The sequence below is a fragment of the Pongo abelii genome, chromosome 16 (genome assembly GCF_028885655.2).
Source record: "Pongo abelii isolate AG06213 chromosome 16, NHGRI_mPonAbe1-v2.0_pri, whole genome shotgun sequence".
NCBI lineage: Eukaryota > Metazoa > Chordata > Mammalia > Primates > Hominidae > Pongo > Pongo abelii.
In genome coordinates, this window is record NC_072001.2 from 86,758,824 (window position 1) to 86,830,912 (window position 72,089).

General features: G+C 41.9%; 1 protein-coding gene across 2 annotated transcripts; it reads left to right on the forward strand.

The window, feature by feature from the left end:
* Positions 1-11,801: 11,801 nt before the first annotated feature.
* Positions 11,802-40,681, forward strand: BNC1 (basonuclin zinc finger protein 1). 2 transcript variants are annotated; one of them, XM_003778505.4, is made up of 5 exons: positions 11,802-11,936; positions 28,260-28,359; positions 29,425-29,660; positions 31,705-33,569; positions 38,431-40,681. In XM_003778505.4, the coding sequence occupies exons 1-5, from the start codon at positions 11,838-11,840 to the stop codon at positions 39,113-39,115; spliced, it is 2,985 nt and encodes a 994-aa protein (XP_003778553.3). In that variant the 5' UTR covers positions 11,802-11,837; the 3' UTR covers positions 39,116-40,681. The 2 variants fall into 2 exon arrangements, with proteins under 2 accessions (XP_003778553.3, XP_024088372.2); XM_024232604.2 differs by lacking the exon at positions 11,802-11,936 and adding an exon at positions 12,981-13,303.
* The last annotated feature ends 31,408 nt before the right edge of the window (positions 40,682-72,089 follow it).

A 72,089-nucleotide genomic window follows, 5' to 3' on the forward strand; every position in this document is an offset into this window, starting at 1 on the left:
TCATGGAAATCAGGGAAGAAGTCCCCAGAGACTAGTACAGCAGAGAGAGGCAGTGCAAACAGCTGAAGAATGCCTATTAGATTAGAAATTGGGGAATCCAGGCATCAAGGATAGACTACTTCCAGGCTGGGCGTGGTGGCGCACGGCTGTAATCCCAGCACTTTGGGAGGCCAAGGTGGGCAGATCACTTGAGGTCAGGAGTTCGAGACCAGCCTGGGCAACACGGTGAGACCCCACTCCCCCCTCCCCGGTCCCCTCTGACTCTCTACTAAAAATACAAAAATTAGCCGGGTGTGGTGGAGTGCGCCTGTAGTCCAAGCTACTCGGGAGGCTGAGGCAGGAAAATTGCTTGAGCCCAGGAAATGGAGGTTGCAGTGAGCCGAGATGGCGCCATTGCACTCCAGCCAGGGTGACAGACGGAGACTCTGTTTAAAAAAAAAAAAAAAAAGGATATAGACTATTTCCAGAAGCTTAGCCAAGAAGAGATAGAGAGTGAGGTTAAAGGAACGTTGTTTCTTATTTTTAGGATTGCTTCAGTTATCTGCTTCTGCCCAGCAAACCACCCTGAAACATATGACTTTTTAAAACAAAGATTTATTATTTCTCAGAATCCAATCAATTAACTAAGTAGTTTTTCTTCTGGTCTCTCCTTTGGTCACTATTCAGACTACCTTTAGCTGGTAGGCCAACTGTTTGGGCTAGTTGGGACTCGAGGTTTCTCTCCATGTGCTCTCAGAACCTTCCTCTCAAAGTGGTCTTTCACGCTCTGGAGCTGATTCCACATGGCCGTTCTCTCCATCAGGACAGCCTGGACCTCTCACAACATGGTGGCTGGGCTCCAAAGGGAATAATCCAGGAGAGATAAGCTCAGTGTGCAAGCAATTACTAAGCCTCTACTTGTAGCATACCTGCTAATGACCGTTAGCCAAAGCAAATTACATGATCACGGCTAGAGTCTACACAGGAAAGAACACAAGGGATGAATTGCAGCGGGGTGGTTGTTTATCCTTTTAATTGTCCACTATATAAGGGTATTTTAGAATTTAAAATGTTTATAGGCTAAGGAACTAATTGAAAGGGAGATGCTGAATGCACAATAAAGAGAGGCTATTACTAAAAGGGTCCCAAAAGGTATGGTGGATGGGAGAGGGGAATGAACACCATCCTCTGAACCTGGTGGAAGACAGATTTAAAATGGGTTATGTACGTATTCCAGTTTAATCACTGAGGGGAACAGAAAAGGGAGTTGTTCATGGAAATGTAGCCCTGGGGTAAAGACTTGGAATTTGTGGTAACACCAATTCTGCCATCATTTTGCTTCTCCATCAATACTCAAGTGTGCACGTTGAGGCTGAAAAGGCTGATTACAGCACTGATCCAGGTTTAGAATTTGGTTGGTGGGTGCTGCAGAAGGATAATGGTGCCAGGAATCATGGGTTACTGGAGAGGGTAATTTGATAGAAAATCCAGGAATTGGGTGCAGTGGCACATGCCTGTAGTCCCAGATACTCAAGAGGCTGAAGGGCAGGAAGATGAGACCACAGCCCCAGATGAGGAGAGAACAATGAGATGTTGGCAAACTGGCTAGAATAACACTACAGGACCAGCTTCCTTGGATGTGCCTTGAAAAGACATGCAGTGTATTTCCAATAAGTAAATCCCTCTAGGCATTGAGTGCAGGAGTTCAAATCCAGCCTGGGCAACTTAGCAAGACTCCACCTCTAAACAAACAAAAATGAATGTTGTTAAAAAAAATAAAATAAAATTCAGGAATTAATAAAGGTTGAAGGGGGTGGAGTGTTCTAAGCCAATTCTCAATGACTGCAGTGAATGATGGAAAGTAACCAGGAAGTGACAGTGCTGCTGAAGGGCTGCTCATGAGTACAAGGACTGGGTCCATTGTATCCTCAGATGCAAGTACAGTGCACACAGAAGATACTCAATATTAGGCCAGGCGAGGTGGCTCATGCCTGTAATCCCAGCACTTTGAGAGGCCAAGGTGGACTAATCACCTGAGGTCAGGAGCTCGAGACCAGCCTGGCCAACATGGTGAAACCCCGTCTCTACTAAAAAATACAAAGAAATTAGCACAGCGTGGTGGAGCACACCTGTCGTCCCAGCTACACGAGAGGCTGAGGCAGGAGAATCGCTTGAACCCGGGAGGCAGAGGTTGCAGTGAGCCAAGATTGTGCCACCACACTCCAGCCTGGGCGACAGAGGGAGACTCCATCTCAAAAAAATAAATAAATAAAAATAAAAATACAAAAATTAATCGGCATGGTGGTGCACACCTGTAGTCCCAGCTACTTGGGAGGCTGAGGCACGAGAATCACTTGAATCTGGGAGGTGGAGGCTACAGTGAGCCAAGATTGTGCCACTGCACTCCAACCTGGACAACAGAGGAAGACTATGTTTCAAAAAAAAAAAAAGTCCGGGCATGGTGGCTTACGCCTGTAATCCCAGTGCTTTGGGAGGCCGAGGTAAGCGGATCATGAGGTCAGGAGATTGAGACCATCCTGGCTAACATGGTGAAACCCCGCCTCTACTAAAAATACAAAAATTAGCCGGGCATGGTGGCGGGCGCCTGTAGTCCCAGCTACTTGGGAGGCTGAGGCAGGAGAATGGTGTGAACCCAGGAGGCAGAGCTTGCAGTGAGCCGAGATCGTGCCACTGCACTCCAGCCTGTGTGACAGAGCAAGACTCCATCTCAAAAAAAAAAAGAAAAAAAACCCATGCTGTTCAATATTAGTACTAATTTGTGGAATAAACAAATAACTTTAATTCATCTCCCTCATTTTACAGATGAGAAAACTGAGGCCCCCAAAAGGGTAAATGTATTGCTCAGTCACCAAAGCTAGTGTACACCTAGCCAAGGCTTCCTACTTCCTTACAAAACCATACCCAATGTGGAAGTCCTTCTCAACATTCCCAGAGGCAGCTCATTATTTTATTATCTCACAACCATTTAAGTGGCATTTGTCATTGTTTGGTTGATGGGATGAAATATCTTTGAATGAATACAGTTGAATGATTAAAGGGAGTGGTTAAAATCTTCCTTGAGGCCTAGAGGGATTTACTTATTGGAAATACACCACATGTCTTTTCAAGGCACATCCAAGGAATCTGGTCCTGTAGCATTATTCTAGCCAGTATGCCAACATCTCATTGTTCTCTCCTCTTCTGGTACTGTGGTCTCATTTTAAGACTCAGAAAATCGGGAAGAAACACAAACACACACACACACATATCAGCTATCTACCCATAGTCACTATGGATTTTTCCAGACTCCCTAGGATTAAAGAAATTAATGAACTTTCAGCTGAATAGGACAGAGGCTTTTAAAACCTTACCAACTACTATCCTTAAAGAAAACTGGAAACATATCCCCCAAAGGCTATTGTCAGTTATGGAATTCAACTTAAGGAGGAAGGTGGTGACATGCTCCTCTTTCCCACCGGACCAAAATTTCAAAGCTTCAAATGTGTGGTAAATCCAACCAAAGATAAAGATTTGCAGGTGTTTTTTGCATAAAAGCAAGAAGGGCAGATGTATCTGAAATGTGCTTCTAACCAAATACGACATCTGCAATCCATTAGGGGTGTCCTGATGAAGGAAAGTGAGAGGAGAGGTTCAGGCAGAAAGCCTGCTCTGCACAAACACCAGCCTGAGGATGTGTCCAACCTTCTGTCAGAATCTCAGGACACCAAGGTCCTAAAAATGGTGACCTTTCCGGGGGAAACTTACATTTCTGCCAAATAACCCAGTTCCTCTTCTTTCTTGCCTCCTATCAAGTTATCTTTGAAACGTCAGTGCCTTCTCTTTACTCAAGTACACCTACATGTTTTAGTATTTAAGACTTGGCAGCCACCTCAGATAAAGAGAACACTCCCTGCTTTGAGTGTGCAGACCTTCCTTTCCCAACACTCACGGAGAGTGATCTGTGTCCTGATTCAGCTACTTACACTCCCACAGAACAAAGCAGAATTGTCACCACGAACATTACTTGCAGGTTACTCAGTGGTTGTTATACGCCTGTCCTGGACTCCCAGGAGAAACCACTAACTTTTATTAAAGTGTTTGTAGCAAAGCCTGTTGCAAAACATCCATGGCTGTGAAAATGACTCCAAGGTATGTGATTCCTAGAATGGACGTTCAGAAGGACCCTCAATTTTGTTCATATATAGGATCCATGGTCAGGGCTTGCTTCAGACCTCCCTTTGCAAGTCTTACATTGAGCTTCAGCAACTGGGCTCAAATTAAACATAGCGTGTAATTGGAGTGCTCCTTAAATGAATTCTCTCAATGAGCATACCAAGTCTGTTTCCTGTATAATGTCTCTTAGTTGCTTACTGGCCTTTTGATAAACCATTAGAGATGCAGCATTTTGTTAATTACTAAACTCCTGGTGACAGACAAAACTGGCCTGTTAAAACTTGTGCTGTAATTTGAGGATTAAAAGCCACACCTCTGGGAAACATCAGTATCAAAACTGATTTGGTGTTGGAGACAAGTTGTAGAAGCCACAGTTTGACAAAGTAGATTTCCAAGCACAGTTAGCAATTACATTTTTAGAAGTCTTCTATTACAACATTTACAAGAAGGTACTTTTAAGGAGCTACAAGTCAGGAATATGTGTTTAAATCTCTTCATTTATAAATGTATAGGTAAAGCCCACATTTAAGAAGCACATACAGCGTACAGAAGAGCACTGTGTTAGATACAGCAAAAATCAGCAGTCCTGGGCCGGGTGCGGTGGCTCATGCCTATAATCCCAGCACTTTGGGAGGCCGAGGCAGGCAGATCACTTGAGGCCAGGAGTTAAAGACCAGCCTGGGCAACATGGTGAAATCCCATTTCTACTAAAAACACAAAAATTAGCTGAGTGTGGTGGCACACACCTGTAATCTCAGCTACGTGGGAGGCTGAGGCATGAGAATCACTTGAACCCAGGAGGCAGAGGTTGCAGTGAGCCAAGATCATACCACTGCACTCCGGCCTGGGTGACAGAGCAAGACTCTGTCTCAGAAAAAAAGGCCGGGCGCGGTGGCTCATGCCTGTAATACCAGCACCCAGCACTTTGGGAGGCCGAGGTGGGCAGATCACAAGGTCAGGATGGCCAACGAGACCAGCCTAGCCAACATGGTGAAACCCCATCTATACTAAAAATACAAAAATTGGCCGGGTGTGGTGCTGGGCGCCTGTAATCCCAGCTACTCTGGAGGCTGAGGCAGAATTACTTGAACCTGGAATGCAGAGGTTGCAGTGGGCCCAGATCGCGCCACTACACTCCAGCCTGGGTGACAGAGCAAGACTCTGTCTTGGAAAAAAAAAAAAACACAGTCCCTAACCTCCCAAATTTCATAATCCAATGAAGAAATGTTATTAAAAAATCAAAGTATGTGGTCAGTGCATTTCTGGAAAATATTTTACTTAACAGTAAGGAAAAAACTAATGATTACAGCATCAATGTACTTCGATTGGAAAAATCTCTTCACTTGACCCAGGGTTTGTGGATTGAAGGTCTGTGTCAGGAGGTTCTCTCCTAATCCTCCATCACCAATGTCATCTAAAAGTGCAAATAATGAACAAAGACTGTTATGACAGAGAACAGTTGGTATTTCACTTATCCTTCATCCAGAATAATCTTCCAGTAAAACTGAAGGTAAGTTTCTATATCAGTTGAGAAGCTTTCTCCTAAAAATAAGAAAAAAACCCATCTCATACTGGCTTAAGTGACAAAAGTGATTTAATTTTTCACAGATCCATGAAGGCCAAAGGCTTCAGGCATGAATCAGAGCTCCAGCTGAATTTCTCTATAATTCTCTCAGCTCTCATCTCCACATGTCAGCTCTATTTCCAGCCCGATTTCCCTTTATTATTCACAAGATGCCAGGAACAACAGGGATTACATGTTATCCTTCTTCACCCCTATGGGAAAAAAAGAACTCGGCATTTCATGCCCATCAAACAGAAGTTCTGAGCTTTAAGCTGATTGGACGACCTGGAACCAATTCCTGTGCCCAGGAAAATACCTTGGTGCTGATTGGTTTAGGCATGGGTCACCTGAGCCAATCACCTATGGGACTGGGGTTGATTACCCAGAGAACATGGCTACTACACTGTGGAGAAGGAATGAAAGGAAGGGTGAAGAGGCCAGTCACACATCATACTGCCTGCTATAATCTTTTTTCATGTACAGCCTGGATTGCTAATTAATTTTTTTATTCAATATCAGACATAAACTCTATAAAGGGGAATCTGTTTTCTATAAAATTTCTAAGTCAGACATTTAAAGATGATTTTACTTTTTCAAAAACAACAAAATGGGTAACTCAAATTTTTTTTGCAGAGTTCTCTCTTCCCTTAAGAATATACAAAAATTATCCCCCTAAAAATGTTTTTACCATTTGATATCAGTGAGTGAGAATGACTCAAAATTTGTCCTATAGCCCATCTTCCCTAACCCTTTTATCCTCAGTTTCCAAAAGCAATATGACCTAACCAAATATATCCTCCTTCACCTTGGATAATGGATCATTAAATCTGCAGAAGACACCATGTTCCAAGGCATAATGAACTTTAAAAGTTTTCTGATATATGTTCACCAGCCTCCCAAAACCCATCCAAGCAGGACCTGTCCTGTCCTCATGAAACTCACCCCAAATTCACCAACTCAATCTGTAAAGTGCCTAGTTTAAGGGATTTTCAACAACTAAGTATTTCTTCCACATGTGTAGTACTAAATCAGGGATGTCCAATCTTTTGGCTTCCCTGGACCACATTGGAAGAAGAATTGTCTTGGGCCACACATCAAATACACTAACACTAATGATAGCTGATGAGCAAAAAACAAAACAAAACAAAAAAACAAAAAAAACTCATGTTTTAAGAAAGTTTAAGAATTTAAACTTTGAATGTTGGGGTGCATTCAAAGCCATCCTGGACCACATGTGGCCCACAGAACTTAGATTGGACAAGCTTGTTACTAAACAAAGTGTCCAGGGATAAGTTAACCTGTGGTATCTTCTTCCCACTGCCTTGGTGATGAAAGAATGAGTTGTCTAGAAGGCAAGCCATCACCTTCTTGTGACTGTTGCTGACTGTTTAAAGGCCATGGACAACAGCCTAAATGAGAAGCTAACCTCACACACCCCAGACATACCAAAACAATGGTAGCCAAACTTTCAATATTTGTTCCAAGCATTCCACTTGAAAAAATCATTGTAAGCCTTCATCTGTTTCAGAAATGAGAAGTTTCTGGTTGCAGAAGATGCCACTGAGGCTCACAAGTTGCATCACTGGCAGCCACATTCAGGCAAGCAGTAATTACGAATCAGGCCTGGGTTGGCTTTCACTTTGGAATTTACTATTGTATTTATCACTTCCTCACTGACACCAACTCCCACCACCCCCTTGAGATTTGGCAATCTTTGGTAAAACCCAAAATGCCAGGCACAGTGCATTCGCCTCTCTGTAGCACGACCTGCAGGGTATTTTGCTCCCTTCAACCCCAGGCCTTGTGTGAGAGATTGAGGAACAGGAACAATTTTTTGCCACCAAAACCCTGGGCCACATTTGGGATGGCCTCATGTCCTCTCCCTCAAAAGGGAGCAGCCCTGGAGCTGAAGAGGGGAAATTGTGACACCTGTGCCAGGTTTGTGGCAGGCCAGCCTGTCCCCCAGCAGACAGCTGCGTGGGGGGGCCAGTTTGGCCCAAGTGCTGCTTAGTCAGGCTCTAACACCGAGCCAAGCTACAGATGTGCCCAGACCTGCCGCCACCAGGTGTCTGTCTCTGGGCCGGGAGGTGACTGCACAAATGTGACTCTTGCCTCCTGCTGTTTCCTGACACCTCAGAGGAATGTGAAGGACTCAGGAGAGGACACCACAGAAGGCCACCGACAGAGCCACTGCTCTCTGCCCACCCTGCTATTTCAAAAGCCTTTGCCTGCCCTGACCCTTTGGCCCTCACCCTGTCTTTCTGCCAACAGCCCCAGGGCTGGCTCCTCCTCCAGGCCGCTGGTGGGCTCAAGTGAGAGGCGGCTACCTCCTCAGGCAGATTACCTGCTTGCCTGACCTGCTGTAGTATCATGATGTTCCCACTGTTAGTGCCCAAACCTCTACAGCTAAAAGGTGTTTTTTTTCTAATATGATTTCCATGATTAAAAATATTCTTTAAAATTTTTTTCAAGCTCATCTGTCCCCACTGGGGAAAAACTGCTTCTGAGATTTACTTTCCTAAGAAGAGGCTATTCTGTATTTAACAGAATTATTTATTGACAACCGGAGGGGGTCTTCTAGGGTGTAAATATTAGAAAGGTTTACCTGCCCATTTGCGGACTTCAGATCCAACACAAAAAGGTTGTGTCTAATCTCAGTGTGTTTTTCAAGAATTCCATTTAAAACTTAGGGAGGTTATAAGCTGTTCTCCATCAGGAGTGATGTTCACGCTACAAATATTTATTGCACATCTATTATGTGCTACAATCCCAGGCCTCAAGAAGACATCACTATATAGCAGAGTGTGGAAATGAATAGCACATTGGCCAGATTCAGCTCGCAAACATTTTGACTCATACTGTATTTATCAAAAATTTGAATTAGTTGCCAACTTTTAAACATCAGAACATTTACAGCTTCTCTTGAAAACTCAAGAAATCTGGCAAAACTGAGCCCACATTCCTGGCTGATGACAAGTAGAGTAACTACTGCCCACTTCAGACAGGCACTGGCTCTGGGTTCACATGGCCCCCTACCTCCCCACTTCCCCCTGACTCAGCCTGCCCAGCCCCTCAGCATTTGTCATTGATTCTCAGGATGGAGAGTGACAACACATTCACTCTGGGAAATGCCTCAGTCAGAGACCCAGCAACCCAATCAAGCCCTGCATCTCAGAAGAGCTGATTTTTACCTCCTTATCATCAGGTCACAAAGATTTCATTATTTTGTACCTTCTCAATCTTTCCAATTTTTAATAAAGTTTCTTTTAGTCCTTGATAATGTAAAGTTAGGGAAGACAATCTGTTTTTATCACTTGCCAAGACAAGGAACTTGCCACAAAAGAAAATGGCAAGGTTGAAACATAGAAGCAAAACGTGAGGACTTTGCAAGAGCAGGACGGGCTCTCAGAGATGCTCTCATTTGCCAGATGAAAAAGGTGAGGTCTAGAGGAGGGAAAGGCCATGGCAGACCCCACTGGTAACCAGTAGGAAAATAGGAAGATGGTCTGGGTAGTCTTTACCCAGCCAGTACCACACTCCTGTCTATAGGCACAGGTTGTTTCTCTGTTCCTGTTTCTACTTACATTTCCAAGGAATGGCAGAGAAGCCCATCAGACCTGAGAAATAAATTTGACGACTGATTTCAGAGGTCACATGGTACTATCAGGTACATGATTTAAAATGAAGCTGCAAAAGATTAATTACTAATTTTTATCTCGACCTACTGATTCCCTATATGTCGGTCCAAATTGTCATATTTGAAACAAATGTATCTGTTGATCCCAACGGTACATGTTGGAAGAGGCAGCTTGTTTTCATGTTTTCAAATTATGTACTGCCAGAATCCTTCTTGTGTTTGTAGCTAGGAATAGAGTTACACAGTTGATTCTGATATTTGTTGCTAGCAGAAAGTTTTACTAAAACACATATAATTTAGTTGCAATTAATATAAAGATAATGACCAAAACCTTCAATTGGACAGATTAGTTATTTAAGTGGGCCACCGCCTGGGACATAGACATTGTGGTGTATTTATAATAGGCATAGGTGGCATTCAGTAATATTGTAATCAAGGATCTCTCTTGGTTACAATATTATTGTAGGTAACAAATTTAAGTTAATCCAAAAATTGGTTGTAGATGCAGCGGAAAGGAAAGGGGGAGAGGGTTTGCAGAACAGAGACTATTTTATTTAGTCCTACCAATCTGGCCTGCGACAGGCTTTCATATCTGCTTTTATAGAGAAGGAAAGAGGAGCCAAGAAAGCTGACTTCCTCAGCCAGTTTCCAGTTGCTAGGAATGAGCTATCCCCGGGTCACTCTGACTGCAAAACCAGAGGTTTATCTGCTACCGTATCTCATAGCACATAAGCCACTGAGATGAGTAACGACCAAAGGAGTTAAGACAAGCACACATCACAACTAGGCTACAGAATGCAACTGGCACGATGAAAGAGGCAGAAAAAAGTGCCTGGGGGTCACAACAGGGCAAAAGCACATCCAGTGGAGGCTTGGTGGGTCAAGGAAGGTTTTTGAGATGTGGTGACATTCCAGAAAGTCCTTGAAAGATGCACTGTGTTACAACAAACAGAGAAGGAGGTGCTAGAAGAAAGGCCTCAATACGGGGGCACGGAGGAATGAGAGGTAAGCAGTTTAGATGCGGAATGAATCTAGCAAAGCTACATCATGAAGTTAGCCACGTGAAAAAATAAAATGAATCTCCCCCCACGGCAAGGTCCATCACGTGAGGCCAGGAGACTTCAAGCCTACAAGGAAGCGCCACACATCAGGCCCAGGACACTCACCTGTGTGTCCACCCCAGGAGAGGCAGCAGGACCCGCTGGACCCCAGGACGCCCAAACACCCACACTTTCTTCCTCGTACACCCTGTTGCCTCCTTTCCCTTCTTTTCCCCTCAGAAGCCTTCCACCTGCCTGTGCCTTCCATAGCCACAACCAGTCACACTGGGTGGCTGAGGGCAACTCGCTTAATCTTCCTTTTCCTCTCAGAGAGGGAAGGAAGAGCTTTGTTTCCTTTTCAAGGATCCCCACCAGCAGCAAGGCAGGTGGAAGAAACTGAGGGAAGAGGAAGCAGGACCCCCGCCGCCCCCCCAGTCTAGCCTTTACAGACTCCTTTTAAGGAGCTGAAGAGGCTGGGAGAGGCTTGCCCTGCCCCGGGGCAGCAGAAACCCGGGCGCCGCTGCAGCAGCTGTGGGCGATCTCCGTCAGCTCCTGGACTCCAGGATCCTGCGGCCTCAGCCCCTCCGCGTCTGCTCTCGGGGCCACCACCTCCAGTTGGCTTCTCCAGGGCACTTCATTTCATTCCGTCCCTAGCATCCAATAAGACGCGAAAAACTTAATCCCATTTTACAACTGAAGCCACTGAGGCCCAGAAAGCAAAGCCATTTGTCCTGGGAAAGTGGTCAAGCTGGGACTTTAACTCTTCGGACCACCCAAGGGAAGGTGTGTGTGTGTGTGTGTGTGTGTGTGTGTGTGTGTGTGCGCGCGCGTGCGGTGGGGGGGCTTGTTTTGAGTTCTTAAGAAAACCTCCTGGCGACCCCCTTCTTTCACATCCCAGGACGCTCGTCCCGCACTTTCTCGGGAATGAGGTTTCTGCAGGCGAGGGCGGCGCTGCCTTCTTCCTCGGCCGCAGTGAGACCCCGAGGGCGCCCCAGGGTAGGAGGGGAGGCCGAATCATCTTCTGAGAAGAGCGCCAGAGAACTTCAGAGCGTTTCGCCCTTCCCCGGGAGAGGCAAACACCGACACGTCTGTGTCTTTTACCAACAAGTGCCTTCAAGCCCGGCGGGGGCAGACACCTCCGCGCCGGCCGCCGGCGAGGTCTCCGCGGTCTGCGGGGGCCACGGCCTCGCCTCAGCTGCGCTGATTTAGGGCGTTATTCGGTCCTGGGGCGGGAGGCGGCCTCCCGGGCGGCGAAGCAGCGCCCGCAGCCTGGGGCGACCAGGCGGTGGGCGGAGGGGGAGGGGCGGAGGGGCGTCCCCGGGGCGCAGGGGGCGGGCGTGCGGGCACACGCGGTGCGCGGCGGGGGCGGCCATCGTGCGGCGCAGCCTGGGCGCTTGGGGAGCCGCCCACTTCGCCGGGTCGCGCCCCGACGGCCGGAGCGTGGATGCGGCGGCGCCCGCCGAGCCGGGGCGGACGCGGGGCGGCCCGGGCCGGGGAGACGCGCCGGCAGCCCCGGCACCGCAGCGGTCGCAGGATGGCCGAGGTAAGCGCGGCGCCCTCCGCGGGCGCGGGGATTCTCTGTGCGCGGGGCAGGCGGCCCGGGACGCCGCTGGGCTCCGGCTCCCGTGGGTACCTGAGGGCCACCTCCCGAGGGCCACCTCCCGAGAGCTGCGCGGCGGAAGGGACCGTGGTCTCCGGCCGGGAGGCGGGGGGGACGCTGGGACCCGTCCCCGTCCGACGTCCCGGAGCCGGCAAACGGTGTCCGCGCCGGATCAGCGGGCGCGTCGGAGGTGCCGGCGGGCGAGCCTGTGGAAATCGGCGGCGGCACTCGGCGGGTACCCTACACGCCACTCCCCGCCACCCGCACCCCGGACTTCAGCCCAGGACGTTAGGACTTGCTGTTTCCACCTGTGGGGGTCGATCCCTTGTTTTTTTCTTTTACCTCAGAATTTGTGAAACAGCTGATATTTCACACTGGCCGTCTTTCTCCCCGGGGATTGTTCCTCTGGAGAACGGGGCGCGCGGCAGCCTCCGGTCACTCTGACGAGAATTGCGGAGACGGACGGGGCTGGCCGTGAGGAGGCTCCCGTCCACTGCGGGACAAATCTTTTGTAGAGCAACAACAACAACAAAAAACAAACTTAAAAAGCCCACAAGAACAAAAAACCCACGACTGAAAATCGCTATTTAGACAGGTCCGGTCCGAAAGCTTCCGGGACATAGACCGAGCGTTGACCGTGTGCGGGGCAGATTTGACCAGCTTCACTGAGGACCCTGGAGTCCTTGTCGCGGCTCCGCGCGAGGTGGCCCGTCTTTCAGAAAGCGCTGGGACGGGGCTAAGGCGCTTGGGCTCCGGGGTGGAAGCCGGGCCGAGCCGCGTCCGCCGCTCCGAGGTTTCCTTGGAGTGACAGGAAGTGGGCCTGGGCTGCGGAGCCCGCGGCTGCGCCCGCCGCTTCCTTCAGGGGTTTGCATGGGAAGCGCCGGGACGGGAAGCCCCCGGCCCCCGACTTCGAGCTCCCTTAACAGTCCCGCCCAGCCTGGCCTCGGGACCTGCGAGCGCGTGGCTCGCCCGTCTCGGGAGCGCCCCGTCGGTTCCGTGCTGGGAGCCGGGCGGCGGCGGCGAGGCTGGGGGCCGCGGGCGGAGGAGGAGGAGGCCGCTGTGGGGTCTCCCGCTGCTCCTGCGGAGCCGCCGCCCAGACCCGGAGCCCCGCCGCCGCCTGGCTTTGCCTGAGCTCCTCAGGATTTGTCAGCCAGATGTGACAAGATTGTGGCGAGGCGAGTGAAGGAGATCTGATATTAATCAGCGCGTAGCTCCGAGCCAAACTTTCTCAAATGCGGTGTAGAAACATGTTCTTCTCATTTAAGGCATCTCTTTGTGGCTGCGGGGCTGCCACCGCTCCGAGTCTGACAGTTAAGTGGAATGCCATCTCCCAGCCTTAATTGTGTGAGTGAAGTTGTGTGTGGTTGGGGGGTGGGGGGCATCAGACGCTGGGGGTTCGCTAACGTCCCCTGGTTTTATGGCTGTGCTCGCCGCAGTCCTCTGAAGGCCAGGGCATTTAAATCGGCCCAGACGCCTGGTCTCAGCCAGGCCTCTGCTGTTAACACTTAAGGGGCCTAAAAGAGGCTCCACCGGTGTCCTGGGAATCCCTGTCAGAGAGAGAGAGTGTGTGTGTGTGAGGGAGAGAGAACATGTGTTACTGCATAGGACCACAGAGCAGATGTAGCAACAATTTTTTAAAAAAATATATTCTTTTCATCAAAGCGACAAGATTTTGGCTTGACAGTAAGTGAATTGAAAAACGGCATTTGGCAGATTTTTTTTTCATTCGCTGTTTATTGTTTTAATTTGCTATTCGATTTTATGGGATCTCTTCATAAGATTCTAAGAGTCTTCGACCCTGAGTTTGCAAATACGTGTTTATGTATTGAAACTTTGGTTCAGTGATGGATACACTGACTCTCTTTTCAGTGATCCCTTCCCAGATTCGTTGATACATATTATTAAAACCTTGTTAAAATAGTTTGTCAAAATAGAATTTTGTACATCATATAAAAGAACATTACTTCAGATGTTACAAATTGTACTGGATTTGATTTGCTCTTTAAAGAGGTGTGAAAAGATAGCTTCCCCTTTTGTGATGATGAGTTTTGAGAAATAACTTTATTCTTTTTGGCATACTTTCAGATGGTTAAAACGAATAAGATACGAGTCATCGTTTGATATCTCATCTAATTAAAGTTTGCTAAGTAATTTCACCAAGAAACTATTATTATTTCAAGTCAACTGTTGGTTGAACGTGTTCCTGTTGTAGTTAAATGCTGAGAAGAGGTGGTGAAATCTTCACCTAGCACACATGCTGCTCACACTTTGGGAACTCGTAATTATGTTCAGGCATCTTCATAATTTAATTTGAATATCGTCTGTACCTATAGTGTCCCTTCAGACTAGTAAGGATTTAGGGACATTCTCCTCCTTCAGAAAGTGGTTAAAGTTTTTTGGCCATTGATAAATACAGTGATCTGTTTGCTGTGGTTATAATTCACATTAGAAATATTGACTAACATGAAGTAATTGCCTTGGAAGCATGAGATTTACTAGAGGGCTATTTTATTTTTTATTGCATCTCCCCCATGTAGCAGTTAGGCCTGCATCCCAGGCCCATGCCCACTTTCTGTACCTCAAGATCATCAGATTGGAAAGACGATCCAACCCGATAGATGAGAGAGAAAAGCCATACAGGTTTCCCTGTAGAACAAAATAATTGTCCCTAAGCACACATTTGTCATTTATGAATGCCTAGGGATAAGTATAAACAGGGGAACATTTTAAAAGTTCAATTTGTCAGTAAAATTAAACTGCAGCTTATGGAGTGGAGGGCAGAAGTGTCTTTTAGCTTCTGTATGTGGCTTTAGAAGTAATTTTGATGTGGCCATTAAAAGGGATGCCCTGAAGGTTCCACAGGGTAAATTACTTACAGGAGCGTGCTTCACCCCAGGGTGAATTTTCTCCTCTACAGATGTCATTTAGAGTGGGTTACTTTTGTCAGAAACTGTCCTTTTTAGAAAGAACTGAAAATACCTTAGCTAAGGTAAAATCTCAATGATGAGCCACCCATCTTTTTAGTATCTAAAATCAAGATTTAGGGAGTTGGTACTTTTAATTACCTAATTCCAAGTGTTCTACTGCAGAGTTTTTGTTTCTTTATTTTTGATGACTTCTCTGAGAGATGTTAAAGATAACTGGATTCTGCTCAAAAAAAGCATCTGGAAAGCATTTCTTTTTCCTTTTAAACTGGTTTCCACCTGAAAACCTTATTTCTGCATATCTTGTCATTCTTTGAAGTCCTTTTCCTAATTCTGGAAATTCCAAGATTCCATTGTGGCACCATTTCTCCACACAGACACATGCCTATTTTAGCCAAAGAGGGTGGGTATAAACAGAGAACAGACTTGTTTCTCCAGGGTCCAATTTGGGGCCTTCTCAAACCTCACGTAGTTAGTTATAGGCAAACAGACTGTCACTCTTGCCGTCCACACATGGACTCATTATTATAAACCAGCCTAACAAATCACAGGAGGACTCTGCCTTGGGGAAATGATAATTTCATTCAACTAATGTGAAACAAAAGAGAGATGGAGAAATAAAATGTGAGGGTCAGGTCCCAACAGCCCTGTCCATAGGGAAATAGTTGCCTCAGGTAAACTCTTAATTCAAGGTTCTAACGTTTTTTCATATAGTTAGATCAGTTTGATTGTCTCCTCCTACAGATTATTTGTGTGATCCTACCAAATACTCAAACCTCAAATTTTTTTTCTAGCTGTACATCAGCTTCTGGAAGTGTTGTCCTTGTTCTGTAGTCCTCTAATTGTTTCTTGCATTATTCATTATGAAGGTAAAATTTTTATACTGTCAACTCTTAGCATTTCATGATACTTCACGCTGAATTTGAAGAAAGGGATCAGGATGGCATAATTAACTAAATTTGATCTTTTCTTTTTAAAAACTTAGTTTCAAAAACCTAGTTCTCAATGAGTCCCCAAAAGAATGTTTTACAAAATTTTACTTAGAAATGTTCACAATTTCGTCTTTATTTTGTATCAGCAGCAGTAGTGAAGTTGCATTGCTTATGTAACTTAGGTAAAATTATGCTAAAGTGTAAGTGTTTTGCTCTGTGTTTTTTTCCTCAGGCTGATTCAACTATGTTCGGAAAGTTCCCTTTACATGCAATTAATATTTTTTGGTTTTTTGTTATCAAAGGTTTCTAAAGATTACCTCTGAAGTTTCCCAAATTTAGGTTATAAAGGAAAAAATATATCCATATAATTTACATTTCTGTACAGTTCTTAAATTTTTTTGAAGAAGAAATATTTGGCTTGGCTTTTAAGGTAATGTTTGCATGTTTTTCAGCTATTGCATATATTTTCAGTTTTTGAAACTAATAATTTTAAGAAAAAAAGCACAGACATTAAATTATTTTGGCACAGAGTTTATACTTTGATTCATAGACATCAAAAGAACAAGTATTTTCCCCATCACTGTCTTTGAACTAAGCAGCTAGAGAACACTACAAATGTGTCATGCATACTTTAAGCTCACAGGTAGACTCAGCCCAATATCTGTCACTTGAAGGAGCTCTACCTCCCACCTGCCCTTTCTCTGCCAGGCCCTTCTCCATGCCCTCAGTCTTCTTTGGTCTCTCATTTCATCCTCATACTTGCAGTGAGAAACCAGATTTTGTCCATTCTCCTTTAGTGTTGTGTTTATCTTGCAAATGCTGACTACCTGGTTTCTGAGGCTCCCCACATCCCCTTTTAACCATGCTTGTGGTAAACAGTGCCTCCCCATTGTTTAGAAAGTTAATGATCCTATGAACCCAATAAAGAGACTCCTGGCTGCTCATCTGGACAGCCCAGGCCCACCTTACGTTGTCTTTCAAGGTAGGTCTCACTGCCCATAACAGAGACCTGTGCTCTGTGGCCCAGGCTCCTTGGCCTGACACATATGTGCATGGTAGGCTTTACTTTGTACCTAGGCTTGTGGTATTTCTTGCATGCACTGATGAGAGCATGCCTTCTTCCTGGAGGAAGCCCTCTCTGGCCTCTCTGTATAACCTTGACTTCTCCATTTCTCCTGTCTCACTCAAACTATTTAATTTGGGGGACAGTAGGAGTTTGACTTATTTTTTTCACTTTTTATTATAGAAGATTTCAAACAATCAAAATTAGAATGAAACTTGGTAATATGTGCTTGGGGATTCAACAGTTACCAACTTTCGGCCAGTCTCATTTCATCTATATTTCCTACCCATTCCCCCCATCATAACCAACACTAGATTACTTTAAAGCAAATCCTAGGCATTATGTAATTTCATTCATATATATTATAATATGAAGCTCTAAAATACGAAGGCTGTTTTTTAAAAAACCAGGGCAATATACCATAGAGCACCTAAAAAATTAACAATAACTGTAATGTTATTAAATTTCTAATTGGTGTTCAAGTTTCCTTGATTACCTGATAAACTTTATATTACAGTTGGTTTCTTCAAATCAGGATTCAAGTAAGGTCCATACATTGTCTTTTTTAATATATAGGTTCATACTTTACTTTTTTCCTTGCAATTTATTTGTTGAAAAAGCTGGATCATTTGTCCTGTAGAGTGCTCCTTGGTCTGAATTTCAATGATTATTTCCTTGTAGTATCATTTAAACATTCCGGTATCTCCTGTATATTCTTAAATTGGAGTTGAGTAAGAGGCTTGATCCAATTCAGGTTTAAACTTTTTTGTCAAGAACACCAGATGTGTGGTGGTGTGTATTCAGTCCAGAGGCAAATGGCCTCCTATTTTTCATTAGGAGTTGTGGAATGGTGATACTCTAGTTCTTCATTTATTTGATCCACATTCAGAGAGAATCTTTGTCTCATCAATGATTTTTTTACCCTGAAATACAGGTTATATAGCAAAGGATACATACTTGATTTTTTTCCTTTGTTTACCAATTTTCAGAATAGTTAGTTGGTTTCCTAGCATTTTCTAAAAGTGGCCAATGAGTTTTGTTTGTTTTGAGTATATTTTGAATTCCTAGATTTTAACACAGTGAATGACTCATGCTAATTTTTGACAAATCATATTCTCTACTCTGCTGTTTTTGACCAGCCCAGTTGTGTGATTTTTCTTGCAGTCATAGAAGTCTTCCCTAGTGTCAGACACTGGGAATTACTCATCTTTGTGTCTCCATGAAGCTCCCCATGGTTACCAAGTACATGGTAGATGCTTTAGAAACAAACAAATAAAAACCTTGTTAAATAAATGATTATCATTTTCTTAAACTATTAGTGGAAGATGATGGCATGATGTGTTGAGTGTCTGCCCCATGTTTGTTTCTCAAGGTCAGCTAAAGTCCGACGCTCTCACCTGCAGATAAGCTGCCTCACATTAAAGGTCTTGGTGGGTTTCACCTCTCTTCTTCCCGGTTGTCCTTATTACCTATTTGGCAAAGGGTGATACTATTTTTCAGAATCCTAGTTGTACCTCTGTGGGTTTGCATATGTAAGAAAAACAATGGGAAACTTAAAAAGAAAAAGTGAAAGAAGTGAGTGAAAAGTGAGAGGTGGGAAGGTAAGGAGAAGAAAGAAAATCCAGTTCTAATAAGGAAAGTGAGAAGTGCAGAGGCAGAGCAGCTCCAAAAAGCAGTGGGGTAGAGAATTAACTCCGCCCTTGAATGATGCAGTTTCCTAAACCAGGAGGAAGGCTGGCTCTGCAGCCACAGAAAGAGTAAGAATGACAATTTCACAAAGGTTAAGTGAAGCCAGGCTCTCCACCTAGACACCAAAGGTAGCCCAGCTGCTTTAAAAGATGTCTTGTTTTATGTGTCCTGACTGGCAGTTTTTGATATGCACGTTAGCAACAATTATCTATTTAACATTCAATATTTAAAATTATCTGTTTAAACAATTATCTATTTATTCAACATTTAAAAAGTACTACTTAGAAAAAACTGGCCAGGCGCGGTGGCTCACGCCTGTAATCCCAGCACTTTGGGAGGCCAAAGTAGGCAGATCATGAGGTCAGGAGATAGAGACCATCCTGACTAACACGGTGAAACCCCATGTCTACTAAAAATACAAAAAATTAGCCGGGTGTGGTGGTGTACATTTGTAGTCCCAGCTACTCAGGAAGCTGAGGCAGGAGAATCACTTGAACCCGGGAGGCAGAGGTTGTAATGAGTCAAGATCCCACCACAGCAGTCCAGCCTGGGCGACAGAGCCACACTGTCTCCAAAAAAGAAAAAAACGGAATCAGGAGTTCAAGACCAGCCTAAGCAACATAGTGAGACCCCCGTCTCTAGAAAAACATTTTTTTAAAAGTTAGCTGGTTATGGTGGCATGCGCCTATGCGGGGTTTAGGAGGGCGAATAAAGTGGGAGGATCCCTTGAGCCCGGGAGGTAGAGACTGCTGTGATCAGTGATCACTGTCCTCCAGCCTGGGTGACAGAACAAGACCCTGTCTCAAAAAAAGAAAATCCTGAAGCATTTTTATTGTAAAGCTTGGTGGCTGTTAAAAAGTGATTTGTGGTTTGCCAGACTGGGTTTTTTAATTTCAAGTTGAAGAGTTACGATTTTTTCCACTGAGAATCTGGCATAGCCTTAGAATCTCACACGTAAGAGAGGACCACAGACTCTAAACTTAACTTCGGTAATCTCTGCTAGTGAGTCATTTTCCACGTGGTTTTTACATGGCCCTCTCCATAGTCAACTGGAAGATCAGTGTGTAAACTAGGAACTGCATTTGGCTGCAAATTAAAAGAATTCCTAAATAATAGTTGCTACCCTTTCTTCTCAGCCATCCTTAGGGCATGACCTCGGTGTTGCCTCATAGTCACAAAAGGGTATCTGAGCTCCTGCCATCAGGTTCTTGTTCCAAGAAAGAGGAAGAGGGAAAGGCAGACAGGTCTTACAGTAGAGTCAGCTGCTATTTATGAGGAGTTTTCTACAATACTTCACCCAACAATTTGTATTGTATACCATTGGTCAGTACTTAAGTCACCTGACCACCAACTGAGACTTGGAAATTAAAGTTCCATTTACTAAGGCATATTGGGGAAAAAGATAACTGGGGGAAAAAGATTAATAATCAGTAAGCATAGTACAGTTCTCTCATTGATTTGTTCAATCATTCGTTTACTTTCTCAAATAATACCAATGGAGGGCTTACCAAGTATCAGGCCCAGTGCTAGGTGTTGGTTTGGAGTTTTAGTTCTTTCATTGCCTCTTGCAGGAATGATTCATTGTGAAGCAACTTTTATAGGGGCTTTTACCTTAGATATTTTTGGTAGCTCTGTGCAGAGTCGGACCACCAGAGCCCAGAAGACCAAAGAACTTACTTGTTGTGGGTCTGGCAGCAGTAACAGTCTCACTGTATTGATTGATTGCTTCAGCTCCCCATCTGTGTATCCACATTAATATGGCTAACAGGCCTCTGAGGTAGGCAGGAGTAGGTTTCCAGCCCATGTGATAGCCAAAGGCACCAAGGCATGGAACTGAAGTTTTTACATGGCTTAACTGGAAGTAAGACATAGGTTGAGGCCAATCCTAGGTTTTACTACCTCTCAGTGAAAGGTGCCCAGTGAGGTGAAGGGGAAGGAGCTCAGGTTCCCCAGCCCTGCAGCCAGAGGTATCATTTTAATGGAGAGATTATATTCACTTCATACATTTAAAAAAAAAAAAAAAAAAAGCCTTACTGTTAAAATCCAGACTCCTTCACCTGCCCCACAAGGTCCTACGCAGAGTGGTCTCTGACACCTCTCTTATTCCCATTTTCTGCTAATAACCTCACCAACTTCACTCCAGCTACATTGGCCCCTTAATTGTTCCTTGAACACCCGTCTCTATTGTGCCTCAGAGCCTTTGCACTTACTATGCCTTCTCCCTTAAATACTTCCTCTGTCTCCAGTCTGCACATGACCAACTCCTTGGCATGCCTTGGGACTCAATTCACATGTTACCTCCTCAAAGGCTCTTGATGATGACTCAATCTAAAACATTCTTACTCCTGTCCCTATCCGTCCATGCTACTCAGTTAAATCATTAGCATAGCTTTCTTCTTAGTTTTTTTTTTTTTTTCGAGACGGAGTCTCTGTCGCCCAGGCTGGAGTGCAGTGGCACAGTCTTGTCTCACTGCAACCTCCGCCTCCCGGGTTCAAGCAATTCTCCTGCCTCAGCCTCCCAAGTAGCTGGGATTACAGGCATGCGCCACCACGCCTGGCTAATTTTTGTATTTTTAGTAGAGATGGGGTTTCGCCATGCTGGCCAGTCTGGTCCCGAACCCCTGACTTCAGGTTCCTGCCTCGGCCTTCCAAAGTGCTGGGAGTACAGGCATGAGCCACTGCACCCGGCCTCTTCTTAGTTCTTTCATAACACTTGCCTTACTCTGAAATGATACTGTTTGTTGTTCATTTCCTGTCTCTGCCCTCTAGAATATAAGCTCCTTGAAGGTAGGGACCTCATCAGTTTTGTTCAGCATTTTAATGTGTAGAATTTAGAACAATGCCTGGCTCATAAATGCTCAGTAAATACTTCAATGAATGAAATGTCTTCACTGTGTGGAACTTTAATGTCCTCATCTGCAGAATGTGTATGATAATACCTAACTCTGAAAGTGGTTTTAGGAATTAAATGAAACCATAACTGTAGTTAGCACCAAATACTGATATTTCAAGGCGTAACCCTCCCCTAGTATCCAAATTTGAGACTATTCCGGTAGCCTGTAAGTTCTTCACCTTCCTCATCTATAAAATGGAGATAGTAATACCTAATCTCCCTGGGTAGTTGTGAGAAAGAAATGAAATAATACTTGTACACTGATTAGTACAGTGTCTCACATGTAATAGATGCTCAATAAGGCTCACCAACTGTGTGACCCTGGGCATGTTACAAATCTTCCATAAATTTAAGTTTCTGAGAATAATTCTCTCCTCACAGTACTGTAGTGAGGTTTAAAATAGATCACATGTTAAACCATGTCAAAAAGCAGATGCTGGAAGGGTGGCTAATCTACCTACCATTGAACTCAGCCTTGTCCAGTAGAGCTTTCTGTGATGATGGAAATGTTCTGTATCTCCACTGTCCAATAGAGTAGTCACTACCTACATGTTGCTACTATGCACCTGAAATGTGGCTAGTGTGACCAAGGGGCTGAATTTTACATTTTATTTATTTATTTATTTTGAGATGGAGTCTCACTCTGTGACCCAGGCTGGAGTGCAGTGGCGCGATCTCAGCTCACTGCAAGCTCTGCCTCCCGGGTTCACACCATTCTCCTGGCTCAGCCTCCCCAGTAGCTGGGACTACAGACGCCTGCCACCACGCCCGGCAAATTTTTTGTATTTTTTAGTAGAGACGGGGTTTTGCCGTGTTATCCAGGATGGTCTCGATCTCCTGACCTCGTGATCCGCCCACCTCGGCCTCCCAAAGTGCTGGGATTACAGGCGTGAGCCACCGCGCCTGGCCATTTTATTTGATTTTAATTAACACAAATGATTCCCCTCAAAGGGCCAGTGCTGTGAATCTGGGAACCCCAAAATTCCCTCTTCCCCTTACCAGTTAGTCCCCCAGGAATATCCCCCTGGGTTTATCTTCAGTGAAATGAAAGTATGTGCACATACTAGAGATGAAAACAGCCTTGAACTGAACAGTTTTTATTCTGAGCTCAATTCAAATCCCATGAGAGGCCTACTCTGTCTGGCACTGAATATCTGTGTATATACCCAACTATGTGCCTAGCTTGATCACTGCCAGGAATTCAACTCAGCATCTCCTGACAAGAGGCCTGTGGTAGCATCTCCTCAAGCCAAAGGTAGAACAGCGTGTCCGAGAGACGAAGTGGGTCCAGGAGCCTGCCTAAAAACTAGGTCATAACTTTCTATCCCAAGACTGCAAAACCCAGTCTTCCATCACATACGAGGTGTGTCAGTAGTTTTTAGATAAATGAGAAAACGATAGTTACAAAAAAGCAAACCAGGATTTTGAATGTTGATTTGTAGCACATCAAAGTGATTAATAACAATTCTGAAAATAGTCTGATTAAGATGAGTGCGTTAAAAAGCAATAACCGTGTCTTGATGAGTTCAGAATGTTGTAAACATCTGCTTTATGTTTCTGAAGAATGGAACAAGAATGGATTCCAAAGGCTATACATTTTAAGAGTTTTCCGTTTTGATTTACATGAGTACTTTTTGTCCTGTAATTAGAATATTTTCATTTAATTTCATTTGAGAAGTTTTCATTTATCTTTAGATAATGGTGCTGTAATTTTACTATGTCGTGGAGTTCTAAGATGGGTGGAAAAACCCAAGGGCCTTGATATTGGAAGTTTTCTTAGACACTGTAATTAGCTTTTTTAGTTCATAAATAATTCCTCTGAGATTTATTTCCATAGATGTTTAATGAGCTTTATTAAGCCTTATTCAAATGGGCTCATGGAGAACCACAAGAATATTTCTCATAAAGATGCATTCATTCATTGAATTATAGACAAAATTATTTAAAATTGTCCCGAAACTGAAGCTAAAATTGTCCCCAAACTAAAACTGTAGGTCCCAAATGCCCATGGGGGTGGTATAGGCCCCCCCCAAGGGCATTTGGCAGTGTCTGGAGACATTTTTGGTGGTCAGAACTGGAGGGTAGGGTGTAACTGGCATCTGGTTTGTAGCAGTCAGGGATGCTGACCAGACGTCATACATACAGAACAGCCCCCCACTACAAAGCATTATCCAGCCAAAATGTCAGTAGTGCCAAAGTTGAGAAAACCTGACCTAGGTGACAAGAGATGCAAAAAATAAGTTTCAGTATTAATCTATGAAATGTGCTTAGAATTGTTCCCTCTATGATTTTGCTGTGCTGAACCTGAGACAGTCACCTGGTTTCCTGGGTTGCATGAGCCTTTTGAGCAGAGTCTTCAGGAAGCATGTGCTTAAGGACATCTCTACTTCTGGTTAAAGCAGGTCTTATTTTCCAAATAAGCAAAATGTGAATTTACTCATATAATTCCAACATCTTGTTTTTAAAGAGTGAATGGGGCCTGGTGCAGTGGCTCACACCTGTAATTCCAGCACTTTGGGAGGCCGAGGCAGGTGGATCATCTAAGGTCAGGAGTTCGAGACCAGCCTGGCCAACATGGCAAAACCCGTCTCTACTAAAAATACAAAAAAAAAAAAAAAAAAAAGCCAGGTGTGGGGGTGCATGCCTGTAATACCAACTACTCAGGAGGCTGAGGCACAAGAATCACTTGAACCTGGGAGGCGGAGGTTGCATTGAGCCGAGATTGTGCCACTGCACTCCAGCCTGGCCAATAGAATGAGATTCTATCTCAAAATAAATAAAAATTTTAAAAAAAGGAATGGCATTTTGAGGGATATAATCCAAAATAAGAACTTTTCTCCCTTTTAAAATTTTTCTGTAAAATGGTCATATTTATAGAATCAAGATTGTGAAATATTTCAGAAGTTTAGTACTGAGTGTACTGGTGCTATTGAGAATGTAGCAATAATTGGTTCATCCGTGAGCTGATGTTCAGAGGGTTGCAGCCAAGTTTGAGATGCTGGACAACATTTTAGGTGTATTACAAACTAAGTTAATCATGCCTTTTAGAATTTTTGTTTTGACAATGTGTAATGTAAATTCAACCATCACTCACTTGTATCCTTTAACTTACATTCAAGGTAACCATATAATTATGTATATAGGTATACTTACATAGATGTATACTGTTCATGTATTTAATACATTTGTATGTGTATATGCAAGTAGAAACTCTGTAACCAAAAAGTAAAATAATTTCTGTCATTAGAACAGTGTTTCTTGATTTTTTTCATTAACCTCCACACCTAAGGAGATTTTAGACATTTTTTCCTAATTGTGCCTCTCCAAAGAAATTTTAGTATCACACCATTGCGAAATAGGTTTATGTATGTATGTACATCTGTGTTTATACATAGAGTAATTCTTTCACCCCCTAAGACCAATTTTTATTCCTTTGGGGATGATGGCATCACCCTTGAGAATGCATGCATTATTAAAGTGAGTGTTAATCACATGGAGTTCTTTGTATTATACTGTACAGTTTACAAGAGCAAAACCTTTTCTCCCACATTTCTTGTTTTTTGGTAGCCTCTTGAATGGATTAGGTAATGCTGTTGCTATTTACTGTACACCTCAGTTATAAACAGCCCTATTCCGCATCACCTGAAAATGCCTAGCTGCAGCTGTGTTCAAACCCATTCTAGTCCAAAATAAATCGTAGAAGACAGTCAAATCGTGAAAAATTTAACCTGTATTTAAGCAGGGTCACTGGTTTTTTTGTTTTGTTTTTTGAGGCAGAGCTTCGCTCTGTTTCCCAGGCTGCAACCCCTACCTCCCAGGTTCAAGCGATTCTCCTGTCTCAGCCTCCTGAGCAGCTGGGTCTACAGGTGCATGCCACCACACCTGGCTAATTTTTGTATTTTTGGTAGAGACAGGGTTTCACTATGTTGGACAGGCTGGTCTTGAACTCCTGACCTCAGGTGATCCGCCCACCTCGGCCTCCCAGAATGCTAGGATTACAGGCGTGAGCCACTGCGCCCAGCCTGTGTTTTAATAACATTTTTATTGAGATGTAATTGACATACCATGAAATTAACTTACAGAGTGTACAGTTGAGTGGCTTTCAGTATATTCATGGAGTTGTGCAGCTATCACTGCTATCTAATTTTAGAACATTTTCATCACCTCAAAAAGAAACGTGGTCAAAATTTGAAACTTCTGTGTTTCAAAGGATACCATCAAGAAAGCGAAGATAACCCAAGGATGAGAGAAAGTGTATGCAAATCATATATCTGGTAATGCACGTGTATCTAAAATATATAAGGGTCTTGTATAACTCAATACTAAAAAGGTAAACAACCCAATTTAAAAATAGGCGAAAGATCTGAAGAGACATGTCTCCAGGGAAGACATACAAATGGCCAATAAGCACATGAAGAGATGCTGAGCACCATTCGCCATCAGGGGAATGCAAATCGAAACCACAATGAGATCCCACCCATAGTCACTAGGATGGCTCTAATCAAAAAGATAGACAATAACAAGTGTTGACGAGGATGTGGAGAAATTGGAACCCTCATACGTTGCTGGTGAGAATGTAAAATGATACAGCTGCTTTGGAAAAGTTTGGAAGTTTCTTAAAACATTAAACGAGTTACTATGCAATCCAGTAGTTCTACTCCTAGGACTATACCCAAGAGAAATGAAAACATGTGTCTACCATATTCTTGTACATGTTCCTTTTGGGGAAGATGAAAATGTTCCAGAATTAGATTGTGATGATGGTTGCATAATTCTGTGAATATGCTATAAAAATCATTGAACTGTACACTTTAAATGGGTGAGTTATATGATATGTGTGAATTGTATCTCAATAAAGCTGTTTTTCTCAAAGATGAAAACAAACCAAACAAGAACACACTCCCTCCAACTACTACCCACTAGCAGTCACTTCTTATCCATACCCTACTCTCCACAGCCCCAGGTAACTACTAATCTGGTTTCTGCCTTTATCAATTGGCCTGTTCTTTGACATTTCATGTAAATGGAATCATACAGTCTGTGACTTTTGTGCCTGGCTTCTCTCACTTAGTACATAATATTTTCAAAGTTCATCCATGTTGCAGCATGTATCAGTATTTCATTACTTTTTATTGTTCAGTGGTATTCAATTGAGTGGATATATCACATTTTATCTGTTCATCAGTTGATGGATGTTGGGGTTGTTTCTACTTTTTGGCTATTGTGAATAATCTGCTATGAACATTCATATACAAGTTTTTGTAGACATGTTTTTGGTTATTTTGGGTATATACCTAGGAGTGCAATTTCTGGGTCATATAGTAACTCTATGTTTAACTTTTTGAGGAACTGCCAGAATGTTTTCCAAATTGGCTGTACCATTTTACAATCCCACCAGCAACCAATTTTTAAGTGGAGACTGATCATATACTCCTTAAAATGAATTTCCCAAGTCTTCAGCTAGATTCTCCTTTCCCTCTCCCCCATGCAGGGCCACATAGTCCCTCAATTGGCAGATTAGAGGTTTAAACCTTAATTGTAAGGCTTTTTATCCCTCGCGCACACACACACACACTTGCCAGTTTCAAGACTTGTGAATCGTACAAATTCTACCCAGCAGCTCTTCCCAGGAACCTCACTGACAAAGCTGCTTTGAGGGCTTTTGCTGTTTAATAATAGATTATATTCTTCAGGACTGTATATCCTTTGAGAAACTCGTCTTAAAAATATATGTGAAGCTTTGTGGGTTTTGTTGTCGTCGTTTTTGTTTTTTTGAGAGGGAGTCTCGCTCTGTTGCCCAGGCTGGAGTGCAGTGGTGTGATCTCGGCTCACTGCAACCTCAGCCTCCCGGGTTTAAGCGATTCTTCTGCCTTAGCCTCCCAAGGAGCTGGGACTACAGGCATATGCCACCACGCCGGGCTAATTTTTGTATTTTTAGTAGAGACAGGGTTTCACCATATTGGCCAGGCTGGTCTTGAACTCCTGACTTTGTGATCCACCCACCTTGGCCTCCCAAAGTGCTGGGATTACAGGCGTGAGCCACCACGCTCAGACAAAGCTTTGCTTTTAATACTAGAACTTTGTTGGACATGTACATCTCTATTTTCAATTTCAGCTATATTTTTGTACACTCTATACCGCCACATAAAACATGGCACCGTAACATGCAAGGGGTATTGATGCAAGGCTTGTTCAGCCAGTGTCTGTCTCTGACAGTCACATAGTTCAGTGAGTGGCGTCAGGGAATCACCCTCAGTGTAGTCAGCTATTACATGTTCTCAAATCTTATTTGTATTTTCAGCTTCTACCATATCTGTGGGCGGGGGGAAATAAATTTTATATGTAGATAACTCTGAGTTCATATTATTCTCCCTTTTACTTGTTCCAAGACAGCTTCTGTATACTTTCCAGGGTTGCTGCTTTCGTCAACTTAGAAATTTGGTGAAAATATGTTTACCCTTTCTATGACCTTAATAACAGTGCAGGAGATTTCATTCTAACCCATAATCTTTTCTTATAAAAAGTTCTGATGTTTAAGCTCATTCTTGAATGTGGAATATCTGTGTAATGTGTTCACGGTCTCCAGGTGCAGGGGTGGCTGCTCATCTTTCCAGGGTACAATATACACCTCTGGGCCTGGCACACAGTGGGCACATATTGCTCAATAAATGCTGCTGAATGGAGGAATATGTTTTGTTTGAAATACAATGAATGTTTCACACATCACTTACATGCTCCACATACCTGTTTTCTCCTGTTTTTCAGGCTATCAGCTGTACTCTGAACTGTAGTTGCCAAAGTTTCAAACCCGGGAAAATAAACCACCGTCAGTGTGACCAATGCAAGCATGGATGGGTGGCCCACGGTAACTTTATTTTTCACCCTCTCTTGGCCTGTAGTGTTACCTCTAAGTAACTTAGAGTTATTCAGGAACTGATTTAATATTTTAAGAATGACAACTAACTAGTAAACTAGTAAGTTACTAGCATGTCCCAGGTAACAGGCTAAGATTCAAAGAGTCTTGAATCTTAACTACTCTATATGGGAAGTGTCTTATTGACCTCATTCTAAAGATGTAGAAACTAGTGCTTCAGTGCTATCATTCTGTAATGATAGAAGTGTTCTGTTCTATCTAATACACCCTCTAGGCTAGGATTGCCAGATAAAATACAGAACGCTCAGTTAAATTTGAATTTCAGATAAACAACAGATCATTTTTTAGCCTAGGTATATCCCAATGAATATTTTCAGTATGTGTATATCCCACTCATTCATTGTTTATCTCAAATTTACATTTGGATTTAACTGGGCATCTTTTTTTATTTGCCAAATCTGACAACTCTACAGTAGTCACTTGTGGCTACCGAGTACTTGAAATGTGACTAGTGTAACTGAGGAATGGAGTTTTAAATTTTGTTTAATTTTAATTTAATCTAAATGTAAATAGCCATATGTGACTGATGGCTATTACATTGGACAGCGTGGCCTTAAGGGGGTTAATTTGTTAAGCCCCACAACTAGAAAATGTCAAGCCCCACAACTAATGCTCAAACTCAGATCTCTCAGATTCCCAAACCCAGATTCTTCACCCCCAGACTCTGTGCTTCCTGATTAGCTATTCTCTTGATTATGCACCTCCCACCTCAGTTTTTACCCCTTTTCTTTATTCCTTCCTTGTTTGTGACTATTTCTTTCCTTAGCGAGGCCACAAGAAAGGGAGAAAAGTCTCAGGCTAGTTCATTTATTTTAGAAGTTCCTGTAAATAATTTGAAGTTTCATAGCTATTAAGGTATTTAATCATTTGTATATTCATGTATTTTCTGTGGAATAAATAACCAAGAATTAGTCCTAATCTACTTTTTTTTTTTTGCAGTGTTTCTCTTAGAATTAGAACTTTTCAAAATGACATTTCCTCAATTTGATTTTTCAGCTCTAAGTAAGCTAAGGATCCCCCCCATGTATCCAACAAGCCAGGTGGAGATTGTCCAGTCCAATGTAGTGTTTGATATTAGCAGCCTCATGCTCTATGGGACCCAGGCCATCCCCGTTCGCCTAAAAATCCTACTGGACCGGCTCTTCAGTGTGTTGAAGCAAGATGAGGTTCTCCATATCCTCCATGCCTTGGACTGGACACTTCAGGATTATATCCGTGGATATGTACTGCAGGTACAGTAAACATGAACATTGTCCTCCTAGGGTGTTTTCTGAAATTTGTGCCCATATAACTGACGTAACCCAGTTACCTCCCAATGCTACAGCCCTTGGTGGCCATCTTTCCCTTTAATACTTCTTTTCTAATGGCCTAAGCCCCTACCTCATGTTCTTGGGGGGAGTCCAAGGCCTTCCTCCAAGATACCTATGAAGCTTTAGGAGCATTACATATTCTCTGATTTGGCTTTTACTAAACTACCTCTTCCACAATAAACCATTTGCCCTATTTCAGGTGCTGCCTCCATGTCTTTCATTAGTCCCAAACTACTTACTGACACAAGATGCTGTCTGTATCAGATTTTACTGAGAGTTTGGGATTGAGAAAGGGAACTTACATGAACCACACAGCAAACAACTTACAATTTCATAGCACACCTTCCTGTTCTTTAAAGCCTTCTGCCATCTCACTGATGTTCTTCCTTCCTAGGCTCTATTTTTTATGATATTTCTGTGTTCATGTATGCATTTGCTCATTCTCAATCTCTCTCTCTATATATATATATGTATGTGTATGTGTGTATATATATATGTCTCCCTCCTTCCCTCCCTCCCTCCCCACACCCCAGTTTTCTTTTGGCATCTTCATATATTCTCTTCTTTTCTCCAGTATTCCAAGCCCTTCATCCTCTCTGTCCTCTTTATTTTGCAGAGTAGTTTACCTCTGTTCCCAGATCATGCTGAGTGTGTAGGCTTCATGTTTCATTTCCAAAGAGGCTATCAAGGTGTTTTTAGAAGCAAAGAACACGTTTCCTGAGATGAAGCATCATTCCTTTAAGATATGAAACAGCTACAGCATTGTATTTTCTTGCCATTACACTAGAAAATGTCAAAAGTTTGGTAAAAATTTCAATGAAATGGGAGGCGAACATATTTCCAAGACCAACATATATGTCAGTCTTACTGAGGTAGGCCGTGTAATTAAAATGAACACTAAAAACAATTTTATAGACCTAGATCCTCTCCCAATAATCCTAAGCTTAGGCATATTATCCCCATTTTCCAGTCAAAAAACCAGAGGCTTAGAGTGCCTCAAAATCATGCTGAAAGTCATTTCACTAGTATGTGGCAGACCCAGAATTTGTACTCACTTCTTTTTAACTCAAAAGACCATAATCTTTCCCTGTAAAAATGTTTACTCACCTCTAGTGCAGGACCCCCAGCAGACTAGAAACAACCGTTTATGTAGAGTAGTATTATGGTCTTACGTTATGACATAGATCAATATTTAATGATCCTAATAATCTTGCTTTGTAGTGTTAGGATTAAAAATATGGAATCAATTACCTTGAACCTCTAGTGCATGAAAAATTTATGATGTTACATTCTTCATCATCTTCAAAACTCTTACATGCACTGTGAAAAATCTCAGTAGGCCATCAAATACATGTTCTGTGATAAAATATTTATTGTAGTTTTGGGAAAAGTTAGGCCTTGCTAGAGTTTGAAAGATCTCCAACACTCCATTGTAATTACAGCCCTGCTTTGTGAATGTGCGCAGTAGATCAATACAGTTCATTTGTTTTCTGATGTTAGTTGCTTAGGAAGATTATTAAACTTGCAGCAAATGAATACTTGAGCTATATCTAGGCCTGATGGTTCCATCTATTCTCTTTAGACAAAGAAGTTACTATTGTTCAAATGATACATATTTTAATTTTAGGAGGGAAAATTATTATGTCTAATGCTAGACAAGCAATTGGTCTGAAATAAGGTGAAAAATAATCACTACATTTCCCTGACTTCAGCTTGAGTAATATGATTTTATTTGTCTCTTTTGCACCAATTGTAGGACTACTGCTAATATTTGTGCAGCTTATGTTCTGCACAAAGCTTCTGGCCTGGGAGAGTAGGGTGAGCAGGGACTAAATTCCCCAAAGCCCTGCATTCATCTTTTTCCTATATGCACAAAAGTATCCCATAGTCTAGTGGACTACATTTTTAGAGGAAAGGGTAAGAAGTTGTAAATTGATCACACTTCTAACATCTGGTTTGGGTTTAGGATGCATCAGGAAAGGTGTTGGATCACTGGAGCATCATGACCAGTGAGGAAGAAGTGGCCACCTTGCAGCAGTTCCTTCGTTTTGGAGAGACCAAATCTATAGTTGAACTCATGGCAATTCAAGAGAAAGAAGAGCAATCCATCATCGTACCACCTTCCACAGCAAATGTAGATATCAGGGCTTTCATCGAGAGCTGCAGCCACAGGAGTTCTAGCCTCCCCACTCCTGTGGACAAAGGAAACCCCAGCAGTATACACCCCTTTGAGAACCTCATAAGCAACATGACTTTCATGCTGCCTTTCCAGTTCTTCAACCCTCTGCCTCCTGCACTGATAGGGTCACTGCCCGAACAATATATGTTGGAGCAGGGTCATGACCAAAGTCAGGACCCCAAACAGGAAGTCCATGGGCCCTTCCCCGACAGCAGCTTCTTAACTTCCAGTTCCACACCATTTCAGGTTGAAAAAGATCAGTGTTTAAACTGTCCAGATGCTATTACTAAAAAAGAAGACAGCACCCATTTAAGTGACTCCAGCTCATACAACATCGTCACTAAGTTTGAAAGGAGACAGTTATCCCCTGAGGCCAAAGTGAAGCCTGAGAGGAATAGCCTTGGTACAAAGAAGGGCCGGGTGTTCTGCACTGCATGTGAGAAGACCTTCTATGACAAAGGCACCCTCAAAATCCACTACAATGCCGTCCACTTGAAGATCAAGCATAAGTGCACCATCGAAGGGTGTAACATGGTGTTCAGCTCCCTAAGGAGCCGGAATCGCCATAGCGCCAACCCCAACCCTCGGTTGCACATGCCAATGAACAGAAATAACCGGGACAAAGACCTCAGGAACAGCCTGAACCTGGCCAGCTCTGAGAACTACAAGTGCCCAGGTTTCACAGTGACGTCCCCAGACTGTAGGCCTCCTCCCAGCTACCCTGGTTCAGGAGAGGATTCCAAAGGCCAACCAGCCTTCCCAAACATTGGGCAAAATGGTGTGCTTTTTCCCAACCTAAAGACAGTCCAGCCAGTCCTTCCTTTCTACCGCAGTCCAGCCACACCTGCCGAGGTAGCAAACACGCCTGGGATACTGCCTTCCCTCCCGCTGTTGTCCTCTTCAATCCCAGAACAGCTCGTTTCAAACGAAATGCCATTTGATGCCCTTCCCAAGAAGAAATCCAGGAAGTCCAGTATGCCTATCAAAATAGAGAAAGAAGCTGTGGAAATAGCTAATGAGAAAAGACACAACCTCAGCTCAGATGAAGACATGCCCCTACAGGTGGTCAGTGAAGATGAGCAGGAGGCCTGCAGTCCTCGGTCACACAGAGTATCTGAGGAGCAGCATGTACAGTCAGGAGGCTTAGGGAAGCCTTTCCCTGAAGGAGAAAGGCCCTGCCATCGTGAATCAGTAATTGAGTCCAGTGGAGCCATCAGTCGAACCCCTGAGCAGGCCACACACAATTCAGAGAGGGAGACTGAGAAGACACCAGCGTTGATCATGGTGCCAAGGGAGGTTGAGGATGGTGGCCATGAACACTACTTCACACCTGGGATGGAGCCCCAAGTTCCTTTTTCTGACTACATGGAACTGCAGCAGCGCCTGCTGGCTGGGGGACTCTTCAGTGCTTTGTCCAACAGGGGAATGGCTTTTCCTTGTCTTGAAGATTCTAAAGAACTGGAGCACATGGGTCAGCATGCATTAGCAAGGCAGATAGAAGAAAATCGCTTCCAGTGTGACATCTGCAAGAAGACCTTTAAAAATGCTTGCAGTGTGAAAATGCATCACAAGAATATGCATGTCAAAGAAATGCACACATGCACAGTGGAGGGCTGTAATGCTACCTTTCCCTCCCGCAGGAGCAGAGACAGGTAAGGCATCTGTAGGCAATCATTTTTTCTAAGGCAGTGGCTCTTCAAGTTTAACATGCATCAGAATCACCCGGAGAATTGTTAAAACACAGACTTCTGGGCCCCACCCTAGAATTTCCACTTCATTAGATCTAGGGTGAGGCCTGAGAGTTGGCATTTTTAACAAGTTCCCAGATGATGCTGATGTTACTATTCTGGGGGCCACAGTTTGAGAAACACTGTTGTATGAATTTTCATATTTCAACATTCATGAATACAAGTTCCCAGATGATGCTGATGTTACTATTCTGGGGGCTACAGTTTGAGAAACTGTTCTATGAATTTTCATATTTCAACATTCATGAATTTTTACTTCCAAAAACCTAACCTAATTTGGCTGCAAAACCTGACCTGAAGTGATGTGAGGCTACTTGTAATCTTCTTTAATCTCCTTTTGTGTGGATTTATAAATACATATATAGTACAAATAGTAATGGATTTATTATAGGACATTAACAATGTTTCATTATATGCATCATTCTGCCTGTCTGAAGTCTGAGAAATTCTGAACTCAGAAACACATCGGGCCCCAAGGGTGTGGGATAAGAAATCATGAACTACGGCCGGGTGCGGTGGCTCATCCCTGTAATCCCAGCACTTTGGGAGGCCAAGGCGGGCAGATCACAAGGTCAAGAGATCGAGACCATCCTGGCCAACATGGTGAAACCCTGTCTCTACTAAAAATACAAAAATTAGCTGGGCGTGGTGGCAGGCGCCTGTAGTCATGTCCCAGCCACTGGGGAGGCAGAGGCAGGAGAATCATTTGAACCTGAGAGGCAGAGATTGCAGTGCGCTGAGATCATGCCACTGCACTCCAGCCTAGCGACAGAGCGAGACTCCCATCTCAAAAAAAAAAAAAAAAAATCATGAACTAGTTGTCACATTAGCAGGTTGAGTAAAGCGTAAACAACTATTTGAATAAGAGTGAGAAGGGAGCTTTTTAAATTGCCACTATAGCGTCCCAAAATGTGACTCATTTTCATTTGATAATATGAAATCCATAGAATAAAATATTTTCCTTTATTTGTAGTTACCCAGCTACATTTGAGAGGAAGAATCACTGCTTGATTGAAGGTTTTTTAAATATTAAGATATAAAAGAATAAAGGTGATTGGCAGGTTGTTTCAGGGACTGTGATTTCTGGTTGAAAGATCCTGAGTTTTCATGACACACACACACACAGGCAAACTATTTACAAAGTCCCTCACTATAGAGCATATGTCATCACCGTGGGGATAGCACTGGTGTTACTGTCTTGCTTGTGCTTTTCTTCATGAACTTGAGTCACTTAACCACTCTTCAGGTCACCTTCCTCCCCAGCCTATAAATGGAAGAGCACGCATACCAAAAGATGGCCCCAGGAGGCTTATGGAAAAGATCAGCTGCCTGATGAAATGGAATATGATGTTAAATGGTACACTGAATATTAAAATGCTACATTTGCAGAAACAAGCTTGACTTGAAGCAGTTCAACACTACCACTTGGTCCAAGTTGTAATGCCTAATTTGTTAAGAGGGTGAAAATGTACAGACTCCTACACACATTCCTGGACAGGGCTCATAAGAACATACTCATTGTCTTTAGCAAAGAGGATAGAGCACAGAAGATATTAGTTAAATGTTTATATTAAATCAGTGCTTCTACTGATAGGATGTTGAACCAAACCACCAAGGTACCCTAATTAGTGAACCAGTCCTTCTCCTTCAGCCTCCAAGAGGAGGAGTGTTTGTTCATGAATAAGTTGTTGTTATAGAGACGGTCATGTTGGTCATATTATTTTTGATATTTATGATACTGTTCTATCCTACAATATCTCCTAAATTAGAAGGCATATTGGATTCAAGATACTTTTTCATTTGATATTTATTTTTTCATAGATTTAATATTTCCTTATGTTCTGACCTATTTGTATTAATAGATCCGAGCCTTCCCCCACCACAACAGGAAAGCATCTTGCGTTATAAATTAAAACCACTAATTAGTCTAGAACTTGAAATGCATTTTACCTAGAATCTATGATTTAAGTTACAGTATTTTAAATTTGACTTTGTGGGCAGGCCCAGACCTGACACCATTTCTCTCAGTCAGAGATTGAGAACCACATTCCTGTAGGGACATTTAACTTCTCTTTGAGCCACTGCTACTGCCAGCAACAGTTACCAAGACCCATCAGGAAGGGACTGGGACAACACCCTGGATGCTTATTTACTCAGTGAATATTAAGAACTGTCTATGTTAGGTGCTGGGGACATAATCCCTGCCCACAGAGGCCTTCAGTAGTGGAGGAGACGGACCAGAAACAGGCAATTACAGTTGAATGTGATTCTGCAGTGAAGGAAATGTAGGCTGTTGTGGGCACATGGGAGGGCACCTTGAGAAGTTAAGGAAAGCTTCCTGGAAGAAGGGATATGTCTACACCAGTAACTCTGAAACGTTTTGGTCTTATAACCCCTTTACAAATACTTAAAACCTAAGGTTACTTAAGAGCTTTTCTCTATTTGGGTTATATCTATCAAAATTTATCCTATTAGAAATTAAAAATTAAAAAATTGTAAAACTTTAAATTATATACTAACATATGTTTATGAAAAAAAAACTACATTTTCCAAAGCAAAAATTCAGTGAGATGAGTGGCTTTTACATTTTTGTAAATCTCATTAATGTCTGACTTCGTAGAAGACAGCTAGATTCTCATATCTACTTCTGCATATGCTCTGTTGCAAAATTGTGTCACGTAGCCTCTGAAAAACTCCACTGTTCACTCATGAGACAATGGAAGTGAAAAAGGCAAATAATATCGTAGTATTATGAAACTTTGACTTCAGGAACCCCCCGAAAGGGCCTCAGAGATCACTAGGGGTGCTTAGACCACACTTTGAGAACCACTGGTCTCAACTAATCAAAATAGAAGCCAAGAGGAAGAGTTGGAGGAGAGAGGTAGAGGTTGTAGGGTAGAGGTTGTAGGGTTGAAGGGAAGAGATGGAGACATGGGCAGTGAGTACAGGATTAGCAGAGTCCTAGAAACCAAAGCCTGGCACATGATCCAGAGGGTTTTTACAGTTGTAGTAGTTACTGGTCTTAGGGGACATGGCACCTCAGGAAAGAGGTGAGAGCCCACAGGCTTAGGGGGACATGGCACCTCAGGAAAGCGAGAGAGCCCACAAGTTAGCCATTAGTATGCATGGAATACTCAGGAGTTGAGTATGAGGTCCAGACGTCTGCTTTGTTCCAGTAGGGACCTTTGTTTACAAGGTTCCAATAAAAGTGTTTGTCTTTCTTTTTAACCACTTGTATGTACTGGAACCTGTACGTCAACCCAGTGTCTGGTTTTCTGTCGGCACATACCAGCCCCTTCAACCCAGAATGCTGACATAATCACAGGGCAGAGTTGGAGTTAAGAAGGGCTGCTTGCAAAGTGGGTGATCTGGGAGTACAATTCTGATTATGTCCAGAAAATATGTGTAAGGGAATAGAAGACAGAAGTTGAACAGTAAATTTTGTACATTTTATAAAACATGATTAAGCTTCCCACACACATGTCTTTGAGGATTTAAAAGTTCAATTCTTAGTTATTTTGGTGAAGGTGTTTTCCCAACTTGACTCTGCCATACATTCTGATATGTATTGGGGGAGTGTTTTTTCTATTTGGAATAATTCTCCTATCACCTTTAAGATTGTAACCCCCTTGGTGAGGACTTTTTGCTTGTCAAAAGTTAGCAGAGGATTTCTGAGGAAGACCAACATTGATTTACAAGTTACTTCCAAATGATAACATGACTAAAAGGCATGTGTCATAATGGATACTCATTATCTGTCCTTCGAGAGTAATCATTGGGTAGAAGATTGGTGGTATGCTTATTCTGCTGCATTTGCAAAACTTCTGTCTGGTATAGGATAGTGAAACGTTACAAATATGAACTAAACTATATACACACACAATTCTAGCCAATCGGATTCTCAACCACACTTTTAGAATTTTTGGGATGAAGTGTATGTCAATGCTCTAGACTAGTGCTGTCCAATAGAAATATGATGCAAGCTTCATATGAAACTTTAAACATAGCCACTGTAAAAAAGTAAGAAAGCAGATGCAGTAAAATTTAATAACATTTAACTTCAATATATCCAAAATATTATCCTTTCAACATATGATACTAGCCACATTTCAGGTGTTCAGTATCCATATATGGCTAGTGGCTATCACTGGACAGTGCAGCCCCAGAAGGTAATGTTTCCGGATTTCATTGAAATAAAGTCCTCTTCTTAGTTCCTTATAGTTTGTGACCAGTTTCTCCTGGAATCTCCTGGTTCCAGTGTCCTAGTTAAACTGGTCTAGTTGATGTAGTCTACTCATTCTGGGAGACAGACCAGAAATAGGCAATTACAGTTGAATGTGGTGACTTCTACGATGGGGGAAGTGCTGCTGTGGGCACATGGGAGGGCACCATGAGAAGTTAAGGAAAGCTTCCTGGAAGAAGGGGTATGTCTAAACCAGTAGCTCTGAAACAGTGAGCTCATTTACAGAAAGGACATGAGGTACAGAAAGTACATCAAACAGACAGTGCAAATCAAAGAAGACTACATATTCCCAGTTTCCAGACTGTTGGCTTTCCTGGTGAACACTAACTTCTGACAAGCAATGAACAACAGTGGGTCTGTATCCACCAGACAGGTGTTAACATCCTATGGGGGCCTACCCCCTTATCATCGGTGCTCCCATACCACATGTTTTTCCTGGTATCTACCAAGTCTCTCCACTCAGAATGATGACTGTTTCTAAAACAGCCCAACCCATTACTAACCATCTTTTCACTCTTATAGGCACAGCTCAAACCTAAACCTCCACCAAAAAGCATTGAGCCAAGAAGCACTGGAGAGCAGTGAAGATCATTTCCGTGCAGCTTACCTTCTGAAAGATGTGGCTAAGGAAGCCTATCAGGATGTGGCTTTTACACAGCAAGCCTCCCAGACATCTGTCATCTTCAAAGGAACAAGTCGAATGGGCAGTCTGGTTTACCCAATAACCCAAGTCCACAGTGCCAGCCTGGAGAGCTACAACTCTGGCCCCTTGAGCGAGGGCACCATCCTGGATTTGAGCACTACCTCCAGCATGAAGTCAGAGAGTAGCAGCCATTCTTCCTGGGACTCTGACGGGGTGAGTGAGGAAGGCACTGTGCTTATGGAGGACAGTGATGGGAACTGTGAAGGGTCGAGCCTTGTCCCTGGGGAAGATGAGTACCCCATCTGTGTCCTGATGGAGAAGGCTGACCAGAGCCTTGCTAGCCTGCCTTCTGGGTTGCCCATAACCTGTCATCTCTGCCAAAAGACATACAGTAACAAAGGGACCTTTAGGGCCCACTACAAAACTGTGCACCTCCGGCAGCTCCACAAATGCAAAGTACCAGGCTGCAACACCATGTTTTCGTCTGTTCGCAGTCGAAACAGACACAGCCAGAATCCCAACCTGCACAAAAGCCTGGCCTCATCTCCAAGTCATCTCCAGTAACAAGATGGCAAACCAAGTATGCTCAGATAAGCTTTTTTCATAATTCAGGAATAAGGTAGTCCATAGAAATGTTTCTGTTTCATATCATTTGGGGCGAGTCAGGCAAAAGTATTTGATTTGACTTTATAGTTTTCCACAGCACAATGAGCAAAAGACAAACCCTGTAGGAAGATGACACTGGGGCAGCCCTTCCTATTATTTTTCTTAGCCCAAGAGGTCTTTCACTGATACAAGGAAAACTTGCAGAAATGCAGTTTTTCCCAGATTTGTTTACATGTTCCCTGGGACAGATCCAGGTCTGCAGATGGACACCAGTGGGCCCAGGACCTGGGGGTGGCTTTAAATGAGGCTTGCAGTGTTAAGGGTCTTGGATAAGAAAGGTCCTGGGGAAGAAGACTCACCGTGGACAAGGTACCAGTCCCAAAAATAGCATTTTCAGTTCCTTCTTCAATTAGTTGGAAATCCAGACCTGAGTTTGGAAGACTGACTTTTTGAGACCATCCCTGTGTTTGGAGTGGATAATTGTCCCTCCCCTCAGCCCTGCACCAGAGGTCTCATATGTTACCCCAGGGAGTTCTCAGAGGATTGGGTTGGCCTCTAACATGTTCCTTGTTCGTTCTTGTTCTGTAACATACATTCAAGAAGCTAGGGGGAAAATATCTCATGCACTTAAATAACGGTCTTCAATTTAATTTAAAAATATTTTGATAATATTTAATTTGTGCTTATGTGGTGTTTGGTGTGAGTGCAGATATTGCATTGTGTCACCTCTGGATCTCTGCTCAGAAGCAGAACAAGTGATGACCTAAATGTCAAAATCACCGCTCATTTTCGTTTGGTGAACTTCAAAATCTGTTCTTTTTGGTCACCTGTGGAATAAATGCAAGCATGATTTTGGCAGGAACATTTGTACATATTCTGCCATAGATAATGTTCTGATGGTTGTTGTGTATTTTCAGTATCACTGGATCCCTCAGTCTTCACCCTTTTATAAATGTATAAGATTAGGATGAACTTTTGAATTTACTTGGTAGGAAAAAAAGTAGGACATTATTGCCATATTGTATGTCTTAATATTTAACTTATTCTGAAATATATTCCACACTGTTACATACATTTTCCATTGTAGAAAGGAAGTTCAGTAAGTCCTGTGGAATGAAACCATCTCCTGAAATTCAGCATTTGCAGTATTCTGAAAGCCTATGTAGGTACAAGGACATTGATTTTGTATTCAGAATTCAAGTTAACTATCTTTTAAATTCATGGTTGATGTAAGTAATAAAAAAAATTCTTAAAGAAAGTTGAGGGTTATAAGAGATACTATTTCTGTGGTCTAAAGGTTAGAAAAAAGCCAACAACCTGTTACCAATTATTTCAACTTTTTTTTGTTTTAATAAATGTGACAACTTAAAACTTGTTTCTATTTAAAGTGAGATGTATCTTTCAACTGTTTAGTTACCCAGCTGTTTAATATTCCAGTTTTCCCAAAGTGAAAAAATTTGTATACAAATGTTTTCTATGATTTAATAAAAATATATGGCACACCTTTTGTTTAAAAAGGCAAACGTTTGTAAAAATGGTTTTGTCATATGGGCTGCGTTTTGTACAAGTGTATATCCTTATGCACACACACAGAGATGCATTATGAATTTGACAGAGCTGAAAACCCTGGAGGGTGGGGGAGAGTTTGGTGGACAGGGAAGAGTGTCAGTAACTACTGACACATCAAACAAAAATTGCAGAAATTAATGAGTTCAAAAAGAAATGAAGTGGTTACTTCATTGGGAGGAGGATTTGGGTGTGCTGATCTTTTATCAAGAAAAATACAGCCTGGGCCCGGTGGCTTACACCCATAATCCCAGCACTTTGGGATGCCAAGGTGGGCAGATTACCTGACGTCAGGAGTTCGAGACTAGCCTGGCCAACATGGTGAAACCCTGTCTCTACTAAATATACAAAAAATTAGCCAGGCACAGTGGTGCATTCCTGTAATCCAGCTACTCGGGAGGCTGAGGCATGAGAATTACTTGAACCCGGGAGGCAGAGGTTGCAGTGAGCTGAGATTGCGCCACTGCACTTTTGCCTGGCAACAGAGCAAGACTCCATCTCAAAAAAAAAAAAAAAAAAAAAGTGATTAAAAAAAAAAATACAGTGCTATCAAAGAGAAGTCTCCAAATGCTCCAAATAGAGTGCAGTGAAAAAATTTAAGCCTCTTCTTAAAAATGTAGGTTTTTTTAAAAAACGGATTTTTGTAACTTTTAATTTTTTCACCTTTTTTCCTACTCTTCCAATATATAGATAAGAGTATGATCCTATCTACCCATCCAGCCCCACTCTCAGTTGATGTTCTTGCTTCATATTTCACTGGGAGAAAAGTTATCAGAGGGAAACTAAACACATCTACCATCATCTGTACTGTTCTCCCCCTACTCTAAGCCCTATCTCCTTTCTGAATGATTGCAGTTGCCTTTTAACTGATCTGTTGTTTCCTTTCATACGTTCTACAATGGCCAAAGTGGTCCTTCTAAGATGTACATCAGATGATGTAGTGCCTCATCTCAAAACCATCCAGTGGTTTCCCTTAACAGTTAGTATAAAATCCAGTCTCCCAAGGCCTACAGCTTTGTCATTTGGAAGGTTCCCACCCCTGCTACTTCTCCATCCCCTTTTCCCACTAGTCTCCTTACATTTTATCTGTTACCAGCTTTATCTTCCTTCTCCCACAGTTCTAAAACCACTTTGCAAGATCCCACCCCACCAACTCTCCATATTCACAGTAGCTGGCCTCACTTCCTACTCTCGGATAATTGAGAGACCTCCTCCCCCATTGCCCACCACCTCCTTTTCAGTTTGTGTATAATGACACCCATCTTCATGTGGTCACATCTGCCTCAACCTCCTGAAAATCCACCTCATGCCTGGTGGGCCATCACAGTAAGCTGCAAACATCTCTGTGAGAAAGTTACCAGGATCCCACCACCACCCATTTTGCTGTCACATTCAGACCCATCATGATCTCCCTGGGCTCAACACCTGTCATTGAGGGATCTGAAATTCCCTGGCTCAGCCTTTCTGGTTTTATCCACTTGCGCCTACAGGGGGCTATGTTTGAGTCTTCCATGATGCCGATGCCAACAGGGCTAAATGTGCCTGGATTTTATTAAGATAAATTACTTTGAGATAAAATAGCCAGGCTGGGCGCAGTGGCTCACACCTGTAATCCCAGCACTTTGGGAGGTCGAGGCAGGTGAATCACAAAGTCAGGAGATCGAGACCATCCTGGCTAACATGGTGAAACCCTGTCTCTACTAAAAATACAAAAAAATTAGCCGGGTGTGGTAGCAGGTGCCTGTAGTCGTAGCTACTCGGGAGGCTGAGGCAGGAGAATGGCATGAACTCGAGAGGCAGAGCTTGCAGTGAGCTGAGATCGCGCCACTGCACTCCAGTCTAGGTGACAGAGCAAGACTCCGTCTAAAAAAACTATATATATATATATGTAGAGAGAGAGAGAGAGCGCCAAGGAAAGCTGGGTAAGCCACAGCCTGTGCAACAGTTTCGGCTCTCAGTGAAGGGCAGAGGGAGGGAAGGTCAGGTGAGAGTATCCAAAGCTGACACAGTCTGAGGAAGTTCAGGAAGGCCATAAGGAGCCCTTGAGCCAAGGTCAACCATCGGAGCAGTCCTGCGTCTCCGGGGAATGGGTTCCCTGCAATTATATTCCTGCCATGATCAGTCATTGACTTTGAGCAGCCCATGGGAAGGGTGCCACAGAGCAAATGTTAACAGTGGATTTCAGAGTATAGTAGGGGAAGCCCTTGGCCAAATCTTACCTTTCTAAAGCCCCTATATGCTGTTCAAGGTGCTTCAAACCAATACTTAACTTTTCTCTGGACTCAAAAGAAGTTTCCCTATTCTTTCTGAAGCCTGATGCCCTCACTTCACCCCTTTAGCTGCCTCAAGGGTGTGGTGCCAGCCCTTCTTTCCCATTCATTATCAAACTCATCCTTTCCATCTCTGTAGGATGGCTCCATCTCTCTAGTTTATGACATTTGCAGATCTCTCTCATCTTAATGATTAAAAGAAAGAAAAAGACAGCCTTCTGGACCCTGATCACTGATCCCTTCTAGTGATATTCTCTCCTCCTCCTTTTACAGCCAAGGACCTTAGAATAGCAGATTTTGCCTCTCCCCTAATCACTGCACTCTTGTTGCTTCCCCTTACCCTTTAGGGCCCCTTACCATTTAGGAAACCAAGGTTCCCAGTGACTTCCTAATGGCCACATCCAAAAAGACACATTTGGTTCTTCAGTGTCCCCTAGTCTTGTTCTTGACCTTTTCCTCTCCTCACTCTCATGCTTTCTCCTAGGTTGTCTCATTCATTCCCATGACTTTACTGTCTGTAGGCTGGTGCCTCCTAAGTCTACCCCTCCAACAGAGTCCCTCCAGAGCTGCACTCCTGACTAGCAAATACCTACTGGATGTCACAGAATAATCCACAGCATCTCCAGCCCAACTTGTCCCAAACTCAGTTTGTCATTTCACCACCAATCAACCATTTTCCTCCTCCTGTTTCCTTGGATTGAAGAACGGTGCCACCACCCACCCAGCCAACTCAAACTAAAAACCCAGGGTCAATACTAGGTACGGTTAAGAGCATGGCTCTTCAGGTCACTGGGGTCAAACCTTGGCTACTCCACATACTAAATGAGTGGCCTTATCCAAGTCACAGCTTTTTGGGTCTAAGTTTCTTCGTCTGTAAAATGAGGATAAAAACAATGCCTGTAATCCCAGCACTTTGGGATGCCGAGGCAGGTAGAATGCTTGAGGCCAGGAGTTTGAGACCAGCCTGGCCAACACAGTGAAACCCTGTCTCTACTAAAAATACAAAAATTAGCTGGGTGTGGTGGCACACCCCTGTAGTCCCAGCTACTCAGGAGGCTGAGGCACAAGAATCACTTGAACCCCGGAGGCGGAGGCTTCAGTGAGCCGAGGTCACACCGCTGCACTCCAGCCTGGACAACAGTGCAAGATTCTGTCTCAAAAAACAAACAAACAAACAAACAAAAACAGTCTCACCCCTCCCCCCAAAAAGAAAAGGTACTGATCAGAATTAAAACACCAATCAACAATAACAAAATAGTCTGTACTTTAGTGGTTTGTGATGAGGCTCAAATGACAAGGTGTTTATGAAGCATTTAATGCCTGGAACATAAGCGCTCAACAGATGTTAACTACAATGTCTTCATCATCCTCATCATCATCACTATCCTGGGCTTCTTTTATTTCATTCCCAATAGCCAGCAATCAGTTGCCAAATCCCAACAAGTCTATCTACCAAAAAACACTCTAAAATTTTACCCTTTTTCATGTGCGTAATCAATGTTAATTCAACAAGACAATCCTCTCCTTCTTTCTCTTCCTTCTCTAAGGCTATCTCAGCAGCCTTTTGACTTACTCTCAAATCCATCCTTCGGATGATGTCCCCAGGGGGTTCTACAGTAACAGAAAATCCTTCATGACCGTGCCTGGCCTCGGCAGGCTGACCCCAGCCCTTGCTCCACAGTCTCAGAGCTGGTCAGCTGCCTATGACCATGCATGTATTGCTGGCTCTGCAGGAGCTGCCTTTCCAGTCTCTGACCCCCTAACCCTTGAGCCTCCCCTTGAGCCTCAGCTCAGGTATCATCATTTCCAGGAAGCCTCTTTTCACTCCTTCCCCCACAGTGCTGGGCAAGCCTATGGCACCGTGTGGTCGAGGTTTGCTTACAGACTCACTTTACCACCGCCCCCCAACCTCATTTGCAGTCCTACTGTCAGCACTCCCCCGTCAACAAGGGGCTTTACCCGTGGCCTCCAGTTTTCAATCAACAGATCTATTGAGAACCCACCTACTATGTGCCTAGCACTGTTAACCTATGGTGGTAAGTATAATATACACCGTCCCTGCCCTTGTCCACAAGGCTCTGAAAATGTATTTACACCCTACCCTAGCAAGGGTCCAAGAATATATGGGCACAGATATGGCAGATTGTCTATTTTAGGTTGTCTTTTTCCTGAGTGACCTAATTCACTCACATCCTGATTTTTCCTGATTTCTTAAAATCTACCTCTATTAGGATAGTTTATAAGCCACTGATTCTTTTTTTCCTTTATGATAAAATTTGCATAACATAAAATTTACCATTTTAACCATTTTAAAGTGTACAGTTCAGTGGCATTTAGTCCATTCACAATGTTGTACAACCATCACCTCTATCTAGTTAAAAAGCATTCCATCACCCCAAAATAAAACCCTGTACCCATTAAGCAGTTTTCCCCTCACAGCAGCCCCTAACAACCACTAATATACTTTCTGCTTCTATGGATTTGCTTATTCTTGATATTTCCTGTAAGTGGAATCATAAAAGCCAGCCTTTTGCAACTGGCTTCTTTTACTTAGTATAATGTTTTCAAGCTTCATTCCAGTTGTAACATATATCATTCCTTCTTATTGCTACATAGTATTTCATCATGTGGATATGACATATCCATTTTAATTTGTTCATCCATTCATCAGCCAATGGACATTGGATAGTTTTCATTTTTTGGCTATTATGAATAATGCTGCTATGAACATTCATGTACAAGTTTTTGTGTGGACATATGTTTTCAATTCACCTGGGTATATACCTAGGAGTGGAATTGCTGGATCATATGGTAACTGTGTGTTTGACTTTTTGAGAAACTGCCAGACTGTTTTCCTAAGGTCACTGATTCTTAAATATAGCTACACACTGGAATCACCTGGGCAACTTTTAGAAAGTGCTGTTTTCTAGGTCCCACCCTCGGAGGTTCTGATGTAATTGGTCTACTTTGTGGCCTGGGCAGGGGAAGTTTCAAAGTTCCCCAGGTGATTTTCCCCAGCCTGGGTTGAGAATTTCTGATATAGACGAAGGGGACTCAGAGGTGTTGTATGCATCAGTAACTCTTGAATCTTCCCTCTGAAGTCAGTGTTTTTAGATCTGTTTGATTGTGAGAATTTTCTGGGACACTGAATAAAAATACATATTCTGGGCAGGTGCAAGTGGCTCATGCTTGTAATCCCAGCACTTTGGGAGGCCAAGGCTGGAGGATTGCTTGAGCCCGGGAGTTTGAGACCACCCTGGGCAACATAGCGAGACCTCATCTCTACAAATAATAAACAAAATTAGCTGGGCATGGTGGCACATGCCCATAGTCCCAGCCATTCAGGAGGCTGAGGTAGGAGAATCACTTGAGCCTGGGAGGTTGAGGCTGCAGTGAGCCATGATCACACCACTGCACTCCAGCCTGGGCAACAGAGTGAGACCCTGTCTCAAAAAAAAAAAAAAAAAAACCTAGGCCCTTCTGCTGGAAATGTCCTACGTAGAGGGTCTCAGAAGGGTACTGGGAATCTGAAGGTTCAACATACACTTGAGGTGTATTTTATGATCTGGCAAATTTCGAAGCAATATCTTAGATCCTCCTTGTTTCTTAAAATGTGGGCCCTGACCAGTATCGTCAGTATCACCTGCAGCTTGTAAGCAATGCAAATTCTAACAAGTAAATCAGAACCTGCATTTTAACAATTCTGCAGTGACTGTAAGCACATTAATAACTTAGAAGCACAGTGTTAGACTACCAGTCCTCAAGCAGTATAGTCCCCAAACAAGCAGTTCTCATACTTGAGCATGGCTTAGATTCTCTGAAAGGCTCATTAAAACACAAGTTGCTCCCAGAGCTTCTGATTAAGAAGGTCTGAGATGGGGCCCAAGAATTTCCATCTGTAATAAATCCCTGGTGGTGATGATGTGCCACACTGGGGACTACATCCCTGGTCTGGACCACAATTTCTCAAACTTGGCACTATTGACATTTTGGGACCAGATCATTCTTGTAGGGAATTGTCCTGTGTTTTGTAAGATGTTCAGCTGCTTCTCTGGTCTCTACCCACTAAATGCCATAGCACCCCCAAAATTATGACAACCAAAAATGTCTCCACGCATTGTCAAATATTCCCTGATGGGAGTGAGTGACAAAATAGCCCCCAGTTGAGAATCACTGGTCTAGACTCTTCTTAAAAGGGAAAAGTCCTGCTACTCATTCTGTTCATGGGAAGAAAAGACTCAGTCCCTGACTTGGGCAGCCTCTCTCAGCCTCTCCTCCCACCTCCTCAGATGCTGGGGCATCTACAGAGGAGCTTTAGACCCCTGAGGGAAACCCCTTTGGACCAGAATTTCCTCATCTGGGGAAATGAGAGCCTGTTCTTAGCTCCCTGGCAATCATGGGGCTAGAAGAGAAGTGTCTGACTGAGTCTCTGGACACCAGCTGTGCATTCCTGAGCAGGTAGCCCAGCGTGTCACCCCCCTTCTCACCCACAACTCATTTTTTTTTCCCTTGTCGGTTCACAGTGCCTCCACGTTTATCTATTGAAATGTGTGGGTTGTTCACTGTCCCTATGCTTCTATCTACTTATTGAAATGTGTGCATGTTGGTTCACAGTGTCTCAAAATCTACATATTTATTGAAATGTGTGGTTGGTTCAGTGTGCTTCAACGTCTTTTGCTCTTTCTTCTGCAAGATATGCTCTGGCTGATCATTAAAGCCAGATTAGTCAAGAAACTTTAAAAGCAGCCACAGGCAAACTGTTTAAAGAATAGAATGCCTATTGGTCACCTGATTCTTTTAAAACTACACCCTAGAAATCTGTGTGATTGGGAATTTTAACTAGTCTGAATTGCTATACTTATGTTCTTTGCAGAGAGCTAAGACTACTGAAAAAAAAATTTTTTTTTTTTAAAGGAGCTTCCTAGCTTTCCAATCTTTGATTCTGGTTAGCATTTCAGATTGTTAGGAAATAGTGCCCTCTGCTGGAATTACTTGGTTATTGCAATAGGCATTGTGCGCTACTTCTGAGTCCTTTCAGACCTCCGAGATGTATTATATTTGGAAAGTTCCCTGGTGACCCCATGTACGTCTTCCAGTTAACAAGGCTAGCTGAAAAGAGGACATATTTTCTGAATGGTCTTAATCCTGCTTCCAGGAATTGAGTACCTCAGCCTAGAACACTGGTTTGGAGTAGGTTTCCCACCGGCTCCCCCCGCAACTCCCCAGTTTGGCATTTGCGTTCCCGGAAAAGAAGCTGAATCCAGAGCCCTTCCGGGTCACCAGCCACCCCACAGGCGGAGGACTGATGTGGTGGAAAGAACACGTTTGGGGACTCCAAGGTCCTGGCTTCAGCTTCCACCTCTGCACATCCCTAGCTGTTGCCTTAAACATCTCTAATGCTGGAGCCTTCATTTCTCCATCTGTAAAATTGCCGTTTCAGACTGTACTTTGAGGGGTTCTAGGGAGCCTCACAGGTGCCTCACAGGCCGTTCTGGAGGGAGAGCTAAAGAGGAGATAAGAAGTAGCTTGGACAGCTCCCAAGCACCACACGAGCTCATTCCACTTCTATCTGGTTTCATGTACATTTAATATTTTGTTTTGTGTTCTGCTGCTAAAAAAGACAGACTTTCCTTTTGAAAACCATGCAGTAGGTGGCCTCTAAAATTCTTCCAGCACTTTCTCTGATTCCTACCATGAGTGTTTCTGTGAGGAGGTGTGTCTATGTGTTAAGTTGCTCTAACCTGCACCACCCTGCCCTGCTTTTTGAGCCAAGTTAAGGAGAATGGTAAGGGCTGAGGGTGTTCTCTGTCTTCTTCTTCCTGAAGAGCATCCAGCCCAAAGTAAATGTTCAGTACGTGTGATAAAAATGGCTCCTTCAAATTTACAGCCCTAAATGCCCACATCAAAAAGTTAGAAAAATCTCAAATTAACAACCTGACATCACAACTGAAAGAACTAGAGAAGCGAGAGCAAACCAACCTCAGAGCTAGCGGAAGACAAGAAATAACCAAAATCAGAGCTGAACTGAAGGAGATTGAGACATGAAAAACCATTCAAAAGATCAATGAAATCCAGGAGCTGGTTTTTTGAAAAAATTAATATGGTAGACTGCTAGCTAGACTAAAAAAGAAGAGAAGAAAGAAGAACCAAATAAACTTTGTCATTTACAGAAATACAAATAACCATCAGAGACTACTATGAACACCTCAATGCAAACAAACTAGAAAAATCTAGAAGTAATGAAGAAATTCCTGGATATATACACCCTCTATAGCTGAACCAGGAAGAAATTGAATCCCTGAACAGACCAATAACAAGCTCCAAAACTGAATCAGTAATAGGTAGCCTGCCAACCAAAAAAAACCCCAAGGCTAGACAGATTCACAGCTGAATTCTACCAGATGTACAAAAAAGAGCTGGTACCATTCCTGCTGAAACTATTCCAAAAAATTGAGGAGGAGGGACTCCTCCCTAACTCATTCTGTGACACCAGAATCATCCTGATACCCAAACCTTGTAGACACAACAAAAAAGAAAACTTCAGGCCAATATCCTTGATGAACATTGATGCAAAAATCATCAACAAAATACTAGCAAACCAAATCCAGCAGCACATCAAAAAGCTTACCCACCACAATCAAGTAGGTTTTATCCCTGGGATGCAAGTTTGGTTCAAAATATGCAAATCAATAAATATGATTCATCACATAAACAGAACTAAAGACAAAAACCACATGATTGTCTCGATAAATGCAGAAAAGCCTCAATAAAATTCAACATCCCTTCATGTTAAAAACTCTCAACAAACTGGATATTGAAGAAACATACCTCAAAATAATAAGAGTCATCTATGACAAACCCACAGCCAACATCACACTGAATGGGCAAAATCGGGAAGCATTCATCTTGAAAACTGGCTCAAGACAAGGATGCCTTCTCTTTGCACTCCTATTCAACATAATATTGAAAGTCCTGGCCAGAGCAATCAGGCAAGTAAAAGAAATAAAGGGCATCCAGATAGCAAGAGAGGAAGTTAAACTATCCCTATTTGCGGACAACATGATTCTATATCTAGAAAACCCCATTCGGCCCAAAAGCTCCTTGAACTGATAAACAACTTCAGCAAAGTCTCAGGATACAAAATGAGTGTGCAAAAATCACCAGCATTCCTATACACCAACAACAGTCAAGCTGAGAGCCAAATCAGAAACGCAATCCCATTCACAATTGCCACTAAAAGAATAAAATACCTAGGAATACAGCTAACCAGGGAGGTAAAAGATCTCTACAAAGGGAATTCTAAAACATTGCTCAAAGAAATCAGAGATGACACAAACGAATGGAAAAAATTCCATGCTCGTGGACAGGAAGAATCAATATAATTAAAATGGCTATACTGCCCAAGGCAATTTACAGATTCAGTGCTATCCCTATCAAACTACCAATGATATTCTTCACACAACTAGAAAAAACTATTTTAAAATTCATATGGAACCAAAACAGATCCTGAATCGCCAAGGCAATCCTAAGCAAAAATAACAAAGCTGTAGGCATCACACTACCCAACTTCAAAGTATATTACAGGGCTACAGTAACCAAAACAGCATGGTATTGGCACAAAACCAGACACATAAGACCAATGCAACAGAATAGAGAGCTCATAAATAAGACCACACACCTACAACCATCTGATCCTCAACAAAACTGATAAAACAAGCAATGAGGAAGATTCCTTATTCAACAAATGGTGCCGGGAGAACTGCTAGCCATAAGCAGAAGATTGAAACTGGACCCCTTTCTTATACCATATACAAAATCAACTCAAGATTGATTAGAGACTTAAATGTAAAACCTAAAACTATCAAAACCCTAGAAGACAACCTAGGCAATACCATTCTGGACATAGAAACTGGCAAGGATTTCATAATAAACATGCCAAAACCAATTGCAACAAAAGCAAAAATTGACAAATGGGACCTAATTAAGCTAAGGAGTTTCTGCACAGCAAAAGAAACTGTCAACAGAGTAAGCAGAAAACCTACAGAATGGCAGAACACATTTGCAAACTATTCCTCTGACAAAGGTATAATATCCAGCTCTATAAGGAGCTTAAACAAATTTATAAGAAAAAAAACCCATTAAAAAGTGGGCAAAGGACACGAACAGGCACTTCTCAAAAGAAGACATACATGTGGCTGACAAGCATATGACGAAATGCTCAACATCACTGATCATTAGAGAAATGCAAATCAAAACCACAATGAGATACCATCTCACACCAGTCAGAATGGCTATTTTTAAAAAGTCAAAAAATAACAGATGCTGGCAAGGCTGCAGAGACAAGAGAATGCTTATACACTGTTGGTGAGAGTATAAATTAGTTCAACCATTGTGGAAAGCAGTGCAGTGATTCCTCAAAGAGCTAAAAACAGAACTACCATTCAACCCAACAATCCTATTACTGGGTATATACTCAAAGGAATATAAATCATTCTATCATAAAGACACATGCACGCATATGTTCATTGCAGGACTAGTCACCATAGCAAAGACATGGAATCAACCTAAATGCCCATCAATGGTAGACTGCGTAAAGAAAATATGGTACCTATGCACCATGGAATACTATGCAGCCATAAAAAATAATGAGATCATGTCCATTGCAACAACATGGATGGAGCTAGAGGCCATTATCCTCAGCAAACTAACGCAGAAACAGAAAACCAAATACCACACGTTCTCGCTCATAAGTGGAAGCTAAATGATGAGAACATGTGGACACAAAGAGGGGAAAAACAACAGACATAGGTCCTATCTGAAGGTGGAGGTTGGCAGGAGGAAGAGAATCAGAAAAAAATAACTATTGGGTACTAGGCTTAGTACCTCTAGCTAACTTTATTATAAGAATACAATGTCTAATACATGTAACATACAAAATATGTGTTTAACAACTGTTTATGTTATCTGTAAGTCCTCTGGTCAATTGTAGGCCATTAGTAGTTAAGTTCTGGGAAGTCAAAAGTTACACGTGAATTTTCCATGGTGTGGAAGGGGTCAGTGCCCCTAGCCCCTGTGTTGTTTAAGGGTCAACTCTACTTCTTGTTGCTTAATCTTCCATTCTAGGCATCATCTTTTTCTTCCTACTGTAAAAAATGAGGATTTAAGTCTGCTGTTTATAAACAATAACTTTTTAGAAAGTTATCACTATGCCTATTGAAATTCTTTAACTGAATCAATAGTAGCTGCTGGAAAAATCCAATTGTCTTAGTCATGAAAGACCCAAACCTCAATGTTAAATACCTGAGAGTCTTCCAAGCAAAAAGTTCAGGGATAAACTGAGCCAACCCCACTGTTTCATTACTAATAATAAACTATCTCGATTAATAAGTCCTTGTAGTCTTGAAAAGCACCATATGGTTTATATACAGTTCACTTAATGTAGTTAATTTTCACATCAGCCCTGCAAGGGCAGCTCCGTTTTACAGGTCAGGAAGGAACATAACTGGGAGAGTTCCCAGGCTTAGTGTTTCTCCTGCTATACCACATGACCTCTGGGCTCAGAAAAAAAAAGACACACGGGAAGTGAGAGCCCTCAGCTGTCTGCTCTCTCAGCTTTGAGAACCAGTCCCTGCTGTCCTTTCCTCCTTCACTCTCCACTCTCCCTCTTCCTGAGCTGGGTCAATGGACCAAAATGTGGAGGCTCGCTTGAGTTTCTGGGTGAGCAGTCCTCCTTGGCTGGTTGCTCATGGGCATTCAACCCAGCCAGGTGCTCTTACTCAGCTCCACTTTCATTGCTCACAGCTTGGACCCCACTCGGTTCTTCCAAAGCTAGTCAAGTGAGGACTCTGCTGACCGCTGACAGGGACAGCCTGAGGTCAGGATGTGCAGTAGGGTGTACCCTGAATAGCTTCCTGAAGGACAGGGAGAAAAACCTGTTGCACAATGCTTGAGTAAAAAAATAAACATGTAGGATAGTATGACTTTGTTAAAGAAGGAAGGAGCTTCTCTGATCCAATATCCAAGCCACCAGAGTAGAGATCTAAGGATATGAAGAGGTGTTAGCTTCTCCTAAATATTGGGAATTTTTTCCTGAATGCAAAAGTAATGCAAACTAACTGGAGGTAGGGCGGGGGGAGGTGCATGGAAACAGTAAAAGACAAAGATAAAAAAAAGATCACTCTAATGCTACCACCCTGCCAGCATTCTTCCATTTTCTTCCTTTCTTTTGTTAAAAGAAAAAAAGTGTTTGTTTAATCATCTACTTTTCATTTTTATCTAAGTAATATATGCACATAATTTTTAGTCAACTAGCACCAAAAAGCTTTTACAATAATTGGAATTCCCTGACCCCCACTGCCTCCCTACCCCAGTATAAATTAAGTTTATAATTGTGTACATTTATAGGGAACAAAGTGATGTTATGATTTATGAATACAAAGTGGAATAATTAAATAAGGCTAATTAACATATTCATCACCTAAAATACTTATAATGTTTTATAGTGAGAATATTTGAAATTTACTCTCCCAGTAATTTTGAAATGTACAAAACACTATTATTAACTATATTCACCATGCTATGCAATAGATCTCAAAAAAAAACACCTCATTCCTCCTGTCTAATTGAGATTTTGTACCCTTTAACCATCATTTCTCCATTTTCCCCTTACCCCACTACTTGGAGTTATGCTTGATTCCATAGCTTGGCCATTGTGGACAGTGCTACAATGACAATGGAAGTCCAGACATCTCTTTAACAAACTGATTTCAAGTATTTTAAGTAAATACCCATAAGTGGGATTGCTGGATCATATAGTAATTCCATTTTTAGTTTTTTGAAGAACATCTATATAGTTTTCCGTAACGGCTGTACTAATTTACATCCCCACCAACAATGTACAAGGGTTCCTTTTCTCCACGTCCTCACCAATACTTGTTATCTTTTGTCTTTTTGATAATAGTCATTCTGACAGGTGTGAAATATCATGTTGTGGTTTTAATTTGCATTTCCCTAGTAATTAGCAATATCAAGCATTTTTTCATATACTGTTGGGCATTTGTATGCCTTCTTTTGAGAAATATCTGTTTAAGTCCCTTGCCCATTTCTAAATTATTTTGTTTGTTTTCTTGCTATTGAGTTGTTTGAGTCCCTTATATATTTTGTATATTAACCCCTTATCAGATATGTGGCTTGAAAATATTTTCTCCCACTCCGTAGGTTGTCTCTTCACACTGTCAATTATTTCCTTAGCTGTGCAGAAGCTTCTTAATTTGATATAATCCCATTGTCTATTTTTGCTTTTGTTGCCTGCCCTTTTGAGGCCAAATTCAGAATATCATTGGCCAGACCAATGTTGTATAGTTTTCCCTCTATGTTTTCTTTCAGTAGTTTTACAGTTTCTGATCTTACGTTTCAATCTTTATTCCATTTTGAGTTGATTTTCATATATGGTGTGAGATAAGGATCCAATTTCATTCTTCTGCATATGGATTTCAAGTTTTCTAAAACCATTTATTGAAGACTATCCTTTTCCAGTTGTGCATTCTTGGCAACTTTATTCAAAATCAATTGACTCTACATGCATAAGTTCATTTCTGGGCCCCTTATTCTATTGCATTGGTTGATATGCCTATTTTTTGCTAGTACCATACTGTTTTAATTGCTATGGCTCTGTAGTATAGTTTTCGATTGGGTAGTGTGACACCTCTCCAGCATTGTTCTTTTTGTGCATGATTTTCTTGACTACTCAGGGGGTTTTGTGGTCCCACACAAATTTTAGGTTGCTTTTTTTGTTTCTATGAAAACTGACATTGGAATGTTGATAGAGATTGAATTGAATTTGTAGATTGCTTTGGGTAGCATGGATATTTGAACAATATTAATTCTTCCACTCAATGAACACAGGATATCTTTCTATTTATTTATGTATACCTCAATTTCTTTTTCCTTTTTTTTTTTTTTTGAGACAGAGTCTCGCTCTGTCACCTGGCTGGAGTGCAGTGGCACAATCTTGGCTAACTTCAACCTCCACCTCCTGGATTCAAGCAATTCTCCTGCCTCAGCCTCCCCAGTGGCTGGGACTACAGGCGTGTGCCACCATGCACAGCTAATTTTTGTATTTTTAGTAGAGATGAGGTTTCACCATGTTGGCCAGGATGGTCTTGATCTCTTGACCTCATGATTCGTCTGCCTTGGCCTCCCAGAGTGCAGGGATTACAGGTTTGAGCCACAGCACCCGGCCTCTTCAATTTTTTTTTTTGAGACAGAATCTTGCTCTGTCGCCCAGGCTGGAGTGCAGTGGCACGATCTTGGCTCACTGCAAGCTCCGCCTCCTGGGTTCACGCCATTCTCCTGCCTCAGCCTCCCGAGTAGCTGGGACTACAGGCACCCGGCACCATGCCAGACTAATTTTTTTTTTTTTTTTTTTTTGTATTTTTAGTAGAGACGGGGTTTCACCATGTTAGCCAGGATGGTCTCCATCTGCTGACCTCGTGATCCGCCCGCCTTGGCCTCCCAAAGTGCTAGGATTACAGGCATGAGCCACCGCACCTGGCCCAATTTCTATTATAGTTTTTTGTATATAGGTTTTTCACGTTCTTGGTAAATTTATTCCTAAGCGTTTTATTTATTTTTATAACTATTTAAGTAAAACTATTCTATTTCTTTTGGATAGTTCATTATATGCATATAGAAATACTACTGATTCTTTTTTTTTTTTTTTTTTTTTTTGAGACAGAGTCTCACTCTGTCACTCAGGCTGGAGTGCAGTGGTGAGATCTTGGCTCACTGCAACCTCTGCCTCCTGGGGTCAAGCAATTCTCCTGCCTCAGCCTCCCGAGTAGCTGGGATAATAGGCACCTGCCATCATGCCTGGCTAATTTTTGTATTTTTAGTAGAGATGGGGTTTCACCATGTTGGCCAGGCTGGTCTCCAATTCCTGACCTCAAGTGATCCACCCACCTCAGCCTCCCAAAGTGCTGGGATTACAAGTATGAGCCACCACGCCAGGACTGACAGTTTCACTTCTTCCTTTGCTATTTGGATGCCTTTCATTTCTTTCTCTTGCCTAATTGCTTTGTCAAGGACTTATAACACTGTGTTGAATAGGAAAGGCAAGAGTGGACATCCTTGTCTTATTCCATGTTTTAGAGGAGAGACTTTCAATTTTTCCCCATTGAGTATAAAGTTAGATGTGGGCTTCTTGTACATGGCTTTTATTGTGTTGAGGTACATTCCTCTATATTTAATGAGAGTTTTTATCCATGAAAAGATGTTGAATTTTGTCTAAGCCTTTTTCTGCAGCTAAGAGATAATCATACAGTTTTTGTTCTTCATTCTGTTAATGTGATGTACCACGTTTATTAATTTGCATATATTGAACCAATCTTGCATCCCAGGAATAAATTCCATTTGATCATGGTGGATGATCCTTTTAACGTGTTATTGAATTCAGTTTGCTAGTGTTTTGCTGATAATTTTTGCATCTGTGTTCATCAAGAATGAACGAGGATGTGTTTCTTTCCTTTATTCTGCTACCTTTGGGCTTAGTTTGCTCTTTTTCTAGTTCCTTAACATTAACTTGTTTATATGAGTTTTTTTTTTTTTTGATGTAGGCATTTATTGCTATTAACTTTTCTCTTGGAACTGCTTTTGCTATATCCCATAAGATTTTGGTATAGTGTCTTTTTATTGAGATAAAATTATCTCAAGATATTTTAAGTTTTCTCTTGTAATTTCTTTATTGACCCATTGGTTGTTCAGGAGCATGTTTAATTTCCATGTATTTGTGAATTTTCCAAAATTTCTCCTGTTATTGATTTCTAGTTTCATATGATTGTGGTCAGAAAAGATACTTTATATGATTTCAATCTTCTTAAATTTTCTAAGGCTTTTTTTGTGCCCTAACATGTGATATATCCTAGAGAATGTTCCATGTGTGCTTGAGAAGAATGTATATTCTGTTGCTGTTGGGCGGAGTGTTCTGTTATGTCTGTTAGGTTCATTTGGTCTAAAGTGATGTCAAGTCCAATATTTTCTGTCTGGATGATCTGTCTGTTGTTGAAGGTGGGATATTAAAGTCCCCTACTATTATTGGACTACAATCTATCTCTCCCTTCAGATCTTTTCGAGGTATCCAATCTTTTGGCTTCTCTGGACCACATTGGAAGAAGAATTGTCTTGGGCCACATAAAATACACTAACACTAATGCTAGCTGATGAGCTAAAAAAAAAATCACAAAAAAATTATAATGTTTTAAGAAAGTTTACAAATTTGCGCTAGGCAGCATTCAGCATTCAAAGCTGTCTTGGGCCACATGTGGCCTACAGGCTGTGGGTTAGGCAAGTTTGATTTTTTTTTTTTTTTTTTTTTGAGACAGAGTCTCTCTCTGTCGCCCAGGCTGGAGTGCAGTGGCATGATCTCGGCTCACTGAAACCTCCGCCTCCCGAGTTCGAGCTATTCTTTTGCCTCAGCCTCCCAAGTAGCTGGGATTACAGGCGCCAGCCACCAAACCTGGCTAATATATATATATATATATATATATATATATATATATATATATGTTGTATTTCTAGTAGAGACAGGTCTTCACCACGTTGGCCAGGCTGGTTTTGAACTCCTGACCGCAAATGACCCACCCACCTCGGCCTCCCAAAGTGCTAGGATTACAGGCATGAGCCACCACATACGGCCAAGCTTGCTTTAATTTTTTAAAATATATTTAGATGCTGTGATGTTGGCTGCATATACATTTAAAATTGTTATATCCTGTTGATGAATTGACCCCTTATTATTATATAATGTCTTTCTTTGTCTCTTTTTACAAATTTTTTACTTAAACCCTATTTTATCTGATAAAAGTAGTTACCCCTGCTCTCGTTTTTTTGTTGTTGTTGTTGTTGTTGCTGTTGTTGTTTTTGAGATGGAGTCTCCCTCTATCGCCCAGGCTGGAGTGCAGTGGCATGATCTCGGCTCACTGCAAGCTCCGCCTCCTGAGTTCTCGCCATTCTCCTGCCTCAGCCTCCCAAGTAGCTGGGACTACAGGTGCCGCCACCACCCCAGGCTAATTTTTTGTAGTTTTAGTAGAGACGGGGTTTCACTGTGTTAGCCAGGATGGTCTCTATCCCTTGACCTCGTGATCCACCCGCCTTGGCCTCCCAAAGTGCTGGGATTACAGGCATGAGCCACTGCGCCAGCCTCTTTTGGTTTTCATTAGCATAGAATATTTTTTTCCATCCCTTTACTTTCAGTCTATGTGTGTCCTTAAAAGTGAAGTAAGTATTATATAGGTACCACATAGTTGGGTCTTGTTTTTATATCTGTTCAGTCATTGGGTGTCTTTTTATTGGAGAATTTAATTCATTGACATTCAAAGTAATTATTGATAGGTAAGGACTTCCTAGTGCCATTTTGTTCATTGTTTTCTGGATGCTTTCTTTCTTTCTTCCTCCGTTGCTGTTTTCTTTGTGGTTTGATGGTTTTCTTTAGTTATATGCTTTGAATCCTTTCCATTTTGTTTTGTGATTCTTCTAAAAATTTTTGTTTGTGGTTACCATGAGGCTTACATAGCACATCTTATACTTATAACAGCCTATTTCAAACTTATAACAACTTAACTTCGATTACATATAATAACTCTACACTTTTACTCCCACACAAACATATTTTGTTTTCAATGTCAGAATTTACATCATTTTGTAATTTGTATCCCTTGACAATTTATAGGTCTAGTAGTGATGAACTCTCTTAGATTTTGTTTGTCTGGGAAGGTTTTTATTTCTCCCTCATTTCTGAAAGACACATTTGCTGAGTAAAGAATTCTTGGTTGCCATTTTTCTCTCCTTTGATATTTTGAGTATATCATCCCACTCTCCCCTGGCCTGCAAGATTTCTGCTGAGAAATCAGATGATACTTGTATTGGCATTTCTTCATGATGTGTTTGTTATCTCTTGCTGCTCTTGGAATTTTTTCTTTGCCATTGATTGTTGGTTGTTTGATTATTATATGTCTTGATGAACTCCTCTTTGGGTTGAATTAGATTGGAGACCTCTGTGCTTCCTGTACCTACATGTTGGCATCTATCCTTAGATTAGGGAAGTTTTTAGACATTATTTCTTTAAATATGCTTTCTAACCCTTTTTGTCTTTCTTCTACTTCTACAATTCCTATTATGTAAAGGTTTGGTCTCTTGATGGTGTCCCATAATTCCCATAGATTTTCTTCATTTTTTAAAATCTTTTGTCTTTTGCAGCTCTAATGGGATAATTTTAAATGCTGTGTCTTTCAGCTCACTGATTTTTTCATTTGCTTGATTGAGTCTGCTGTTGTAGCTTTCTATTGAGTTTTTCAGTGCTTCATCTCCAGGATTTCTATTTGATTAATTTTCACTGTTTCTATTGGTTAAACTCCTCACTTTGTTCATGTATTATTTTCCAAATGTTATTTAATTTTCTATCCAAATATTCTTGTAGTTCACTGAACTTCTTTAAGAGGATTATTCTGAATTCTTTTTCAGTCATTTCATATATCCCCATTTCTTTAATGTCCATAACTGGAGCTTCATTTCTTTCTTTTTTTTGAGACAGAGTCTCGCTCTTTTGCCCAGGCCAGACTGCAGTGGCACTATCTCGACTCACTGCAAACTCCACCTCCCGGGTTCACGCCATTCTTCTGCCTCAGCCTCCTGAGTAGCTGCGGCTACAGGTGCCCACCACCATGCCCAGGTAATTTTTTTTTTTGTATTTTTAGTAGAGACGGGGTTTCACCATGTTAGCCAGGATGGTCTCGATCTCCTGACCTCGTGATCTGCCTATTTCTTTTTACTGATACATAATTTTGAACATATTATGGGGTACATGTGATATTTGGTTATATGCATAGACTGTGTAATGATCAAGTCATGGTATTTAGGGCATCCATTACTTCCAGTGTTTATTATTTCTATGTGTTGTGAACATTTCAAGTCCTCTTTTCCAGCACTTTCAAAGTGTCATTCCTCTCTCCTGGCTACAAGATTTCTGTTGAGAAATCTACTGATAGTCATATGGAGTTCCCTTGTATGTGATGAGTCACTTTTGCTGCTTTCAAAATTATTGCTTTGTCTTTAACAGTTTAATTATAATATGGTTAAATATCATGTGTCTTAGTGTAGACCTCTTTATGTTTAACTTCTTTGGGGTCCTATGGGCTTCAAGAATCTGAATGTCCATTTCCTTCTCCAGATTTGAGAAGTTTTCAGTTATAATTTTTCAAATAAGTTTTCTACCCCTTTCTTCTCTCTCTTTGATAATGCATATATTGGTTTGTGTGCTGGACTCCCATAGATCTTATGGGCTTTCTTCATTTTTTATTCTTTTTTCTCCTGTGACTGCATAATTTCAAGTTATGTGTGCATTTGAAGACAGTCACCTCTTCCAGCCTTTGTGGATTGGCTTCAGTAATAAAAGACCTTCAATTTCAGGAGAAGGTGTATAGGGGTGCCAACTGGGGGTGGAGGCACTGGAGCATGCTGTGGCGTCAGATCTAATGACACAGGACACCAAATTTGGGAGGGTGTGGCAGTTCCAAGTCCAGGGGTATGTGATGATGCATCAGCTCAGGCAGCTGGGTCTGTGACTTCAGCAACTGCATGGTCTATGGTGGGTCCATGGTGACTGTGAAGGGTCTTAGGGTCCTTAGCAGCAACTCTGAGTCCAGCAATGAGCACTGCTCAGTACGCAGGGCCAAGGTAGGCAGTGATGGGAGCCAGGGCCAGCATTAAGCATGTATGTCAGGGGCCAGCTGAGGGTACACACAAGGCAGTGGGGGCCAGCAATGAGGTTTGGGACTGGCTACAGGTACACATACAGTAGCCATGCTGGGCCCTGGGGCTAGGGTGCCTGTGGTAGCACTGACTGGGTTGGCTCCATCTGGGGTAAGGGGCATCTGCTCAGGCAGCTCGGGTCCACAAATGCAAAAAATCTGCAAGGCCTTCAGCAGCAGCAAAAGCTGGAGGGAGTGGGGGATCCATGGTAGCTGTACTGGCTGTTGGTCCTCAGTGGCAATAGCTGCTGGGATCCTCTGTGGAACAGGCACTGGGCTCTGTAATGGCAAACACTGCAGGGTCCTCAGCAGTAAAAGCTATAAGGTCCTTGGTGGCCAAAAGGGCTGTTGAGGTCCTCAGCAGTGAAGTCATCTGGGCTCCTCTGCAGAGCAGGCTATTAGGGACTACAGTGGCACTCATCAGTACCATGGCTGGTATCTTTCTTCTTTGTTCCTAGCTGTCTCCAGATGTCTTGGCTATGCCAGTCTCCCTGGCAATCTGGATGGGGTGAAACCAAAGCAGGTCCTTCAGGCAGTGCCACAAAATGCTGAGGAAGCTGGATGCTCACCCTGTTCTCCCTTTCCCCCATGAGCTGTGCCAGCCTAGGGGATGGGATGAAGCAGGCAAAATGAAACTGTCCTTTCTACCCTTTCTCCCTTTCTGTGTGATTATTCTCAGAGTTGTTTCTGTTTTCTTTCTCCACTGTGTTGCTGCAGCTTCTATACTGGACTCCTGAGTTCTCCAAGATCTATTTTCATTCATGCATAGCTAATTGTTGTTTTCTGTGGCAGGATGAAGGCTGTGATCTCCTACTCCACAGCCTTGCTAACATCCTTTACTATCTAGTTTTAAAAGCCATCCAGTACAAAGTGAGCAAAGAATTTACAAAAATACCTGCCGGAGCAAAACAAACAAGAAACCTGTGGAATGAAGATAAAAATAAGCATATACAAACAAAACAATAAAGCAATGACAGACATAAAATTTTTTTTTACTGGTAGAAATGAACTTTTATCAACCACATTACAAAGTGTATAGAACAAATGTATTACAATGATCTAAACAGATCTACTAAAAACTCAGTCCCAAGAAAGTCAGATTTGATCAGGAAAAGTATTTGAAATCCAATATCAGTAAAGTTGTGCTGTGAATAAATAAAATAAAGATGATTTGGTCTTAAATGTTGTATAGTCCATTTCTATCTCATCAGTTTATATTTTTCTATCCTAATGTGTTTTATCTCTAACATAATTCATAAGCATACCTGTATATAAGTTACAAGGGAATAAAGAAGCATATATTGGATATGTCTAAAATATTTTATTCTGTTAGTTATCAGGGGAACCAGTCCCCAATATTTCAACGTAGGTTCTATTTTCCCTAATTGTCGGCCAGTCTGAGAATAAAGAGAAAGAGTACAAAGAGAGGAATTTTACAGCTGGGCCTCCGGGGGTGACATCACATATCGGTAGGTCCGTGATGCCCGCCTGAGCCGCAAAACCAGCAGGTTTTTATTAAGGACTTTAAAAGGGGAGGGGGTGTATGGACAGGGAGTAGGTCACAAATATCACATGCTTTAAAGGGCAATAAAGATCACAAGGCAAAGGGCAAAGCAAAGATCACGAGGCAAAGGGCAAAATTAGAATTACTGATGACGGTCTATGTTCAGCTGTGCACATATTGTCTTGATAAAAATCTTAAACAACAGAAAACAGGGTTCAAGAGCAGAGAACCGGTCTGACCTCAAATTCACCAGGGCAGGATTTTTTCCCCACCCTAATAAGCCTGAGGGTACTGCAGAAGACCAGGGCGTATTTCAGTCCTTATCTCAACTGCGTAAGACAGACACTCCCAGAGTGGCCATTTATAGACCTCCCCCAAGGAATGCATTCCTTCCCCAGGGTATTAATTATCAATATTCCTTGCTGGGAAAAGAATTCAGCAATATCTCTCCTACTTGCACGTCCGTTTATAGGCTCTCTGCAAGAAGAAAAATATGGCTCTATTCTGCCCGACCCTGCAGGGAGTCAGACCTTTGGTTGTCTTCCCTTGTTCCCTAAAATTGCTGTTATTCTGTTCGTTTTCAAGGTGCACTGATTTCATATTGTTCAAACACCCATGTTTTACAATCAGATTTCATATTGTTCAAACACACATGTTCTACAATCAATTTGTACAATAGTGGTCCTGAGGTGATGTACATTCTCAACTTATGAAGATAACAGTAGTAAGAGATTAAAGTAAAGACAGGCATAAGAAATTACCAAGAGTATTATTTGGGAACTGATAAATGTCCATGAAATCTTTACACTTTATGTTCAGAGATTGCAGTAAAGACAGGCATAAGAAACTATAAAAGTATTAATTTTGGGAACTGATAATATCCAAGAAATCTTCACAATTTATGTTCCTCTGCCACGGCTCCAGCTGGTCCCTCCATTCTGGGTCTCTGACTTCCCGCAATAGTTAGTGGTTTGGAGCATCTTTTTTGTTTGTTTGTTTTTTGAGATGGAGTCTCACTCTGTCGCCCAGGCTGGAGTGCAGTGGCAAGATCTTGGATCACTGCAAGATCTGCCTCCCGGGTTCATGCCATTCTCCTGCCTCAGCCTCCTGAGTAGCTGGGACTACGGGTGCCCACCACCATGCCTGGCTAATTTTTTGTATTTTTAGTAGAGATGGGGTTTCACCATGTTAATCAGGATGGTCTCGATCTCCTGACCTCATGGAGCATCATTTTTAAAAGCCAGTTGGCGGCTGGGCACAGTGGCTCATGCCTGTAATCCCAGCACTTTGGGAGGCCAAGGCAGGCAGATCACCTGAGGTCAGGAGTTCAAGACAAGCCTGCCCAACATGGCGAAACCCCATCTCTACTAAAAATACAAAAAATAGCCAGGCGTGGTGGCGGGCGCCAGTAATCTCAGCTACTTGGGAGGCTAAGGCAGGAGAATCTCTTGAGCCAAGGATGCAGAGGTTGCAGTGAGCCAAGATCATGGCACTGTACTCCAGCATGGACAACAGAGCAAGACTCTGTCAAAAAAAAAAAAAAAAAAAAAAAAAAAAAAAAAAGCCAGTTGGCCAGAGAATCTGGGAAATCTAGTTTGCAGAGGCCAGCCCCAGTATCACATAGCAAAGCATAGAAAGGGGAATTTGAAGCTAGGAAACAATAGGTAAATAACTGGAACAGTTCTCTCTACTAAGCATTCATACACACTCTTCTGCTCATATTTTAAATTTCCAAGAAAAATAACAACTCCATGCCTCCACCTATCAAGACACAACCAAGAACAACAAAGAAGTTCTCATCCTCTTCCCCAAAAAAGTAATATGCAAACTCATAACAGTCCCCATATCCATCTCTGTGTGATACTACTTTCTCTTCTAGTTTAGTTGGAATCCCATGAGAATCATTTGGAGCCTAATTAGACTAATAGTAACCCTTATCTAAAAAACAAGGGAGAAACAGGGAGGAAACATAATATATACAGATGTATATGTATATATCAAGCAAGGAAAAAATATACATAGCTGCTTCACCCCATTTCTGTACATGGTACTGAAGCTGTAGTTGTTATATAGAGCTTCCTATCTCACTGTACATTTCAGCCCCCTTTATCCTCAGCCAGTATCTCAACTGACCCAGATTCTGAAATCTTCATTCCTGAAAGGTCTGATCCCCATTTGTCTTCATTTCGTTTTTCATTAGCTTTTTTTCTACTGGACATGGTACTAAGAGGTACCCTAGAGAATCTACTGAGCTTTATTATGTCTTAGCAACTAAATTCCCCTATGTAATTGGGATTACTCCAGCCAATACAATAACCTCCTTTGCCTGTTAGTTGAGAGACATACAAAGTCCAAAATGGTCAATGGTAGTCTCAACTCATAAATAAAAAATGTAAATCAATTATGTTCCCTCATGGAAGCATTCCTCCCTGGAGAACTAAGACTTCTAAGCCAGCAGAACCTTATCAAAGATAGGAAACAAAAATTCTGTGAGTGGGGCATTAGGATATGCTCCCACTTCTACACCTTCATCCCCAGACTTGAGTATTCTGGCTGTGGAAAAAATAGCACATATGTTGATTACTGGTTAAACACACACACACACACACACACACACACACACACACACACACACACAAATATCCTGTAGAATATACCCCAAACCTAGAGTGTTGTCTTCCGATTTATACTGTAATTGTCTTTGGTAGGCTATTTCACTGTTCTCTCAGGCCACTGGTTTCTGGGTGTTTGGATATGTGGTACAACCAGTAAATGACATGGGCATGAGCCTCTGTGACTCTTCTATTTCTGTAAAATGAATTATTTAGCCAAAAGTGATGTATGAAATACTTTGGTGATGAATAAAGCATTCCATAAGTCTAGGGAGGATGGTGCTATCAGAAGCATTGCAGACAGAAGATAAGTCCATGTCCATATAATAATTGATTATTCAATGGGAACAAATTATCACCCACTCCACATTGGGGATCAGCACTGGTCTGTGCTGCTGGGAGATGAGACATGTAGCAATGGTTGCTGGATCATCTTTGGTGAGGGAAAGTCTATGCTGTTATGCCCATCCCTGCCATCATGGACACTTTGAACATGAGCAATTGAGCAAACACTGGGTGGGAAAGGGGCTGGCTAACTTCCTCAGAGCATGTCTTCCTGTCTACATGATTATTCTATAGTAGGTGCCCTTGGTGAACATCCATATTGGATACAAATATCCTCACACTCTGTGCACTTTTAAACAGGTCCATCCCCATATCTCTTCCCTAGATCCCTTCTCACTGATTTGCCAATCTTATTTTTTCCAATGTCCCTGACCAACTGGCCAATTCTTTAACCCCTGCCCATGGGCCAATACAGATTCTCTCCTCTGAGTATTTCACATTGACCCAGTTGCCAGTAAAATGGACTGCTTGAAGTTCTGCTAGGTGAGACAATTTCTCTTCAACACTGTCTTTCAGGAATCCTTCTAAGGTTGTAATGCTACAGCAGTCTGTTTCCTGTTCGTACAAGTATCATTAGGTTTCAGTTTTTCTTCCTAAGCCAATTGGTAATAAGGAATTCACCAGCAAATTATAGGACTACATAGAGGGAAAGGAACAGTGAAGCAGGGGTAGGTGTCATATGTAATTTCTTTGTGCCTTCAGGTTTGCTTAAGTTTGATCCCTATTATACAATTTCTATTTAATTAATAGTTGGTGCTGTGAATGCTCACCCTTATTGCTTAATGAATCAGATAACACCTAGTTCATAAGAGGAAACTAAGATTACATGGTCACTTGATGTTCCATGGTTAAAAAATCTAGCTCTACAGGAACCCAGTCAGAGGTAGTTCTCAATTGGAGAATGGAGCATGACTTTGCTTTCAAATCCTAGAGACCTGCTCTGTTATTCTCCTTCAGGGCTTTTCAGGAGGCCTCACTGAACATCTCTTTGTGCCATAAACCTATCAAGTACATCTGGCACAGAAGGTCCAAGTAGCAAAACAGCTCGTTACTACAGCTTGGACCTGATGCAGAGACTTTTCATGTTTGGAGCCCCCTTCAAAACTGTCAAGGTACTGAGTTGGAGCACACTCAAATATACCATACATTGACCTCCAGAAGCAAGTCAAGCATTAAAAAGGAAACCTATTTTTTAATGGTAGAAAGTGCAATTAGAGTAATATGTCAATCCCTTTGGAAGAGATATTCCAACATGCTTTAGGCCCATGAACTTCCAAAAACCTCTCTGAGATAAGTCCCTGAATTTGTGTGGTTTTTATCTCCCACCTTTTGGCACACATGTGTCTTAATATGACATCTAGGATATTTGCTACTTCCTGGTCATCAGAAGCAGTCATCATTGTATCATTGATGTAGTGGGCTATTTTTTTTTTTTTTTTTTTTTTTTTGAGACGGAGACTCACTCTGTCACCCAGGCTGGAGTGCAATGGCGTGATCTCGGCTCACTGCAACCTCCACCTCCTGGGTTCAAGCAATTCTCCTGCCTCAGCCTCCCGAGTAGCTGGGATTACAGGCGTATGCCACCACACCCAGCTAATTTTTGTATTTTTAGTAGAGACGGGGTTTCACCGTGTTGGTCAGACTGGTCTCGAACTCCTGACCTCAGGTGATCTACCCACCTCGGCCTCCCAAAGTGCTGGGATTACAGGTGTGAGCCACCGTGCCCGGCCTTATTTTGATTTTCTGTAAAATGTTAAGACAACCATGATTTCTACTGATTAGGTGATGGCAGAGAGCAGGAGAGCTGACACCGCCTTGAAGCAAATGACGGTGTACCATTATTTCTGCTAGGTGAACACAAACTGCTTCAGGTGACTTTGCAAATTGATATAAAAATAAAAGCATATGTTATATTAATACTAAGTATGAGAAGCTGAGTTGATTTGCTCCAGGAAGGATATTAGATCTGGAACAGCAATTGGCAACTTCACCTGATTAAGCATATGAGAATCAAGTATTTTTTTGCAAGATCAAACCACCTTCTCTTGCAGGCCAAACCAGCAAGGTAAATGGGGATGCAATATCTTTTAAATCTTTGATGATGGCACTGACCTCTGAAATTCCTCCAGAGATGCTTTTGGTTTACATCCTGGTAGGGAAGGAAAGTTCCAAGGTCTTCTTCCAGTTGGCTCTTCCTGTCATACTAGTCCTCACTCAGTAGATCAGAGGGCCAATGTAGGGATTCTTACAGTTGCTGAATAGGCCTATTTCAATTATACATTCAAGAATTGTGTAAATAACCTAATTTTCTGTTAATTTCAGAATGTATTATTGAACAAAACACAACTCGTGTCTAAAATAAAATGTCTCTGAGAGGCTGAAAGGCAAAGTATGGGCATAGACATAGTAGGCATATGACAACATAAAGAATACAATCCTGGCTGGGCACGGTGGTTCATGCCTGTAATCCCGGCACTTTGGGAGGCTGAGGTGGGTGGATCACCTGAGGTCAGGAGTTCAAGACCAGCCTGGCCAACATAGTGAAACCTCATCTCTACTAAAAATACAAAAATTAGCCAGGTGAGGTGGCTCACACCTGTAATCTCAGCTACTTGGGAGGCTGATGCAGGAGAATCGTTTGAACCTGGGAGGTGGAGATTGCAGCAAGCTGAGATTGCACCACTGCACTCCAGCCTGGGCCACAGAGCAAGACTCTGTCTCAAAAAAAAAAAAAAAAAAAGAAAAAAGAAAGAAAGAAAGAATACAGTCCTTAGTGCCCAGATTGTGATCTCTATATACCTTTACCCACTAAAAAGAATCAGGGCTTCTAGGATAAATGACTGATTCCACATCTGGGACAAGAAAATTAAAAGATGAATCTGAAACATCTGGTACCAGAAAGCAAAGAATGTCCAAAGACTACTATGATTGTCATGTCAAAAAGCCTCATGATATAACTTGAAAGAGCACCCAAAGACCAAATAGGGGACAATTTTGGTAGCAATTTAAAATGATGATTTCCACTTGTTGATTGATGGGCATTTGGGTGGGTTCCACAATTTTGGAATTGCAAATTGTGCTGCTATAAACATACGTGTGCAAGCATGTTTTTTGTATAATGGCTTCTTTTCCTCTGGGTAGATACCCAGTAGTGGGATTGCTGGATCAAATGGTAGTTCTACTTTCAGTTCTTTTAGGAATCTCCACACTTTTTTCCATAGTGGCTGTACTAGTTTACATTCCCACCGGCAGTGTAGAAGTGTTCCCTGATCACTGCATCCACACCAACATCTACCGTTTTTTGATTTTTTTTTTATTATAGCCATTCTTGGAGGAGTTAAGTGGTATCGCATTATGGTTTGATTAGCATTTCCCTGATCATTAGTGATGTTGAGCATTGAGCATTTTTTCATATGTTTGTTGGCCATTTGTATATCTTCTTTTGAGAATTGTCTATTCATGTCCTTAGCCCAATTTTTGATGGAACTGTTTATTTTTTTCTTACGGATTTGTTTGAGTTCCTTGTAGATTCTGGATATTAGTCTTTTGCAAGATGTATAGATTGTGAAGATTTTCTCCCACTCTGTGGGTTGTCTGTTTACTCTGCTGACTGTTCCTTTTGCCATGCAAAAGCTCTTTAGTTTAATTAAGTCCCAACTATTTATCTTTGTTTTTATTGCATTTGCTTTTGGGTTTTGGTCATGAAATCGTTGCCTAAACCTGTGGTGTATATATATATATACACTATACCATATATATGGTATAGTGTGTATATATATATATATACACTATAGTATACTACATATATACACTATACCATATATATGGTATAGTGTATATATATAGTATAGTATATATATAGTATACTACATATATACACACCATATATATATACACATATGACGGAATACTACTCAGCCATAAAAAGGAATGAATTAATGGCATTTCAGCAACCTGAATGAGATTGGAGACTATTATTCTAAGTGAAGTAACTCAAGAATAGAAAATCAAACATCGTGTGTTCTCAATGATATATGGGAGCTAAGCTATGAGGACGCAAAGCATAAGAATGATACAACGGACTTTGGGGACTTGGGGAGAAGGGTGAGAGGAGCAAAGGATAAAAGACTACAAATAGGGTGCAGTGTACACTGCTCAGGTGATGCATGAACCAAAATCTCACAAATCATCACTAAAAAACCTACTCATGTAACCAAATACCACCTGCATCCCAATAACCTATAAAAAAAAAGATGACTCAAAAAGTAATTCATTCTGATAAAAAATAAATAAATAAAAACAATTTCAATGGATTGAAATGTATCAAACATTCTAAATCCATGCATTCCTATAATAACACAACAAAAGAAAAAGAGAGAAATTAGTAGTTATCTTCGGTGAATACTAGAGAATCAACTCATTATTTTGCAATTATTATTATTTTTTGAAATGGAGTTTCACTCTTGTTGCCCAGGCTGGAGTGCAATGGCACGATCTCGACTCACTGCAACCTCTGCCTCCTGAGTTTAAGTGATTCTCCTGCCTCAGCCTCCCAGGTAGCTTGGATTTCAGGCATGCGCCACCATGCCCAGCTAATTTTGTATTTTTAGTAGAGACAGGGTTTCACTATGTTGGTCAGGCTGATCTCGAACTCCTGACCTCATGTGATCCACCTGCTTCAACCTCCTAAAGTGCTGGGATTATAGGCGTGAGCCACCATGCCCGGCCTGCCATTTTAAATAAATGGAAAAAATCAACCATTTATTCTGACTTTCCTACATGAACGGCACCTTGGTTGGGGTAACCAAATAGTTGATTAGGAGGTTTTTTTCTCATAGAAGTATTTCAGTTTACAAATGAAGAAGTAATTATAGGATATAATAGTGCATATTTTGTAACCCATAATGAATTAATGGATCTATTAAAATGAGATATTAGTAAACATCAAAAATCAGATAGACATTTTGTGCTGATTGATGGAAGTACATAATACCACCTATGAAGTATTCTTGCCAAAATGTTAAAACTTGAATCTGATCAAGCTTCTCTAGATCTAAATAGTAGGGACTGGGGAACACATTAAAGAACACCATGGGGATGAACTCTTCAAAATCAAGGAAATGGGAAACTGCAGAGAAATAATCTGATCTCTGACAAATGCATTGCAAGGAAAAGAAATAAATGAAGTGGAAAGCCTATAGTTTAAATTACATAATGACTAGGTATGGGCTTTATCTGGCTCATGATTTGAATGAAAAGACCATTAACAAACTTATAAAATAATTAGGTGAATTTGAACTCTGGCTATTTTACTGAATGATATTGGGGAATTATTGTCAATTTTAAGGATGATAATGGTATTGTAGTTATTGTTAAGGGTCTTTATCTTTTAGAGATACACACTGAAATATTTACAGATGAAATTATATAATATCAGGGATTTGCTTCAAAGTAACCTAGGTATAAAGGATGTGTACAGAATACAAACAAGATTGGCCAACAGTTGATATTTGCTAAAACTGTATAATACAATGTATATCCATTATACTGGTTTATTTTCATATTTTTGCACGTTTGAAAATCTCCATAATAAAAATCTTTGAAAACTTAGCCAAAAGAATACAAGGACAGTAATATTAAAATTGAGTAAGGTTAAATTAAATTTTAAAAGTAGTTTGCAAAACAGAGAGCGACTTTAAAATGCTAAAGGAACAATCCACAGTGAAGTAATAGCAGTCATGAATCTTTCTGCAATAAATAAAATTCATAAGACAAAACTGCAGAAAATAATAAGAAGAAATTGTCAAAAACATAATAGCAGTAAGAGACTGTAATTCATTTACTCTGCACATGACAGACACAATAGACAAAAAATAAGTAGGCCTATAAAGGCTCTGAATTATATAATCAATAAGGTTGAATTCTATATCCTGAGCATAGTGAATACTTTCAAGTACCCACACATTTATAAAAATCAATCTTTTGTAAAGCCATTAAAAAAACCTACATAAATTCCAAAATGTAGAATAAAATCTGACTCCATTGTGTTTTAATAATACCGTAAAACTAAAAAGTAGGATCCAAAACAATCTTACACATTGCTGATAGGAATATAAAATGATTACAGCCACTGTACAATATATAGCTTGGCAGTTCTTTTTTTTTTTTTTTTTTTTTGAGACGGAGTCTTGCTCTGTCACCCAGGCTGGAGTGCAGTGGTGCAATCTTGGCTCACTGCAACCTCTGCCTCTCAGGTTCAAGCGATTCTCTTACCTCAGCCTCCTGAGTAGCTAGGACTACAGGCGCATGCCACCACACCTGGCTAATTTTTGTATTTTTAGTAGAGACAGGGTTTCACCGGATTAGCCAGGATGGTCTCTATCTCCTGACCTCGTGATGCACCTGCCTCGGCCTCCCAAAGTGCTGGTATTACAGGCGTAAGCCACTGTGCCCAGACAGCTTGGCAGTTCTTAATAAGGTAAGCATATATCTATCGCATGACCCAACATTTCACTTCTAGGGATTTGCCAAATAGAAAAAAAGCACATGTCCATGCAAAGATTTATATAGAAATATTCATAGCAGCTTTATTTGTAATAGCCAAAAACTAGATACTACCCTAAGTCCTTCAGCAGCTGAATGGATAAACAAATTGTGGCATATTTGTACAATGGAATACAGCTCAGCAATGAAAAAAAGTGAATGATGGATACGCAGAACAACATGAATCAATCTCAAAACAATTATGTCGAGTAAAAGAAGTCAGACAAAAAGAGTACATATTGTAGGATTCCATTTACATGAAATTCTAAAAAATGCAAACTAATCTATAGT

What these genes read in the sequence shown, in the direction of transcription:
- BNC1 (XM_003778505.4), top strand. Translation starts at nt 11,838, where the DNA reads ATGCGGCGGCGCCCGCCGAGCCGGGGCGGACGCGGGGCGGCCCGGGCC. An exon ending in GCGGTCGCAGGATGGCCGAG is followed by an intron (nt 11,937 to 28,259) that starts GTAAGCGCGGCG and finishes CCTGTTTTTCAG; the next exon opens with GCTATCAGCTGTACTCTGAA. An exon ending in GCATGGATGGGTGGCCCACG is followed by an intron (nt 28,360 to 29,424) that starts GTAACTTTATTT and finishes TTGATTTTTCAG; the next exon opens with CTCTAAGTAAGCTAAGGATC.